A 72,089-nucleotide genomic window follows, 5' to 3' on the forward strand; every position below is an offset into this window, starting at 1 on the left:
TATTCAAGTCCAAACTTCTGTGTCGTTTGAAAATTTCAAGAAAAAATGTGTAAACGTTTAAGTTTTGACTTTTAATTTTTAATACTTATATGTTCTTGCCATCTGAGTTTTTACCCAAATCAAACACTGAATACGTATTTATGTACACATTTTTGTGTAGTTTGATTTTTTAAAAATTTTAGTTGGATATATTCTTTGCGACCGTATGCACTTTTTTTTTTTTTAACCAAAACATTTTGCTGCAGCAACTATTATCGGGAAAAGGGGGCGGGTGGGATGGGGGATAGGGGATAATGGATGGATCACACTTGTTGGTCTTTCAATCATGTGTGATATTTTACTGGTTATGATAAATTTTTACTGTTATTTTGAATGTAAGACGTACTTTAATTCTACATTGTTATATCTTATTCATCTTATATCATATTCAACTTTATATTTTGATTGTTATTTTATCTTAGTATATTGTATTGTATAATGTATGATGTATTGTTATGGATTGTAACATTGTATTGTCCAAAATTTGTTTCAAATTGTAAACTGTATTTTAATATTCTTTATGTAATACAGGGCTCTCTTGTAAAGCAGTTTTATGTACTGAAGAGACTACCCTGTATAAAGAACACAGAATAAAGAAATAAATAAATGAATTATGGGGGTGGGGTTATAATTGGAAAAAAGTGCACCCTTACACGTACCTTTATTACCGTATGCCCCCCCCAAAAAAAAAAAAGAAAAAGAAAAAAAAAAGATACAACGGGACTCTCCGCAATGATAACTTTGAAATCATATAGTGACTCAATCCAAATACAATTTCAGGGTATGAAACCATATACATGTAGATAACTTATTACCCATCACATCTTATACAGAACACCCTATCCAATTTGCTTCAGTGGTCAAAGAGAAATGAGGAGTTTTGTATAGAGCATGTCAGGAATCCCTTCCCTCCAGGTTCTCTCCATTGTGGTCCCACCTCACATCCAACTGGACCCCATGGAAGACCAGCTTAACGTACTGAATATGGGCTATCCAGCCATCTTCTCAGATGGAAAATGAACAAACAAACAAACAATATGTAGTTCCAAGAGCATCCAAGTGCTAGACTTGCGAAGAATCAGACCCATGACATGCTTTACAACGATCCACATTTCTCTGTGATCACTATATAATCCAAATCATAACCAAATTGAATGGGGTTTTCTGCAAAATACAGCTTTAGATTGCCCCTAGCGGGCTACTTTCTTAGAGGTATGATAAGCAAGTATTTTTCTAAATCTTTAAACGATAATTTTGTTCGACGTATGAATCATACGTCATGAAGAAAAGTCTCGCGGATCATCATTATTTATAATCAATATCATCTATAAACTATATCATACCAAGTTCAGCATCGTGGATTCGTGTTTATGAAGATGTCAACCACCTCTTTCAGGTTGATCACTTCCTGGTATTATGAATGTGAAAGAGTGCAAGAGACGTTAGTCGAGTGTTAATGGTCGTATATCACAGAAATGTTTTTGTGGGGGTGCAAAAAAAGAGGATTATTTTCAAAATCGGGGAAACACGCAAGCAAGGGGACTGTGTGAAAGGGAAGAGGTATTCTCTCCCACGCTAGGGGCTTTTGTATATTTACAAAAATTCAACGATCTTTGGCACACACTTTTGATAGAATGTTTGGGACATTTTCAATAAAAAAAAAAGTATAACGGCGATATATAGTGACCCATATTGGAGAGGTGTGTGTGTGTGTGTGTGTAGGGAGGAGGATATACCTCCTCCCCACGAGGGAGCTTTGCATTTCTAGAATTAAATTAAACGATCTGGTCAGTGCCACACTCTTGGTGGAATATAATCATAGAAAAATTTCAGTCAAGTCGGTTATGCAATGTATATAAATCTAAAAAAGTTGCAATAAAAAAAAAGCACCAAACAAACTAAATGCTGCATATTTTCAATGATTTTACATTTTTCTCAACAAGGGGGGGGGGGGTAGGATATGCCTCATAATACATGAGGGAGCTCTTGTTCATTTAGAATTGAATTTCAACGATCTGGTGCACACTTTTGGGTGCCCTGATTTTGGAAATTTTCAATGAAATAAATGAGAAAATGAAATGATATTCGGTGAGGGGGGAGTGTTGAGTCGAGTTATTTTCTCATTTACTGATCAAATAATTTGATAATCTTTAGCGCAAGGGATTGAGCTGGGGGAGGGGGTTGTGTGGGTTTTTCTCTTTTTTAGATCGTGTTTAATTTGAAATACAAAAATATTGTTGGATTTGGATCTTAAGGAAGAAGTTTTCATCTTGATTAGTTTCAATTGATTAAACCAAAGGGACTGCACAGTACTGGTTGAGGCGAGGATTCAGCTTGCAACGTTTTGCGAGATATTTAGAAACCACTCTTTTATGAAATATTAAAGAGCATACAACTCTAAGGGGAATCAAAAGTTTATTTGATGAAAATCTGTTTTGAAATGACTGAGATATCTAAAAACGAGGAAAAACAAAGAGATCCTAATAAAAGTCGTGGCCTGTCAATTTTATTAGGATAGCTTTTTTGGATATCTCTCCCCCCCCCCCCCCCCCCGTTATTCGAGCAGTTTTGATGCGAATCCACCAACTTCTCTATCTCTACGGGGATCTGTGGAAAACGTTCATTCAAGATCCCTGATGGTTTATTTCAAGCTTTGATCCTCCGTAAATATGTGTGGACTGAGAAAAACATTGATTTTTAGAATTTTAAGATGCATGTTTTAATGAGATTAGCCCAGGCTGGAAGGATCAAGAGCAACCGAGGATTCAATCCTGGGCCCCGTCTTATAAAGCCTTCAAATCAATCACAAGTCCCCAAATCAATCGCAACTTGCATTGCAGCACACACAAATTACGAAAACTTATGATTGATTTCTATCGCAAGTCTTTATAAGACAGGCCCCAGATCGATGAACAGGCTCTGACTTACAGCATCGCTCCGAAAAAAGCAAAGAGTTGCACCCCCGTGCCGATCCCTCTTTATGCTTATTGGTGATTAACGCGTAGACAGTATTCTTCGTTCCCGCAGAGTAACCGCGCACTTTCTGTACGCGCCTTTATTCTGATGCTGTCTATTATCTTCTCGTTAGTAATGTACGTGCGGTCGATTTATTTCTGCGCGACCCGGAAGTGCGTACTAGGCGATTCAAACGCGGGAAATAAGAAGAGCACTGCAGTGTTAGTGAGTGGGACAGCAATCCTGAGCGTGGTGGCTCAGCTGGCTGAACCCGTCGCGGCCGTGGCGGCGTAACTACAGGCGTCAACCCTGCGTGCCTGGCATCCTCCGTACTCGATGAGCCAGCGGAGCTCGCGGAATAACGCCCAGTCCAGTCTGTACCCAACTTCATCTTTAGACTAGCTCAGTCATTTCACGAGTTCAACATGACAAACATTAGCGAAAATGAACTCTCTGAACAATTTGAGACATTTGGTGTGACGATTGACGACCCAGATGTTGTAGACAAACGTAAGTTCATGATAAATTCATCGTTCAATTGTAAAGGCGCGGGCGCACTCAGTCAGGGCAGGGCAATGCACTCACCAGCATACAGTACAGGGCAGGCAGGCCCAGTTTGTGCCTGATAATATTTAGCTTGTCTAAACGTTTATGTACGGCACGGGTATTGTACCTTAGTCCTTGTCCTTACTTGTCCTTACCATTATCTTTAGTAAATGCCTGCCTGTAAGTAGAATTCTTATAGTGGCATCAATTAGATCTATCATGATCATGGCATGGCCACATGGGGAAAGCTAAATAAATCAAGTAAATGGATGTTGCCACTGTCACTGACACTGAGCTGTATTTCAATCGAATCATTTCGTCAGCTGTGTTGTACTGTGCTTATACATAACTGTGTAAAAGAGACTAAAGTGATACCAGGTGTCAGTGATATTTTGATATGATAGGTGCTCTAATGATGATATGTATCCTCTTTGTCAACTTCTTCTTAGCCGATGTAGAAATGTAGACAATATGTAGGATTAAGGAACTAGTCTAGTAGGTGATCAACCCAAGTCCCCAAACAAAGCCCATGCACACCCTAATCTAACTGCGACCAGCCCGGGATAACTGTGTTACGGAGCGCCCTGGGGTTAACCCTAACCTAAATTCCAATATGCAGATTGCAAGACTAAACCATGTAACTACTTAAACAATTCCGCAAGTTTGAATCAAGTTGATGCTGTAATTAAGAATATAGACTCACATCAACTCTTTTAATACACCTTAAGGTCCTTAGATGGTCGCAAGAGTCATCGGGTGCAACATTTTATTGCTTGAATATTGTCATCTTGCGTAGATCTAGACTCTATGTGATGGTTGCAACATCTAAAACTCTTGCCAGCCAGGTGCCAGTGCCTGCCATGATCACCTGATGGATGTTGCAGACAGACATTCTCTAAATTTACTAGCACAGCATGGCATACCCGATATAAACTCTAGGTCTGGATCCAGACACCTAGCGTAATCTAAGTAAGTTTGAGTACCTAATTTAAAGCTTCTTGATGTCTTGATCACCTAACTTACAGGCATGATGCCACTTGTGAAGCAGTGTTACTGTTTATAGCAGAGTGTGTATCTATATAGAAACCCTCACAATGTCCACACAACCTTATCAGCAGTTAGCACCCCCTATCTTGAAGATGTACAATGTACGGTACAACCTTGTATGAACACATTTCTCTGAGGCTTGGGTAACCTATGTTAATTTTATTGTAATGATTTAATGGAAAAAATGCCAAAGGGTATTTCTTTGGAGAAAAGAAACAAACCCAATAATAGTCATGTTTTCCCCAAATGAATAAGGCCAATATTGTAAACAGGACAAACCAGCTGTTGGAACCAAAGTGTAAGCCATGGCATTTTGCAATCTTAGTTAATTCTGCTCACTACATGCTTTTTTTAAAACACTATTCACAGTGAAGGAGTTCTGTATCGTGTATAAACTGACGGTGGAAGATTGTGTGGCAGAATGGATCGCCTTCTCCACAACCCACAGTGGCCTACCAATCAATGCAGACACCTTGGATCAGTTAGAACGTGAGGTGAGTTTGACTTCTGTACCAAATTATTCAGAGAGATGTTACTGCTATCATCACTTGATTCCATTTTACTCTCAGCTAAAGGAAATGTATCCTTTTTTGTGCGATTTCGCTGTGCTCAGTTTGACTTTCATGAGTAAAATCAGACAAATATAGTGGAAAAGATTAATCAGATTTAGACATAAGTCAGAGATGAATGGAATTTCAAAGTTCTCTCCTATAATCATGGAATGGTGATATTGTTCACAAGCACATTATTTGTAGATTCATAGTTGAAGCAATATACACTGAACGCCTCATAACTCTTCAGTTGGTGTGAGTACAATATGTTTTTATTCAATCATAAAGCAATAGTATTTCCCCAGCTGTAAAATTCATCATTGCTAGGTTATTTAATAGTGCAACACATCAAAAATTTCATCTGAAGGATATGAATCTTTTTTAGTCGTTTCAGGACAAGTAAATTTGGTGAAGGTTTGTGTGTGTGTTTATGTTTGTGTGTGTGTGTGTGTGTGTGTGTGTGTGTGTATGTCAATGGGGGACATGTAATGCCATACCATTATCACCTCATCTAAAGTGAATATAGTATATATGGCTGTGACTGATGTCAATATTTTGTGAAAATATGAAACTTTAAAGTTCCATAATTATCACTGTAGGTCCAATTTTGGTGAAAGCTCTATCATGTTTGCCTTTGATTTTATTCTTAAAATCAGTTTCTTCTGATAATCTGAGAAAGTTGTATCAATATAAATAGGCCTGTGTATTATGCAGTTTGGTACTTGAATTCTGTGTGTGTGTGTGTATGTGTGTGTGTGTATGTGTTGTATGCATGTAACATAATTATATGAATCTACATCCATTTGCTTTTGTAACATTAAGCCATTATCTTTTTATCTACATGAACATTTATTTCTTATTCATTTTGCCCCCCCCCCCCCCACCAGTCATTAGGGAAGAGACTCAACCAGGTGAAGACCCCCTCCAGTCAGAAACCAACGACCCAGCAGAGCTATCAGATGTATCCTTTTCAGTTTCATGTTCTTTTTGTTTTCTTTTTTTATCACAAGGATGGATTGCTGCATTTTGTATTTTAAAGCAATCTGAAGACACAATGTTTTTTTTTGTCATTGGCAAAATTTGTTTTGAAGAACAACATTCTCAGTGTACATGAATCTTACATGGTACATGTTGGTATTGTCTTTCACTTTGCCTTTTGTTGGAGGATTCTCTTTATGTGACAATTTGTTATCTGTGACCTTTGCTAAGAGCTTCTCTGAACTCATAGTCATGCTGCAAATTCACAAAGAAGTATCGAAAAATAAAACCAAAATGTAAATAAAATACACCAAAATTATTCTTTGAAGAAGAGCGTCTCATGTTTTCATATAAATAAGCCATTCTGTGGCTCTAGTGAACTATCCATCTTCTTCAAGATGTTTCCATGACAACACCACCTTGCTATTAAAGGCTGTTGGATGATGACGAGTCTGAGGATCTCCTGGATGCCTACACACCGGGGCCAAAGGCGCGGCAAAAGAGGGTCTTGACCACTCCGGACACGTCCAGTAGTAAAAGGACTCCGCTAAGAGAGCAGAACAAGATGGATGCGAGCCCAGCATCCACCAGTGGCTCCATCTCTTTGTAAGTCATCTGAATTCTTTACTCCTAAGACAAATCGTTACCCATTCAGATGCTACAGCCAAGAGGATGGAATCTGCATGTATCATGTTGATATCAAATATGTTCGTATTTTTCTGTTTGTTACAATAACTGATCTGATCTATAAAAAAAAAACTCCCCAAAACAATCAAACAATTAAATAGTTAATATTAAATAGTTAAACTTAGTCTGTCCTGTGAAAGAAGGCAAAATAATGCTATAAGCACTAGTGTCAACTTATGGTCAGGCAAGGTTATGATTAAGAATGGAAGGAAATCTGATACTTCTTTTTGATGCAGGTTGAGGGAAATGGCAAGATTTGCAAAATCTATGAAGTCAACAGCTTGGCAGTCTGTGTGGCATAAATCTTGACCAGATCGAACTTGGTTCTACAGATCTGACTCTTAAGATTGTTTATCAGTGAGGACATGCTATTCATCTCTTCTCCCAATTCAAGTTGGTTATTGAAAAAGGGAATAATAGAACATGGCAATGATGCCATGTGTTTCGTTTGATCAGATCATCGACTCCCTCACAGAAGTACAGCAGCCGCAGCAAGTCCGGGGAGGTCGTGGCCAGTTTTGGACCGGTCACTACTGTGAACTGGGAGGGCTCTGATCTCGGACAGTGCTGTGTGACCCGTGGCGAGATGAGCCCCTGTGTGCAGAAGGCAGAGAAATATAAGTACATGATGCAGAAGATCAAACGCAAGGCTGAAGGTTTGTTTGTATGTTTAAATTCATTTTATTTTATTTGCACATGAAATCATTTTATTTTTTTTCAGAGGGGCAGTAAATACAATATTTCAACAATAAAGACAACAACAATAATGACCAAAGCAATCAATCAATCAAATAAATCCCCATACTCTGTGCTGGTTTACTGCAAGTAAAGGAGACCTTGATTTTTAGAGTTGGGTTGTTTTTTTACATCTGTGTCCCGAGTGTCATCTTCTTTCTTGTGAAAGTATTGTCATTCTTCAGACTTCACACTTTTGGTGCATCACAGGCTCCCAATGGAATGTCATGTCATATTTTTGTGAAATGTCTTGTTTGTAATGACATACAGTATTTGTAGATGTGTTGTGTTTAAGTGTACCTGAAGGACAGGAATGTGCATTAAAGTTGTGCAATTTTTTTTTTTTTTTCAGTGCTGAATGAGGTGATAGAAGACATGTCAAAAATGTTGCAAGAGAAATACAGCATTGAGAATGTGGCTCATCTAGCATTGCCTATCCAGGTAAGTTTATTTTATTTTTCTCTGAAAGCTTGTTTTGTCAATGAATTGATATATTAAATGACCCAAAAAATAATATACCATGCAAACCATGGTTCATGGTTGGCATTGCATGTAGAGAGTGGATACTTCATGCCTATCTGTACTGAAATTGGGAGTACATCCATAAAGTCCCATTAACCACATCTCTGTTGTTTGATGTTGTATTTCTTTTTTTTTACTATTCATTTTGAGTGTTTCAGAAGGTAGCATAAGTAAATTCACCATCATTTGAGTCTTTAGTTGTTCATATATAATTCTTTGTTTTGTTGGAAATTTTTCAAAAGCCTCCTAGTCGCTAAATTTATAATTGATTCTAGAATTGGGAAACACATAGAAGATTGCAGTTCCAGTTTCTCTCTCAAATTGACAATTATCAGTATGTTTCTTTCTTTCTTTCTCATTTTGTGCAAAGTTAATGAAGTCTACCAGTTCCATCAACTTTGTTTTCCCATGTAAAATATGCAATGAAATTCAGAATTGCCACGATGAAAAGATTGTAGTTTCTGCAACAAAATTCTCCCAGGATGAGATAGGTTGAATGAGATCAAAATGCTATAATGCAATGGAAGGCACGTTAAAATAATTTTATACTTTGACAATTTGACAGTAAATGTATGCATTTGATTTTATGTGGTCATCTTATGTACCAGTGCATAAGTTGCTTGTTTGAATTCATTTCCATAGCTCCACTGATGAGAAATGAGTGACTACATGTGATAGTCTGTTAGATGTAAGCATTTGTGCCCATGCAACTTAGCTTAAATTGCATGGCTATTGAGGGTTTTTGGTTTATTTCCTAAGTCCTCCCTAGCTTAACTTCACCCGAATGTCAATGAATCCACACAGTTGTAACATATTACAACAGTACACAGATACCACAGAATTTGAAATGATCATGGAATCCCTATTCAATGGCAATTATCTGATCAGGACATTCTTGTTGACAGGCGGGGGGAAAAATAACATTGACACGTTTGCTGATTGACACATCCATAAAACTCTAGGAGGACTGGTGTATGCCAGCACAGCCAGGAATTACTGGAGGAAAGTTTAGCAATTAGTTTGTTTTTGATGAATAGGAATCAGAGACTATCGTCGGTAGGATCTGCTGTGACAGCAACGGGCGGCTCAATGCCCAATCCGTGATGATGGAGGGGTCGGTGGAGTCATCGGCGGGCAAACAGACAGCCATAAGCCTCGCAGAGGTCAAGGCCTACTCGCTGTTTCCGGGCCAGGTCGTTGCCATGGACGGTGTCAACAGCGCAGGGGTGAAATTTGTGGCCTCTAAAATCTACCCGGTAAGTTCTATTCCAACTCGTGCAGGCATTTCTTTCTGTGCATTTCCATAGGGGGGCCTGTTTACTGAAAGCACCGCTAGCTTCTGTATGTAGAGATTCCTGCAAAGGCATAGCAATGAAACTAAAAATTAAGATCCATTATAGGGCAGCTTTGAGCCTCCCCTACCTTTAAGTAAACTCAGAACATGCGCTGTGTCCATAATTTAGGTTGACAAACACTTTAAACATATATACTTGATGTGCATATGTATGATTGAGCATGTGCTTTTGTATCTGTCATACATCACCCTCCAATGTAAATGCTTTGTTTGCATGGGTTCTTATTACCCACCATAATGAAAGTTGGTTTGTTTGATTGTTTCAGTATGGGTTGGAGTGATGACATTTTAGGTGTAACCATGAAAAAATGCACTTTGATATTATGTACACCTGCTGTTGTTCTCTTTTCCAGGGGGTGATGGGTGACTTCCGGCCGATGAGCCAAAGTGATGGTCAGAGAGACATCAATCTCCTCATAGCAGCTGGTCCTTTCAGCCCGTCGGACGCCATGAGCTTGGAACCGCTGGAGGATCTGGTCCGGGTCATAAAGAAAACTAGGCCTGATGCCTGTATTCTGGTAAGTGGTCTCCACTGGACCTCTCTTTATCCACAACCTACAGTGTATCAGGCAAAGAGTTTACTATTGTATGATATTTCCAACCTTATGGAGTTGATTATTGTTATTACTGTCATTATTATTACTGTTGTTGTTGTTGTTGTTATTATTATTATTATTATTATTATTATTATTATTATTATTATTATTATTATTATTGTTATTATTATTATTATCATTATTATTATTATTATTATTATTATTATCATCATCATCATCATCACCATCATTATTACCTCCGCCAAGGGAGGAGGTTATGTTTTCGTTACCTTTGGTTTGTGTGTTTGTGTGTTTGTTTGTCCCTGTGCAAAATAACTTACAAAGTAGTTAACGGATTTGGATGAAATTTACAGGAAAGGTTGAGAATGACACAAGTAACAATTAACTTTTGGCAGTGATCCGAGAATTTTTGGGGAATTTATGAAGGATTTTTGATATTTTGGCAGGTAGGGTCAATGAACTTGGGAGTTCAGGCTGCACGTATTTGAGGTTTGCATGCGAGCACTAAAGTGCGTGCTCTAGTTTCTGCTAGGGCGAGGTGCGCCGTGCAGCTGAGGGTTTATGATGTAACAAAGGCTTCTATATTGGGAAATCGGACGACTTTCAGCACGGATGGAAATCACTGATATCTCTATGGAAGAACAAGATCAGTGGTGGAAATGAGCTGCATGCTTGGCGGAGGTTTGCGCTCTCAGAGTGCTTCCAGTTATTATGGCATGAATTGCTGTAAAACTAGTCTAAAGTTTACTATTTACTAGGCTGTAAACTAATGAAAATGGCATATGTACCAGATTATACAAAACAACCCTTAGCAGTTTTTTTAGTGAATTTTATTATCCGATTTTACTATCTCTTGCAAAACATTTTCTCATTTCATTGTTATTTGTTTTCATTATGATTTAAAAAAAATGTTTTATTTGTATGTTGGTATGTAACAGTTTATATTCAATTGTGTGATGGGATATCATTCATTGTCCTGTAAAACTTGAATTCACAAAAATGTATGTTTTTATGTATTTACAATTGTGCTTTTTGAAAATATTTGAAAGTCTGCTAGTAGTTACCACTGTTTGATGTTCAATCTCAATAGATTTTATATTGAATAAAAGATAATTGTTGAGAATTGAAATTATTCATCATTCAGCTGATATGCCACACTCTCATCACTTTGCTCTTTATCTGTTTGCTGCTTCACCAGATTGGACCATTTGTGGACGTTGATCATAGCTTAGTCAAGGTGAGTTTTCTTTCATAAACTCCTGCCTCTCTGTCACTCATTCCTCTCCCCTTTCACATGTTATTATGTATTGGTACACCTCATACTGTATACGCCATATATTTCGCGAGTCTAAATTTTCGCGAATCGAGACTTCCCAACGATTTCGCGAGTGGTTAAATTCGTAGAGTCCTGTACTGAACGGAGAAATGTGTACGCGTACGTCACATTCATATATCAGGATCAGAGTCAATATTCGCGTGTTTTTAGTTTCGCGAAAAGCAGCTGACTTGCGACATTCGCGAAAATAAAAACCTCACGAAATATTCAGCGTATACAGTACTTTACTTAAACATCTTTATTCTATCGTGCCGTGTATTTAAATGTCGCAGCCGTATGATTTAATGCAATCTCACAAATGTATATGTATCTCCCCAGGAGGGTTCCCTTGGAGAAAGTTACGACAGAATCTTCAATGACATCATACAGGCCATTGTTAAGAAAACTGAAAGGTAAATTTGTCATTGTAAGTGTCTTTAAGGATTTATGATTTTATGAATCACTTTAGTACAGTTTCATTTTTTTTGTCTGTACTGTTGTGAATGCAAAGTGCAATCATCCCCAAAGCTGGTGCTTACTTTCTGAGATGAAATATTTTCAGTGTCTTATTCTTAAATGTATGTACCTGGTATAGAAAGTAGCTGCTTCATTCATGGATAGACTGATGACATCCTTTGTATCAACTCAGAAAATGTTTGATCAGTGCTTTGCCCACTTTCTTTTGTGAAAATGCTGTAAGTACAAACTATTGATGATCTTAGCAGCTGATCTACCTGAGTTCATTTTGTTTTCACTCCGTAGAACAACCATTTCAAGATGATACACTGAAGCAATACCATGACACAGAGCCATACCTGTTGATACAACCACAATTCAGTATGTGGTGGTATTAATTTAGAGAATAATACTTCTTATCAGAACATTTGTGATTTATTACTGACAACTGTCTTATTGTACACTATTTCATTCCTCTCAGTGTTGGATGTGAACTCATTTTCCAGCCATCACTGCGAGATGCTCAGCATCATTTTGTCTACCCCCAGCCTCCATACCCAGAGATGAAAAACCAGCCCAAGGTAAAACATATCTAAGTGCTCGCATGTGCGGAATAAATATTTCATCAGTTGTTTGTATACATGTATGCATGATCTATTTGATGCAGTTATGTGATATAATTCATAAAAATGCATTTTTATTCATCTATACACACAGGTTATTACACCTGATGTCTTAATTGAGATTCCATACTTCACTGTGATTATCAACAGATAGCAAATGCATTGACTACTCTAAATGCCATTTATGTTTCATGTTGGTGTTATTATTTATTTATTTTTTAAATTTATTTATTTATTTACTTATTAATTTATTTTTATTTATTATTATTATTATTTATTCATTTATTTATTTATTTATTTATTTATTTATTTATTTTTTTTTTTTTTTTTTTGGGGGGGGGGTGAATTTTATGAGGAGACTGGTATTTTCTAAACTGATAGCATGCCAAACTATTGCCTCCCATGACACAAATGCAATGTATGTCAGTTTGCATGTGGGATATTGCTAACTTTGCTCCATTCGCAAATTCAGCCAACTGCAAATTTTATCATCTCATATATACTGGTAGTTAAACTTGTACAATTGTCTAGCAGATACTTTTCGAGACACTCTGTGGCATCCAATGGGCTGGGTATTTTGTCCACAGCCTCTAAAATAGTCATGTTGATGGAGACATGCTTGAACTTCACCCATTTAATGTAATCCTGTCATTACATTTGCTTATTTTATATTTTTCTCTTTTTTTAATTATTATTGTTTGAGTTTTTTTTACGTAAATAGTGAAGAGATGCAATCAACAGACATATCACCTTATCTTTACTATGTCCCAAACTTCTTGGCAGATACATATATGATTTAAGATATTTCCACCATCTCCTGCCAATATGTTTATGAGAATAGTTTCAAATGTTAAAATCACTAAGCATGCATGGATTGAAGCAGTTGCAAAAGAAATGCATTGCTGCAATATCAAACATATCAAAAGTGATTCTCTCACTTTTCTCCTCTCTTTGTTTTCTCTACAAAGCGGGTTCACTTCATTGCAGAGCCAGAGATGATCTCCATCAATGGTGTTACCATAGCAACCACATCGACAGATGTCCTATTCCATCTTAGTAGGGAGGAGATATCCTGGTAATTATCACAATCCTCTTAATTTATACTGTTGACAGTTCTACAAACCACGCACAAAATCCTATTTATTCCTCATGCACTCTACACAAATCTCAAGTAAAATTTGCACTTAATTTGCATTTGGTAGTACCATAGTTTTATTTGTCTGGTAGAAATTTATGTATGTCGTAAAACTCACTGTTTTGTAATGCCGAGTTTGCTGGCTTTCCCGATTTTTGCAGTCCGCCTGGATCGTCTGATCGTCTGGGTCGTCTGGTTAGACACATTCTCACCCAACGCAACTTCTACCCACTCTATCCTCCTGCTGAGGAGGTGCCGGTTGACTATGACAAATTCTCTCGCTTCGCAAAGATGGCATGTGCTCCCCACCTCTTCATCTGCCCGTCTCGTTTACGCTTTTTTGTCAAGGTAAAATCAGGTTAAATCCTATCCACAGACATATTTTTTCAGATGGAGATAGGCACTTAGGACCTAAGTAAGTTCAGCGAACTGTGTATAAATGAAGCCACTGGTAAAACTTGTCTTCATTCCAAATGTTTCCATTAACTAATTTGTGACTTGTATAAAGGACTTCTGTGGAGGGAAGTTATTGATAAGTCAGCCTCTTGTTGTTCATGCTATATTTTGCTAGAAGACTACGGACATAAAAAATAATAATAATACTAACCGAGAGATTCAAAGTTGTTGTTTTTTTTACTTCCCCGTTTAGTTGCAGATAATGAGATATGCATGCCATGCACCAATTAAAATGTTAACATTTTGTTTTGTTTTGCTATTGTTACTATTTTTTATGCATATTTGCTGAAATTTTAATACAGGAAATTGAGGGAGCTGTGTGCATCAATCCAGGCCTCTTGACCAGTGGCCAGGTGGGAGGAACCTATGCCAGGCTGGTCATCAAGAGCCAGGACTCTGTTCAGGACAGCAAGACTGACCACTCTGTAGCTGACTGGACGGCTGTGGAGATTGTCAGGATATGAAGCAAGAGCCACTGCCTAACCTCCCACATACTGTATGTTGATTGGTACATGAATAAGCTAACTGTACGTCATTACCATATGCCCCAGACACATAAAATTTTCAAACAGTTAACCCTAACTAGGCCGGGGGGGGGGGGGGCCCTCCGAGGCCCCCCCCCTCGATGTTCCGCGCGATGTATCGCAAGCGCAAAAAGCTATCGCCGCGACGTTTCATGACTTTTTTCTTTCGAGTCTCCCGCATCTTTTGACACCAAATTTGCGACGCCCGGGCGCGGGGTTCCAAAGTTACTCATAAATATGTACATGCATGTCAGACCAAAAATTGCTCAAAAACGTTAATTCGCGTACAATTTCAATGCAAACTGTGCTTACTGGCAAATTTCATAAAAGCATGATTATTTTGGTGTTTTATTGATTAAAATCAATGAATAACATATTTTCTTGTTCGGAGTGATGTCGCGGACAAATTTCATTGAAAAAACAATGAAAAACATAAAGTCGAAAAAACAAAGAAATACATAAGAAATTCAAAAAACAATAAAATACTAAAGAATTTTTTCTGATATCACAAATTTTTTTATTACATTTGCTAAGGACACTAAAAAGAATATTTACACAAAAAATGTGCCTGTTTTGAGCTTTATTTTGTGATTTATACCAAATAGTCTTATTTTATGCATCATCGTGCATAAATTAGCATAATTTAGCATAAATGATGATTTAAAAAAAAAATTAACGTTATGGTATTTTAGATTACATCATAGGCAATATGTGTGCCAATTTTCGTCGCGATCGCGTGGTCGACGGCTGAGATCTGGAGGGGGGGCCTGGAAGGCCCCCCCCGGCTCTATCAACTACCTAAATAGCCCGGCCTACTTAGAGTTAAGTGCATTTTATTTATCACACTGCTATTTTGCTACTTGTAGTCTGACTCTAAAACCTAATGGTGGATTTTGTTTTGATATATTGTTGTTTCTGTATCAGAATTTCCCAATTTTCATCCAAACTCTTGTAAAGATACTATTGTCAGGATAGCATTGGGTCAGTTTCAGCTCAAACTAAACTGCATTCAAAAGAAGTGTTAGGAATGGAATTGCTCATATTTCCTTTGACTTTTATTTTTCAGCATTCCCCTTTACATTAGTTTGAAGTTTTGAATGAAAAGCAGAAAATCAGGCCATGTTTAAAGCACTTTTGAAAACATTTCTGTCTAGTTCAAGGGATTCAGTATTATGATGTAAACAATCAGATCTCCCCGTGCTCACTGCGTGCAGAGCATTCTTAGCAACATAGCTTTGGGTCATAATGTTGAGCGTATTGACGTACGGGGGATTCCCCTCTGCTCTTGTGCAGTTGCGCCCCGACAAACATAACTTAAGAAACAATAACAATGGCTGGCTCGTCTGAAGCTGAACGCTCTATTGAGCTGTAGTACACAGAACATTCTAGCAACATAGCTTTAGGATCTCAATGTTAGGCGCATTCACTTTCTGGGAATTCCCCTTCGTTCTTGTGTATTTGTGCTACGACAGATGAAACTTAGGAAACAATAATGGCTGGCTCGTCTGCAGCTGAACACCCCAGGGGGCTGTCATACAATTGATCCTGCCTGTTTGGCACTGTGCTCAAACTTTGTCTGACATTGTTGGTGTCTTGAAAATACCCCTTGGGAATCTAAACTAGGCAGGAATTGGCCCATAAGGGGAAGGGCTGACTCAAGTGGGCAAAGAAAGGTTTTGATTACTTGCTTCCTAGGGAACAAAGAGAAAGGGCCCCACATGACAGCTATAGAAAAAGAAGGCCAAACAAACAAACCAACCCAACCCAACCCAACTCAAAACAAAACAAGAAAAGAGGAAAAACAAAACAAAACATGTATTACTAGTATTGAGTGCCTTTGGGGTAGGGTGAGAAACCATTCACAAGTGGGCTTGGGAGGAAAAAGGCAGCAGCCCCCCCCCCCCCCCCCCCCCCCCCCCCCCACCTGGGTTGAAAATCTGCTGGGAAACTTTTTTCAATGTTGAGTGGACTCATTGAGACTTCATGTGATGATCATAAGGAAGATACATGTATACCATTTGGCATATCCCAATCAATATCTATGCCAGTTCCCAGAAGGTGGAAGTGTCATGTTCTGGTGATTATTACGCTTACCATGTCTGATGTATATCTTGTTATATACAATGTACCTGGACATTAAGCCATTTTAGATTTGTTTTTGTCTTCATTTCCTTCCATGGTGCGACACATAATGAGAGGAAGAATTAATACATAGTAATTGTCTGGAGACATAGTGTATGTACATAGTAGCATTGCAAGTACATGTACCACTGTGTTCACTAGTAGTTTAACTACACTAGTACAATGTACATTGCTGTGGTATTAGGGTTACATTTGTTATCAGTGTAGATACTGCATTAACATTTGCATATATATGTACAGCATAACACATATGAAGTTGCATATCCCAAGTTTGCAGTATGATTACAGTGTATTACTATTTGTAATAAATGTCTTGTCAAACATGTGTCTACTCTTATATTCATGGTGTATGGACTGAGATTTAGTTTTACTTCAGAAAGTCAGAACGCATGTCTGAGAAGCCAATGCACACACACACACACACACACACACACACTTTATTGTAGTTTAAAGGTGGATAAGATATAACGAGACATCGTATTTGATTTTTTTTGTTCACGAGTCTTTGATAGGATTTTTTTTTAGTACAATTTGTATGTCTGTCTTCGTATGGTCATGTGTATGTGGGAGTGTGTGTTCGTGTATGTGTATGCTTTTGAATACAGCTGCTTATTTTTATTCATATCAATATCAGTGTTAACATGGACCTGATAACAAAAGAAATTCAAATGAAGAGTACAGTGTATCATACAACAAAAACAAAAAAATGCTTGTGTGTGTGGGTTGGCCGTAAGTGACACAGTGAGTTATTAGAAATGATGAGAAAATAAAAATTTCAATCTTGCAATTTAAACTGTAATAGACAAAAACAAGCTTGCTGCAATGTCATATGTTTGCAATGTCTGTGAATGTGTAAAGGATACCTTAACCAAGGAATTACACACACACACACACACACACACACAGACTAGACAGCTTTCTGACTTGGTCCAGTGGAGTGTGTGTGTTATTTTGGAAGGCATAAACAATTTTTTTTTTTTTTTAGGTACGAGACAATGCAACATTTACATTCTACTTCATACAGAATAGTCCGAACACATCTCTTCAATGCAAACCATAAGACTTCAGTATTTTAATAGCAAGTTGTCTAAAGTATCATGATGGGCATTGAAATGAAAAAAAAATGCACACACACAGCAAAACAAGTAGGTGAAAACTGTAAAGCAATCACAGCATTGTGACCATTTAGACAAATCAAATGCATTGAACCTAGTCATTTGATAAATACGATTCTGTGAACATGGCTGCCAACATGACCATATTAAAATAAGGGAGGTTAGATCTAAAGAGCAACAAGAGATATTCTGTTTCACATTTACATGTATCTCTGTAGGCAAAAATAATGCACAAATCAGGATTTTTTTTTTTTTTTTAATAATTCTCTTTGAGTCTGAATGAATCAAGGTCATCAACAAGATGTGTAACCTGACCAACATCGATCCACAATATGGGAGTTGAATGGAGTGCAGGTGTTCAGACATTCTAGCCGCATGCTGCCTACCCCAAAACCTGGGACACCCACAGCAGACGTAAACTAAAATCAGGGTCTAGCAAGCATACAAGCCAAGCACCAGGTTGGCAAAGGGTGCAAAATCTGACCACCAGGTTGTCACATATACAAAATTCACACACCTGAGAAAAAAATATACATGTATTGTATATTGCAAACAATGCAATTTGGAATTAGTGAAAGTATTCAGCATATCATAGTAAAGTGTGCAAACCTCTTTCACATACACCAAACACAGTTAAAATGCACTATATACAAATATCTATGCAAACAATTCTACATTTTCATATTGACAAGGTGGAAAATCATGGACGGTTGTAACACGTAAGTACTTGGCAAATGTAATTTCATGTCTGAATGTGACACAAAGTAAAGCTGTTTGTAGAAGGCACACAATGATTCCCAGTTCCACTGATTCTAAATGGAGCAAACGTATAACAATAAGGACCAAAGCAGGGTACAAATTCTTGGTTCTACTTCCAAGTGTCACACGGTACAACTCTGTAATCTTAGGAGCTGAGGAAACATTTATGTGTGTTTTTTTTCCGCCACCCCTTTTTGTGCTAATTTGCACAGTAAACCCAGTGCCGTATACAGAGACTCCAACCCAAAGTACCTTCTGATCTGGAGATTCTCCCGACTGAAACCCCAAGCAAACGGGAGACTCAAAGTTGATGTGTGCGAAGCGCGAAATTCCTAGGGTTCTAGATGCTCTCTGGTGCTATCTAAGGCTTATTTTTTCAACATACGATAGAAATATGCAAGAAATCCTTTCCAACGGGAGACAAAGAGCCAGGGCGGGAGAAATTAAATCTCAAACGGGAGAACGGGAGATTTTGCAAAAATGGGTTTTCGGCGGGAGATCTCCCGACGAAAACGGGAGAGTTGGAGTCTCTGCGTATATAAAGAGAGTCTGGCCAACTCGCTTTCCGGCTCATGAATTTTGAAGCCTGTGATTGGTCAGAACGGGTCCTATGATCTTTGAGGAGCCATGTCATTACCAAAATGCGCTCATACGCAGTGCCCATTGTTCACTACCCCTTATTTGGTAGGTTTTCATTATTACGCGTGAGCGTATACGCTAACCCAGTAACGCGTAATACGCTGGGCAACGACATGGCGTTCGATTTAGTAGTTGGCCAGACTCTCTTTATATACGGCACTGAGTAAACCCCATAGCATTGTACACACTGTCCAAAGTCCCTGGCACAGAAAGTGTTAATTCCTGGACAACTGACATCCTGGGTAGGCACGATCCCCCTTGCTGATGTTACTACAGCCACATCTTGAACTTGAAGAAGGCCTGCATGTCTGGGTCGTCCACTGACTTGTGATTGACAGCGGCGTAGACGTTCATCAGAAGCTGGTTCTTAAACTTTGCCTCTAGGATCTGCACATACTTCTCCAAGCAACCTGTCATTAATAAAAATGTACACAAAAGAAAACAAATAAAACATTACACAAATCACAATTACGTCAATATAAAGAAAATTTTCAATCTCTTCATATTTATCAATGTACGTGACCCACATGCAGGGATGCCAACCTTGTAAACAAAAAGCAATATTCCTGACCAAAAAAAGCACCAAATATTGCAAAAAGGGAACAGCTGGCATATCTGCACATGCCAAGTTTGTATCTGCCAAGTTTGTATCCACACTCTGAATCTGTGTTTTTCCCATATCAATTGTGATGATTTCGGGCAAGCCTGAGATGGAGCTTACCTAAACTTGTGAAAGAGGAGGGAAAAAACTGACTCGTCCCCTTAGGTCATATTTGTCACACATGATAACATTTTGGAGAGCATTTATTCAAGAAATCTAATACATTAGCGAAGCTGTATTTGATGATTCTTTTGACAACTGTGCTATTCATTCAGTAAATCTAGTTTCACAACTGTACTCTTTTAAGTTTGGACTGTTCAGTGCCTGATTGTGATATATTCTTTGATATAATCTCCTTATGAAGGCTTACTGCACTACAAAAATAAAACACAAATCTGAGATAAATGAAAGAGAGTAAAAACATAAAGCACTTCAGTTTGCAATTACTGGAATATATATGCAAATGGAAGGGGTCTCTTTTGTCCACTGTAATCTGATATGTGCACAAGTGGTCCACTGCCCCTATATACTTTGCATTCAGAAAGAGGACACCCACCCTTGCCGAGAATCCTCCCATAAGCAATCATGTGCTTCTCCAGTCTCGCGTCGTCAAACTGCTCGTGTTTCATCAGGAGACGGACGATCTCTCCATGGAGATAGGCGTCGTCGTACGACTCCTCCTCTGAGAAGGGGTAGCGTGCATAGACGTTCACAGCCTCGAGGGGCTCTGTCTTAACCAGCAAGTCTGCTAGCTCAATGTAGGCATCGTGAATCTAGGGAGGGAGATATAATCCTGGATAACATGTGCTTCATTGTATACATAGATTTTGAATTTTTGTTTTGTTTTGTTTTGTTTTTGTTTTTGCTTCTTGATCACCTGGCTCTTTCAAATTTGCAACAACAACAAAACGAAAACAAATTGCTTCATAACTGTGTAAGAAAACTATGGGTTTGGATGTGTGCATACAAAACTGACCTCTTTTATTTATTTTTGTGTAACTTAGCCAGTATGAAATTGAAAAATAAAAGGAGTACTCCAAATTTCTCTAGCAGTTACATGCTAAATTTCCTGTAAATAAAGGCAATTATGTAATAGTTTGATAAAACCTGTCTGAAATGAAAAGTAACAAAAAATTAAAGCTAGATTTATCAAAGTAGTCATACAGTAGTAGTAGAAGATATAATGCTGTACCTGACTTATTTGCTATTTACAGAAACATACTTCTATAATTAGAGCCAATTCTGCCAAAATAAAAACATATCGTCATCCAGTCAAAACTGCCAAAATTAGTTCAGTTATCTAGACTATACATTAAAGGGGAAGTCCGGACGATTATCAGCCGCTTCGTGTGTAAAGAACAATATTTCATGAACCTATTACCCTTTTCCCGACGAGAAAAGACCATCAGATACATTTACTATGATTTTTTTTAAAAATAAGGTAATTCTTCATGTTCGAATTCCGTCGCGAGCAGCCCTTCGTACTATCTGTCCCAGGATGCATTGCGCGTGACGTATCAGGCGCAGTTTCCTCAGCTGAGAGCACCGCGAGCGAAGCCCAGCTACGCATCGATCTCCCATTGCACTGCTGACTGCGGGCAGTATCTGCATGCCTGCATAGGTGTGCCTTGTCAGCGCTACTGCAGGAGACCGTACACCGATTTACGAGTGCTGTTGCCAAACGCTGTATTCCTTTATTCAAATAATCTTCGTTATAAATCTATATAAAATCTTCAAAGATTAATGTAAAATAGCTGCAATGCTATAACATTTTCGTTTAAATTGAAATATGCATGTATTATAACACTGCCGTACTTATTAGTGTCCACCCCATCACTTACAATGCATTAGCTGTTGTCGGGCTGTTCAGGCATACATTTACGTCTGCTGCTGCCAAGTGCTATCACAATCCGCGATCGTTTTTTCGACTTCTGAGTGTGAACAATCTGAAATCAGTCTGTCAATGTCAGAATTATTGCCTCTTTTGTTGTCCGAGACTGTTGCAAAGTGTGTCTGACGGTGATAAAATACGACAGTATACATGTAACTTGAACCGCGGAAGAAACGCCAGCGCCAGCTTGGTACCGCTGCCGCGCTGGTAACTACGACCAGCAGCCCAATACACACAGCATAATGGGGCTGCGTGTTGTAGCATTCAGGATCATGATAAGGTAGTATCGTGGATAAATATCAATTTAAAATCGAAATATTTCTTCAATTTGAAGACTTACTAGTAAAGTTGAAGTATTGACAACACCCTAACACTTGACACATCGGCATTTTTTTAATGAAGCAATAGATCATGCCGCGTGCATCCGCTGTGTGGTCAGAGACTGTTGAGCGGTACGCTACTACCGCTTGCTTGGCCCGTATCACCGTTGCTCAAGCAGGGCTCCCCCGAGCAAGCTGACGCTCCAAGCAAAAAGCAATGTGAGGATGATACGTCACGCTGTCACGTGATCTTTCTCGCCGGCGTACAGAAATCGAACGGTTACGATTCAAAATTAGTGATGCTAAAAAATCGATTGTGGCGAGTTGGGAGGGTCTTTTTCAATGAAACTTAGTCATTATGGTCCTTTATTTATGTAGATTTTGGTTAATTTTTTTCAAAATCGTCCGGACTTCTCCTTTAAATCGACAATACATACGCACTACCACGTTCTTGCTCTTTAAGGCCGTGTCACACCATTCCGGGCAAGCTACACGGGCTTGTGGCGAGGAGGTAGTTTCCAGCACGTAGAAGATTTTCAGCGGGCGAACAAGAATGTTTGCAATTTTCATTCATGCCTTGTCATACTGTACGGGGGAACTTCTGCGGCTTGCCTTGCTAGGAAACAAATTTACTCCCCGGAGCTCTCCACAGTTGGTCCGCACCTGACAGTATCTAGCGCGTAGTTGCCCGGAGGTGCTCACGCAAGTCCGATTTAACCGCAGCCAAGTTTTGAGCATGACCAAAACTTTTTCCGGGTGAGTCGCGGGAATGCCCGTAGAGGTCCACGCAGAACGCCAGTAGGAGACCCTTAGCGGCAGTACTTCCCAGGCAATTCCCACGCAGGTACTTCGCAGTCCCGTATGCAGCCAAGATAATGAAATTCTGTGAGATTTCAGCCATTCCATTAGAGGAATTCCTTCACTGAGTTGTCAGCCCCCACGCGACTGGTACAAAGGTCACACAGTATACTCGCAAGTACGGGTCCAGCAAGTAAGACACATGCGCTGACTCGCACAAATCCTTTTCCGCCCTCAGGAATGTCCGGTATGCTAGAAAATCCCTACACGTAACAAGCCCGAGTAGCTTGCCCGAAAAGGTGTGACAGGGCCTAAACACGGTTGCGGGTAAAAAAATATGCGTGCACACCTCCGGGCGACTACTTTTGAGATACATGCTAGGTACTGTCATGTTCGGATCATCTACGGGGACCTCCGGGTAGTCAAAATTGTTCTTTGCAAGTCGCACGCAAGGCTGGTGTGACACGGCCTTTAGATCTACATAATGTTATTCACACCCTTGTTCCTTCAAGCCCTATCTTGTCTCCCCTGGCTTTACCTGTGGTGCCATGGTAATGACGTCTTTGTACAGCATCTGGGACTCCTTTGGGTCCTCCGTCTCTTTGGCAAGCGCCCTCGCTAGGCCCAGTCTGGGAAGGTGACTCATACGATTCAGTGGAACATTGGCAGGAACCGGGGCTGCTTTGGCTGGTTCTGGGTACGGGACAGACAGAGACACACATGACTTATACACTGTATACGCCATATATTTAGCGAGTCAAAATTTTCACGAATTGGGTCTCCTTGACGATTTTGTGAGTGGTTGAATTCGCGATCGTGGAGTACTGTATTAAACAGAGAAATATATACGTGTGCGTCACATTCATATCGGGATCACAGTCATTATTTTGGCGTGTCTTTAATTTCGTGAATAGCACCTGACTCGCAAAATCTGCAAAAATAAAAGCCTCGCGAAATATTTGGCATATACAGTATTATCAAACCCCCTTTGACAAGCCATTACTTTAAAGATCTGCACACTCACTACATTGGTATTTGATATCTGGTGATCATATTCAAGAGGGAAGAGACAACCAATTTGAAATTTAGTTAATATGATGCCACAGTTACTACAGCTATGATGCATTGATGCACCTTAAAATTTCCTCTTGTATATTGGATTTTCATCTGCAGCAAATCTGTAGAAACTATTTTTATTTCAGTATCAAGTTAGGGGTAGTTGGGGGAGGGGTCATTTTGTGCTAGAACTTCTGTTGCTTGACTTGATGGCTTTATGACATGAGCATGCATTACTGAAATAACCAGTAGACATTAAAAAACAAAGAAACAAACAAAACTCTGACTCATTTTAAAAGGTGTAAGTGTCTACAATGGTCAAACTGGCAATTTCCCTTGCATGGCTTTGAGACATTTCTAGGGACAAAAGCCTCTACCTGATCAGTCAATAAGCAGTGTGTGCTGTTTCACATATCTGCTCCTGAATTACTGGAGAAATAGACATTTTGTCAATCAAAATCTGCTGTTGAAGTAAAACTCATCTGATTGAGTATACCAGGACTTGCCGCCTTGTCCTTGCTTGGCTCTGGAGATGTTGCCTTCTGCTGGGTAGCACTCCCTGATTTGCTGGGTTGGCCTGCCTTAGCTGGAGCTGCCTTAGCTGGAGCTGCCTTAGCTGGAGCTGGCTTGGCTGCATTGGTGGTGCTGCCCCCTCTTCCCCGGGCCGGGGCAGCCTTGGCTGGGCCGGTGGTACCCCTCCCCCGGGCTGCACCTCCCCTTGGGGCTGCTGTGGTCTTGCTAGCACCACCTCTGGCTACAGATTAGTGGTACACATGACATCGATCAGAAACAAACAAAAAGTACCATGGTAAACCATAAGATTGTGCAGAGCAAATCAAGATCTCAATATCATCATACATCATTCAAGATTATTAATGTCTCTGATATAAAGAATGATACCTTAAATTTGTTTCACTCGAGCAAGGGATTCACAACAGTAGTTAAGCTGTACTGTAGAAACAACAGCTCAAAAGTGAAAATATGATAACATATGGATTACAATTACTGGTATTATATGTAGATCCAAGACCAACCTAACCATGATGCCAACTCATTACTTCAGTAACCAACAATTCTATCAGAAAGTGCCAGTTGTTGTTTTTTAATGTGTCTGTGTGTGCATCTGAAATCTTGAGAGAAAATGGCTAAGCAAACTTCAAAAGGCAAGTTGTACCTTTGCTGCGAAAAGAAAAAAAGAGAGAGACTATATTCCACTATGAGTCTGCCCTTCTTACTCACTTGCTGCCCCGCCCCGAGCTGCACCCCTGGCTGGTGTGGTGCCCCGCCCTGCAGTGGTCCCTCTTCCAGCAGGTGCACCCCTGCCTGCTGTGGCCCCCTTGCCTGGTGCTGCCTTGGCCACCGTCCCCTTGGCTGCCTTCTCCTCTGCTGCTTTCTTCGCCTCCTCCTCCTTCTTCACCTTCTCCTGCCACCATCCTTGCTCTGTTGGTACCATGGAAACAAGATGTAACTACAGACTTGAGGAGCTGTTGTGGCTCAGTGGGTAAGACCACAGACTATCAATCATAAGGTCCCTGGTTCAAGTCTCCTGGCTGCAAGCAGTTGTGCCCCTAGGCAAGGCACTTTTCGTCATTGCCTACTCTTTCGGAAGGAACTTAAAGCTGTCTGTCCTGCAGTTGCTTCATGCATGTGCTTCCTTAGCAGCCACACAAAACAAATCAGAGTTAACTCTTTATGAGCAACGGTGTAAACCCACTGTGTGCCACATTATTCTGAGACCGCATGCTCTTGGTAAACATCCCGCGTTTCAAATCTATATAAGTCTTCTAGATTTTTGTTATGCTGGACACGCAATGAGCAAAATTGTAGAGAAAATGTGAAGCTTTTATTTTCTCTTACAAATCTATGTCATTCAAATGATCAGTGGTGACAACATTGTCCATGCATGAATTTTGCCCACAAAAGTGTCATAAAATTATAATGTGGAAAAGTGAGCAAAGAAAATGGGATTCCATCGGGAGTCGAACCCAAGACCTCCGGATTGCTAGACCTGTGCTCTACCGACTGAGCTATAGAAAGCCCTAGTACAGTGTTCTATGTACTCACAAATCCAATAAGTAACACATCACTTGATATTCAATCACTTTATGCAAGCTACATATGACAGGAATGGAATCGCGAGTGACACTTTCATTGTACTGTATCATTTGGAGGGATATTGATCAATTTGGGCGGGTTTGTGCGTTTGAGTAAAATATGTGAACGTGGTACGTCGTTGATGGAGACGAGCGTGCGAACATGGCACATCAAGAGTTCATTCAATTCATCAAATTACAGCTGAATTCGCTTTTATTCAACTTGAAACTAAAACATAAACAGGTGCTTTGAAGGTTAACGCAACTACTTGTTCTGTCAGTATCTATTACATTCACTGAAGAAATAACACAAAACTTTTCTCTCAGACAATATACCTGGTAACAACACTTGGGTGATATATTGGGAGTGTCCATTCCTACCTTTGAGCTGAGGTGGCAGCTCTCCACCGATGCTGGGTTTCCCTTCCTTCTCAATGCTGGCCCGGAAGGACAGCCTTGCATCCGTCAGGGCCTTCTTTCTGACATCTGACCCCGGGTCGTTGTCGTACGTGGCTAGTTGTGCCGTGCCCAGCTGACACAGGGATTGGCTATTGCATGGCTGGGCAATCACTCCCTTTTGACAAGTCTGTGGTTCGGGAGACCAAAGCAGGAAATTAGATCATTCAAATATCCTGTCTTCTGTTATTGTTTGATTGGTTTTACAGAATTTATTGATCAAAATGTCATAGCAGCATAATGACATGAACACTGCAAAGATAATGTAATGACCAATATCAAACAGAGATCTGTTTATCTTAATGAATCAAACAATATCACACAAAGCAACCAGTACCAAGTGACAGACAGACCTGAATAATTTTTTCCCCTTTATTTCCATCCTACCCTGATGCAATGAGACTGTTGCACAAATGAATATCATTAGCTGTCATATCACTTCTGGGATGACAAAACCATCTATCTCAAATTTTGGAGAAAATTACTTTTTGGAGTAATTGTCAGATAATCAATTAAGTGATGTCCTGTCCTAATCTTAGCTGTCTTTACAAAATAATGAAGTCACCAAAGCATATCAAAGGAAAGGCAATTCCACTTGTTAACATGCTATGGCCGCCATGCTTTTTTGCTTTCCTGAGCATCTGACATTTTTGAGAGGTTTTATCGCACCAACAGCAATATGGTTTTTCTTGAAAAGTCTTGTTGACTAGTTTCATTCATTCAAATGTTTTCATTAATGCTGACTTCCTGTTTAGCGGTAAGATGTTTCACCTGCTCCTGCAGCTTGAGCACAGTTTGGCTCTGGGGTAAGGTGGAGCAGCCGATGAGGGCAGAGAGCCGGTGACATCGCTGGGCGATCCAGGCTGCATTCTCTGGCTCCTTCCCCATCAACATCTCCAGGAGGGCAGTGTGGGCGTCCAGCAGGATCCATTCCATGGACTGGTAGGTGTCGCCTCGCGAGGGCAGCATGCACAGATTCTGGCCAGCTAAGATGGCAGCACTAGAGAGATGCAGATATACAGTCCCACATTTCTTTGACATGTACTTGAATTCTGAGAATGCTATACATTTGTGACCGTGCACCTCAAAACGAACATAAAGTCGCACACACTGATTTTGCGTGAGGACTGAAAATAAGTGAAATGGGTCAACCTAGCCGAAATTGACTTTTTCATATTTTCTTAAAGAGCGGGTCTTCTTTAAAATTATGCTAAAATTTGGTATCATAAAACGGGCAGGAAAGTGTGGTTTTTTTGGCAGTTTATCTCGAACATTTTTGGTAGAATAGTGTGATTAGGTGTGTCTTTAGAATCCCTATTTCATTTCTGAAAAACCTTGTTCACACTCTTCACCTACAACTCTATTAACTTTTGAAAGGATAGTGCTACTGCTTTGAAAGTTGGCATTGATTAAGGACAGAATTTGTTAATGAGGCATGCTTAATTTCAGTTTAATCTGATAATCCCTTCATTGTTGTTACTATGGTGGTTTACTTCCTGTTTTTTTTGTCCCATTCATCGCACAGCCAGCACGGTTTGGTAAAGATTAAGCGTTTGAATAGACACTGTACTTCAGAGCCTCTTTTCTCAGTTCACACTTTTCCTGAGTTTGTGCTTTCTTTCCAATAGTTAGATAGGTTAGGAGAGTCCATTTGATTTGAGTTATACATCATTTTAAAGCTTAAAGTCTGCTCTTTCAGAATATGGTCTTAACTAAAAATTCATGTCTGGCGACTTTTTGTTTGTTTTGAGGTGCAGGGTCACATTTAGGTAATCAATTTAGGGAAAGATTTAGGGCAAGTGGCATTGCATATAAAGAAAAAAATACAGCCAATAATCCCCTCTATTATTGGTTATTCATATTGACCCTTCTCATACGATGCATTTCAACCCGTTTCATACTGAATTCTGAAATCCCCATAGTGTTAATACATAGATCAACAGGTTCCTGTATGAAACGGGTTAACCAATAACTTAAAGTAAACACCCACAGACTTTCTTTTGATACATAACCAACTGCACGATTTACTTGTCTACTGTAAAAGCATACATTATGACCATTTATTCTTCAAAGCAAAAATCACTATTCACCAAATAAGGCATAAAGCTCAGATTTGGTGTCACACATCAAAGCTCATTTTAGATCTTCACCCTCACCCTGCTGAAGACACATTAATAAATCAGTATAAGGTAAAAAAAAGTATGACCTAATGTTATATATGTTATGTTTTCTTCTCTGTGTGTGCGCATTTAAGCACGGTAATTTTAGTATTTGATTATTACTGATTTGTATGTGATTGTAATTGAGACCAATTGTTTGGTATTTGATTCTGTGAAATGTTTTTAATTAAAGTATATCAAATAATGTACAAATATTGACCGCTTCAGAGGGGGATAGTAAGTTTTACCATGACCCGAAAGAAAGCAGTCGATACTGTATACACAAAATATTTCGCGAATTTCGCGAGCCAGGTGCTATTTGTGAAATTAAACACATGTAAAAATATTGACACTGATCCTGATGTGAATGTGTCGTACGCGTGTACATTCTCTGTTCAGTACAGGACTCCACGATCGCAAATTTAACCACTTGCGAAATCGTCCGGAATTCCTGATTCGCAAAAATTTAGACCCGCGAAATATATGGTGTATACAGTATTTGTTTTATATCCCTCTCAAGCATTTTACTAGAGTGATGACAAGGTTACCTTTTGGAAATGTGCAGGCTTAACGTTAGTTCTAGGCCGTGGCAGTGCAGCAGTGCATGCAGCGCGTAGCAAACAACACCGCTGCGCTGTGTAATGTAATGGGCCACCGTGTATTCACCGTTGTTGATTCCTCCGAGCTACACAGCGCAGAACTGCGAGAGAAGAAAGTCCAGGACCAGAGGTAGGCCTAAAGTGGCTTCGTTATTCAGATCATCTTCAAAATCGGTTTTAGTTTCCTTAAATAATTCCTAAACCGTACCTGATGTGTTGTACTTCCGCTGCAATTTACGAAATTCCTTTGCTACTTGAAGCAGTGACTTTTTCAATTGAGCTGAATTGCATTGATCACACACACACGTCATCGCACCACAAATTTTCATGATGTCATTGGCATCGCGCTAGCTAGCATCGCTACTACGCGCACTGCGTACATTCTAATGTGAGAAATTTAGATATCAATCACAGAATCACTATTGCGTGCAGATCATGGATTCCCAAATGTACTACGCTAGATAGTAAGTCTTTGCACCGCATTCAGCTGCTTGTAGGTAGCTAGTAAAACTACCCCATTTTCGTGCTCTGTACAATCATATTGCAAGAAACTTTACATGAGGGATATAAAGTAAATTATTGTATAGTTTGTAATTATCTTTAATAATGTAAGATTATGTAAGTTATGGTATAATTTATGATGGTTTAAGTAAGGTGCTTTCAAATTCTGTAGTTAGCACTGTAAAAATTTAAATCATTATTATTATCATTATGAGAAAGGCATATATGCCTTTGCAGACACACACACGCAAAGTGACAAGTCATTATATATTGCTAACTTACACAAAGAAAAGAACAGCTGTAAAAATCTAAGAAGAAAAAGATAAAGAAAAGAAGCACTGTAAGAGGCTGACACTACCTGTGGAGGACATCTGAGGCAGTGAGTAAGCCAGCTGTTGGTATCTGTCTGAGGAGCTTACCAAGCTCCATACATCCCCTGAGCAGCTGAGGGCTGGACACTCGCCACATATCTTCAGCATGGAGCCCACTAGGGGCACTGTGGGATAAGCAGCATTGGAAATGGGGGCAAAAATGAGTTTGCTGGTGTTTGAGTAGAATGTCACACAGACAAAACTTGCTAATATCGTCTCTACTTTGGATCAAATTTCTTGCAGTAGTGTAAGGTAGAATGCTTCTATCACACATGTCTCTATTTGAGGCAGAAAACTGTATACACATCACTGTCATAAAGGTAATATTTGCACATCACACTCCAGTACTCCATAGCTGGAGCTGCAGAATGCTGAAAACCCTCCAACACCAATACAAGTAATTTTCATAGTCTGGCTTTATCATATCATATAACAGCATACTGTAATTTGGATAGTAGTTGGCATGTATAACTTGCAGGTACTATAGTGTAAAGGAGCAACCAGTTGAGGAAAAGTTTTGTTCATAACCACATCATATAATTCATGATAATGTGATTATCAAAAAACTTTCTTCACTTGGAATGACATTGGTAATCCCAAATACGCAAAGGGATAAAAATATATGTAACAAATGAAAATTATATTCTGTATTCAAAATGCATCCTATACTCCAGTACTTGTAAGAGGCGCGCAATACGAACCTTAATTAAAAAGGAAAATATCAGTCTTCTTAGCTACAGGTCATTAATAGAGGAATCGAACACAGCACTACAATGGAACAAACCTTTCAGCCCCCTTCTCAGCCTCTTGAGTTCTAAGCTCCAGCAAATACTGCACACCATCGTTGAGGTAGACCATGGCTTCTTTGGCTCTGGGTCCCGGACCGCCTTTCTGCTGGACTAAGGCCAATCCTAGATAAAACCTGCAAGAACATGCAGACATTGAAGTGAAAAAAAGGACATGAAGTTTTGCTGGCAAAATATGATCTGCGATGAATGTCACTACCACATAAATGAACATGGCCTGCATACCTGATAAACGATGTAGACATCACTTCATCATCTACTGACATCCTTACAGACAACTGTTTATGCTCAATTACTGCATGCATTTTTATACCTCACCACATTATACTTCAATAGTCTGCAGCTTGAAAACAAATGCTGATACAGATCATACAGTATATAGATAGTAAACAGACATATTCTGTGTGTTCTATATATGCCTTAAACACCACAACATCTTTTATCAGATTATGAGCTATATACACAAATTATATTATCCACTTGCCCACATTTTTAGTGATATGTGGAAAGGTACAAGAAATCTGCATCCTGTAGCAAGCACTGACAGTTAGGAAGAAATCTTGTCAGAGAACGATATTCCATGACAGTATCAGAGCATGCCATGTGATGCTAGTATGTTGTGTCTATTCCATGATAAGATCACTGGTTTCGTGTCTCAGAAACAGTGTATTTTTAATTAATTATCTCTTTTTTTTCAAACAGAGGGGAATATACCAATGGACTTAAAATAATTACTTTTTTGTTTCACCATTCATTTCCTTTGCAGTGGTATTATCAAAAAGAGGAATTTTGGTTGATTGAAGAACAAAATGCTACAGCCCCTCAAACATTACCAACCCCCCCCCCCCCCCGCCCCCAAAAAAGAAAGAAAACACTCCCACAACAGCAACAAACAATGACAAAAATAGAATGTCTATTATATTAATGCCCTTACCGTGCAATTGGCATGAGTGGCTTCAGTCCCACAGCATGCTGAAGTCTGACCACCGCATCATCCATCCGGTCCTGTAGCAGTAGGAGTCGGCCAGTGTGGACATTGTAGAGGACATTGTTCTGCTCCAGGGATAGGGCATCCATGAACTTGAGACAGGCCTGGCCAAGGGGGTTATTCTCATCAGCCGCTGCCTGGGCGGTTTTGCCACCCTGCCAAGAATAAAAAGATTTGACGATTAAATTGCAGTCTGGTATGGCCGATACTACTTCAGCTAGTGTATTGCATCAGTTTTATTGCCAGATGTACCATAAGCATTCATGGGTGATGCTTCCAAAGTGAGCACATTCAGAATACCTCACATGTGAGATATTTTTGTAAACAGTACATGAAGAGATGTTCACGCAACCTGACAGAATTCAGAGTTAACACTCTGATGCCGCTATTGGTAGTGGATGTCCTTATTGATCTGATGTAAATGGGAGTGAATTTATATAAACAGCACATATAATAAGGTTTTCTAGAATGTATTGAGCACTGTAGGGCCTAGTTTGTGGCTACTGGATGCAATATAGCCTTTCGATGAATGATTATCTGCTGCACAAAAACACCTGTTGCATAGTTCATTAATCACTAGCATCACAAAAAAATTATCATGAACAAATCATACGTTTCCATTTACAAACATTGCCAAGTTAGATCCATCAAGTTTGAAACAAGTCAAAGCTGACCTTTCAAGGAATTGTGCTAGCAGTGTTTATGCCATACCTGGGTAGCCTGTTTGGACTTGAAGACGTACAGCTCCTGGACGTAGTCTGCCTTCTGGGACTGGCCGCTGTTCAGCAGGTGCTTATACTCCTCATCGATGGCCTGGAGCTGGCGAGAGAGAGAGGCGTTGGCTCCCGCACCCCTCTGCTGGCAGATAGCCTGGATGTCATCCTCCTTGCTGCTGTCCTTGGATTTGGTGCTGAGGCCCAGGGAGAGGGTGGCCATGCCATCATCGAGGTCATCATCCTGGAAAGAAAAAGTGACATCATCTTCTTTATAAGCTTTTATTTTTATTTTAGCGAGTTTCGCAAATCACACTTGGATTGCAAATTTAACAACACAGTAAAATGTCGCCATGCCCTAGAGTAATAATGCATGTACATTACAGCGCCGGCATCAGTTTGCTAAAACAACATCTCCTGAAAAAGTCTGTGACCTCCTCATTCACGAAAATATCTGTACAGAAAAGAACAGCTTTATACAGTATATTTTTCATGCAGCAGCATACAATGTAACTTACCGAGGGAAAAACAAACCAGATTAAAAGAACATTCAAATATGCATTTCTCAGAAGTAAGCGTTCTTGCAAGCATGCTCATTTCTGCCTTGCTCCCACATCAAAACCTTTATAGTTTACTCTATTACAGTATCCACCTTCTGATATCAGCTTATCTACATAGCCATAAATATATTTTAAAGATACAATAAATAGAAATGATGTTTCTGTTATCTATTAAATGTATTCAGAAATAATACCATACAGTTTCACAGCATTTGTTTGTAAACTTAACAAAATTATTTCCTACCTCATACACAATATCATGCAAACAATTCAAATGTCTAACCAACCAGATATTGACTTATTAGGGAAATAGGCTTTTATTTTATGGACCTCTGCATGTACGTCAACTTACATCTTTCTTCAGTCCAAACATATCCTGTGCATAGTAGGTCTCCTCCAGAACAAGGCCCAGCATGAAATGCAGGTTAGCTTGCTTTGGCTTCTGGCTTATAGCACAGGCTAGATTCACTGCAGCCGAATGCAGAATGTCCAGTGGTGAACTCCCTTCTTCAAAACGTGATGATTGTCCTGGCAGAGAAAAGATGACCAACAAAATATCCATCAAAAAACCGTAAAATATTCACAGCAAAAAGAGTGAAAAGAAAAACAAGGCAATCGCCAAATTGTGTCTCGCCCATTCGCGTACAAGGAATTAATATTTTTTATAACTCCCAGAAGTTAATTGACCTGCTTATGACCTTTGACCTTGTGGTGACCTTCAACACCCTAAGGGACATTTACCATCCAAGTTTGGTCACAAACGGACAAAGGGATCAAAAGTAATGAGCCATAATCGAAACGCGCCATAAAAACTTAACATTGGGTCCTAAAAATTTGTTGACCCCTTTCTGTGACCTTTGACCTTGTGATGACCTTTAACTCCCCAGGGGACATCTACCGTCCAAGTTTGGTCACAAACGGACATAGGGATCAAAAGTTATGAGCCACAATCAAAACGCGCCCTAAAAACATAACATTGGGCCCTAAAAGTTTGTTGACCCCTGTCTGTGACCTTTGACCTGTGACAACCTTCACCTCCCCAAGGGACATGTTCCATCCAAGTTTGGGCACAAACGGACAAAGGGATCAAAAGTTATGAGCCATAAACAAAATGCACCCTAAAAACTTAACATTGGGCCCTAAAAGTTCGTTGACCCCTGTCTGTAACCTTTGACCTTGTGGTTACCTTCAACTTCCCAAGAGACATCTACCATCACCCAAGTTTGATTGCCATTGTAGCAACATGTGCTGAGTTATGTGTGATAAGAGAGTCTTGCAAGTAAACTTTAACGTATGACCTCAAATGACCTTTGACCTTATCATGTGACCTCTTACGGCACCATAACATGAAGGTACCCCTAGTGCATCTATGACCCAAGTTAGGTTGTAATCCAAGCAACTTATGTGAAGTTATTTGTCAAAAGAGAGTCTTGCAGGTAAACTTTAACATAGAAAAGAGGGTCTTGCACATACCCTTTAATATATGACCTCAAATGACCTTTGACCTCATCACATGACCTCTGACAACACCATAACATGAAGATACCCCTAGTGCTTCTATCACCCAAGTGTGGCTGCCATTGCTGTAACAGTTGCCAAGTTATGCATCATAAGAGAGTCTTGCAGGTAAACTTTAACATTTGTGACGGACGACGGACGACGGACGGACGACGGACGACGGACGGACGACGGACGGACGACGGACGGACGACGGACGGACGACGGACGGACGCCATTTGGATCCCTTAGTCTCGCCTTCACCTCCGGTGGGCGAGACAAAAAGGAAAAAAAAACTTAACATATTTTTTGCTGACCACAAAAGTTACCTGTTTTGCAACTTGTGCCACAAATTCTGCCTTTGTTGACTACAGGCAATATGATTCTCTCTGCACGTTTCATATTTGTTGACAACAACTTCTATCTATACCTCTTTGACACTCTGATACACTCTGGCTGACCACAAGTTGTATGCACCTTACATTATATTAAACTTCTGCTACCTACAAGTAATAAATTTGTAATTGTGTGCTGTATCTTTGCTGACAAAAGCTTATATATTTCTCACTCTACATCATATCTTTACTGACTATATGTTATATATTTCTCTTTATATATCTCACCTTTCTTTGGTAGAGCATTCCTATATTTCTCGATCAGGCCCTCTGCTCTGGACACAAGTTGATCCACACTGCCCCTTTCTTCAGACATCTGCAGCTTCTTTTCCCATGCATGGCTCTAGAAATCCAACAATTACAGCTAGCTTTAATGATGCTCAACCATGGCAATTCTGTGCCAGGGACTTTTACTGGTGTGTTCAATACCATGGCAGGTCTGCCAACATTCCCACATCCAAATCAGGGAGATTCCACACAGCAATCAGGGAGATATTTGTGTGTTACATGCATTTCAATGGGCAAAAATAATTCCCAAATCAGGGAGATTTTAATATTCTCTTATTCAGACATGAACAGATTTTGACGTTTTCAGGGAGACTCCTGCAGAATCAGGGACTTGGCAGCTCTGCCATGGCATTTTGTGTGCCAGTAGGCTCTCAAAGCACACGAAGGGTTCAGCCACATGTGGACAAAACAGCATCTTCAGACAAACTAATTTTATCAAATGTTGAATATCATGCCCTCTCTACAATGACAACTAGTTATGATAGTCTATTATTTGCATGAATGTGGCTTTAAGCTATAAACCTTATACTATATTCCATATCTGTTTATGCAAAGATCATGCACTTTCATTGATTTTGCAGAAAACACAAACACACTTAAGCTTGAATCTTAATAGATTTATTGATGTGCAAGAAAAAGGGGGAAAACAAATATGAATTCGATAGTTTGCTTGAAAGTTTCTGAAAAAGCACTGCCTGAAATTAACTGCAACACTCCTATTTCACAAAAAAACATATATATTTCCATCATTCCATAATATAAAAGCAGTTAATGTTGTCACATAATGCCTGATTTTTTCTTTCTTTCTTTGCATAACATGAAACAATCAACATGGCTAAAGGTCAAGATATGCTGGCATGCCATTTTCACTAACACAAATGTGTAAATGCCAGCAGTAGCAGCATACCTTGATGGAATGCTTGAGCTCCCTGTTGGTGTGCTTACTGGTACACAAGTTTGCCTTATGCCACTCCCCTTCTTCCTTGTAGATCTTGCGGCTACACTCTTTGCATGTCTCTGTATTCTGGTTCCGAGGACAAAGAGCAGGTAAAGCAAAACAGGATTGGTAAACAGTAGTATCTGTGCATTGTTGTGAGCAGTCGAAGTTCAATAAATACTGCTTTTGACGACATGTATAACAGTAAGCATGTATTCAGTCTTGCAGAATTTTAATACCTTGTCAATTCATAGTCAGCAATTCAAAGAGATGAGAATACATCCATACTAAAGATTTTCCACTTTTAGGGCACTGAAAACTGACTTACCTCTGGGTCACTATCAAGCTTTGGTCGCTTCTCACAACACTTGACATGACTTCCAAGAAGGCTGTACTTAATCTTCTCAGCACACCCTGAAAACATAGATCATAAAAATTGGACTTGAGATATAAATGTGGCAAATAAAAATTGATGTTTACATTTGTATCATTCACGGAAGTTGCTGTTACATTCACGAAAGTGTCATCCCAGTGACAGAAAAGAGAAAGAAGTAAACATATCCCAGTTGGAGTATTACCCATCAACTCTGTAAGAAAGTATATGGAGCTTAACCCATTGAGGACAATCCTAAATATACTCCCACAAGTGTCTATGGGAAATGCGTGTTGCAGCAAAATCAGTCCATCCTCATCGGGTTAAAATCTGTTTTTTTTAGTTGTTAACCAAGTCAATGACATGACTTTTTGGGGGGTTTTACAAGGAGAAAATACCAGTATGTGAAACAGAATACTTTCGTTCAAATCTCTGTATAGCATTCCCTGTAGTGTTTCTATTCAAAGCCCACCATTCACAGGATCGACAGAGACAGAAAATACCTCACTGAATTACAGATCAAGTTAAAGACTGTCTCAAGCATTCAAACTCTCATCAGATCCAAGATCATTTCATGACTTCTGTTTTCCAGTTAAAAAACTGTCTTTTCAGCATTCAAACTCACATCAGATCCAAGATGGTTTTTCAGCACAACCCTATACAGGACATGGGATAAATGAATAATGGGGATGACACAAAGAAAAGTATTCACACATTTTAAAAATGAAAATAAAATAAACTTACCTCTGTAAGAATAGATGCAAAAGATTATAGCATCAGACATTTTCTTTTCAAGTCCTGGTTCTGGAACCTTCCACTCATTGGCCAGGGGGGAACCATCCAGTGGATCCACCTTGGAGGTCCTGGTCAGCTCATCAATGAGCGGCTCGCTGAAGACATGCTTTGGTTCTGAGTCTGGAGATAGATTAGGATGGAGTGAGAGATAGACTTATGAAATAGATATATGTACTCAGGAAAAAAAGAAAGAGAGAGAGATATAGAGATGGGTACATAGAAGGCCAAACAAACAAAGATAAATACAGACATACACCACAGCTCAACTAAAAAGAATGTGCATATTTGTAAGTGATATACAAAGAATAAGCAATGAATGCAAATAAAACTAAGTTTAGATTAATGTTTTCAAGTACAGCTATGCATATCTAGTCTGGATTGACCAAGAGAAGAGAATAGGTAAGGAACATAAGCATCTATGACAACACTGGAAACACAAGCTTACCTTTAACACTGCAGGGCTTGTACCAGGGACCAATGGTGATCGGACATTCAAACTGCATGGTGTCCTTGGAGTCAGCAAAATGGACAGCCCTGCCGAGCCACTTTTTGATAGCACCCAATGTGTATATCTGGATGCAGAAATATGATAACATTGTCACTTACATCAATTAGACCTTTTACCCAAACCTTCTAACATCTGTCATTTTGAATTGGCAAAACACCAAAACTTGCAATAAGAGGACCTGAAACTTACAGAGTGCTTGCTATATCACCCATCCTTCCCTACAGTACGTATTACAGAGTTGCAATTAGGGCTTATCATGACACAGTACTTATATGTATATATATATATATATATATATATATTTTTTTTTTTTTACATTAAATCAAATTCAATGCATTTCTGTGACGCCTTATCATTTGAATTTCCCCCAAAACAACAAACTTGGAATATGGAGGAAACTCTGACCACTGTCAATACAGGACATCTTTGCATATACATGTATATTTGTTTATAATATATCAAAACAATCATATATGTAAAAGAGTGGCATTTGAATGAGAGCAAATCAAAGAAGAATCACCTGTTTGTTTGAGCCATCAGCTGAGGTAACTTCAACTTCTATGGTTGTCTCTCCAACTAAAAGGTTGACCTCTGATGTTGGGTCTTGACCATTGACCTTGACTACATTCTTCTTGTCAGGGGCAGACGGTGAAACTTTCAAGGTGCTTGCAGTGAATGGAAGAATACCTGAAAGAACAAAAACACACCAGACACTGTCAAAACATATTAAAAATTAACCTTAAATTTGCCTGAATAGGTGTTTTGCTTTATATGCATAAATGGAAACAATTCTGTATTTAACCTGTATTCTTAGTCGATCAGACGTATTCACAAACAATGTTGGATAAGAAATGACTTTGTATAAATGCTGACACAACCAGATGCTACCTATATGCAAATGGCAAAATCAAACTGAAATAAATCATTGTTTTAAATATCAATTGATTAAAGCAGTGCAATTTTCATACTGAACATCAATTATTGATTGCTCAAGATGTGTGATGTGCCTTTTAAACAAGAACTATCATCTGTCATATGAAAAATGCAAAACTTGCTATACTCACCATATCATAACAATCCCCCCCCCCCCCCCCCCCCCCGACTAAATACTGATTAGTGATAAGGTTAGTGTTAGAGTAAAGATTAGGGTTAGGGTTAGGTTTAGGGTTAGAGTTTGGGTAAGAGTTAGGACTAGGTTCAGGATTTGGATTAGGGTTAGGGTCAGGGGAAGGATCTGGGGCAATTGTCCAGGGGTAGTTGTCCTTGAACTATATCAATTATCATACTCACAGGTGTAGCTGAAAGTGTCTGGGCTGAAATCTGGATACAGGCTCCCTTCTGAAACCTTAATAGCAGCGAGGGAGGCATCCTTTGCTGACAGTCTTTTAGCATTGATGGTGTAGACCTTTGTGGTGCCATCTTCGGCAGACACCTCAATCTTGATGGCCGTCACTTTGCCTTCGGGTAGATCTACGGTTCGTCCGCCATCACCTCCCTTACAGCAGTTGAAAAAAGCAAGGGTAGAAAGACTGAAACAATGTTGATACATTCAAGCCATCACAAATCATTCATCTGTTCATCAATACACAGCTCGGCGAGTTCTCAGGTTGGACTGGCTTCAAGTTATTCATGCACACTATCAATAGCTCAAGAAGAGGTGTGCAAGTTCATATGCAGAGTTTGTAATTGTACTCTACAATCAAATTTGCAGGGCATTGCCATTATTGTTTAGATCACCATTGCACAATTTCACTATAGCAGTGCACCTTGAGAGCTCAATCTCTATCACTGAACAAAGGTGAAGACAAGAACAACTTCATACATATTCTCTTTTTTGGACCACTGACTGGATGACGTCAGTAATCATGGTAATTATTGTAATTTAGTCCCAATAGTCCCTAGAAGACCCTCGGAAGTGACGAACACAAGGTAGTACTAGCTGGTCAAAACCTCGACAGAAAGATCCATCTGTCCGGAGGAGACTTTTATCTTTTTGATGCTATCACTCTCCTCCAGAGGGATCGATCTGTGAAGCCAGACGCAGTCTCCGTGGAACATATATCCCTGACAACCAGATACAGACCAATCTTTTGGTCAAGTCAAAATCACGACATGGAACAGTACAGTTCGACCTCGATTATCTGGTCTCATTTTATCTGGAAATCTCTATTTTCCGGACGTGTTCACGGAGTGAAGGACTTTTTTTTTTTCATCCAAAAATTGAGAAAAAACAGTGACTTTATCTTTTCATGGATCTATTTCACTAATTTCATAAGATGTGCATGACAGGTTTCTCAATATCTAATGAGGTAAAACATGTATGATTTTCACATAAAGATATACTTTATTTTTGTGCAGTTAAACTTTGGAAGTTTAACATGTTGATGAGGTCGAGGATCTACATGTACCGGTACCCATACTTAAAATTTCTTACCACAATTTGATAGCAGGCGTTACTGTCACTGGTGAGGCAGTTCAATGTCAGTTTGGTGACATCGCTCGCAACTGTAACATGATACTCTGTCGTATTCCTGTTGAATTTGGGGTTGAGGGACCCAGGTTTGACGGACAGTTTCTCTAAATCAGCGTCATCCATGGCTGCTTATTTGTGCTCTAACGTTATAGATAATTGGGTACTGTTTCTTATTAAATCTTAGTGTATTAAACACATTTAGAAAATTCTAGTTGGACTTTTCTACAGTACAGTACACTAGTCACTACAATGACACTTTCTCAATGACTCCCAATATGAATGACCATGCTGGGATGATGCGGTTTCCGCCATCTCGCATCGACATCGTCCATCCACGGTCCACGGATCTGCGGATGATCCACCGAGCTCACGAGCTGTGCCGTAGGCGTAGTTTTACTACTTTTGTTGGGATATGCATATGCGCTGGGTAGACAGATCTCCCTCGACCCTCCTCGGCACACTATGCTCTAATCATCCGATCCCGCTCGCCTGTGGCCCGTGAAACATGAAGCCTCAGCCTGCAGTTAAAAGAATTCCGCGTTTCATCGGTATCGGTCTGCCTCGCGCCGGCCCGCGCCCGGTGATACTGCGGGGCCGGCCCGGCGGGGGCAGCACGAGTTTGTGTGCAGCAGTGCAGGTTTTGGCGTCTTTAGTGTCCCAGGTGTTTCCAGGGGCCACTATTATTATGTGCTATACTTTGTTTAGAAATAAGAAATCTTCTGGATTTACACAGTAGTTCTTTTTACTGCTATAGTAAAGTATTTTAAATCATAATCACTATATTCTTGAATAGGGAAGTAGAAATTTTTACCTCAAAAGTTGAAATATTACAGATAAATATGCTAAATTAAAACAAAAATGTCATCTGTCTATATCCAGCTAATGAATATAACAGACCCCCGTACCTAGCAGCCCAACTATCGATCGTCAGCTTGCCGCAGAGGGAGTAATTCTAATTTTCTAGCTTTCAAGCAATTACTCAGCGTTGTTTGGACGTATGCATTGCTAGTCAAAATGTCAGTGTTTGTGAAAATATTCGATGGGACTCATTTTTGTTGTCCTCTTGAATTGTTTAGCTACAGTTCGACCGACCTTCGAGCGTTCATTTGTCATGAAAAGGTAGGTTCATAAAATGAGTGAGAAGATATCGTGATTGCCCTCAATAAGCTATGTCCCACATATAGATTTTTGTGTTAGTGCGATTGTTATTATTTTTGTGGCCTGTGTGCTGTGCACTGTGAAGAAGGAGGAGGAGAAGAAGAAGAAGAGAAAAAGAAGAGGAGGAGGAGTACTATCATGATACTGTATAAAGATAGATAGACTATGCATGCCAAGTTTTGTGATATATTATAATGGAAAAAGGGGCATTTTCTACCTCGTTTCCTGCTTGCCTAATGGCGATGCCGCACAGCAGACAGAGTGAAAAGATATCTCTGTTGAGTGTTGTGAGGGCCGACTGTTATAAATTACGGCTGTACAGTGTGGTTAACAAGGAGACACCAAACAAGAGGCAGATTTATCTGTCTAATTGTATGACAGGATCAGCCTCATGAACAGTTTTTCCCTTCTTACATTACAACAATGTCAGACAAAATGTGTTTGCAAGACCTTTTGGGCTGCACTTGTTCCTCTTTTTATATCCAACAGTCAACACTGTTGTCACAAGTGTAGCTTGCGCTTGACACTGCAATACAAATAGTGGGAAATAGTGAAATACATAGTTCTAGATACAATTGTGTCAGATTGATATTGTAGATAAACATTGTGTTGTGCTTGATTTCAAATCATTATTTTGATACCCAGTGAATATTGTACCTAATCATCTGTTTTTGTTTTCTCCTATTTTTAGCACTTGCCATCTGAAGACATTCATGTGCTGCGTAATGGCAAGCCACTGCAGGATGGTGAGAGGCTTGAGCCGGATGCCACGTATCAAGTCATCCTGGGACTGAAGGGAGGAAAAGGAGGTAAGTCATCTTTCCCTACACATCAGGTGCCTGCATAACCTTTTATTTTGTTGACTCAGAATTAATTTATAAAAACTTTACATTTTTGCTTGATATGATTTTGTGCATCTTAAATGTAGGAATCCACCTAAGGATCCACTGCTTTAAACAAAGGAAAGGCTTTGACTTGTGTGGTACCAACCTAAGTTTGTATCTGGTGATCACTAATGCATTGCACAACAACAGCTTGCTTTCATTCTTTTTAAGCCCAAATTTGTATGCATTTCAATGTGTCCTTTGTTTGAAAACAGCTTTTTTTTTTTGTTGTAGTTCAGCAAATAAGATGGCTACAATGTGTGTTGTCATAATTAGTGATACACAGACATCTCCTGTAAATATTGAGTTTAACATATCATTTCAAAACTGCAGAAAAGTCCTATTTTACCCTCCTTTTTTTCACTAAATTTTTGAAGTTGGGATGCATTTAGCCATCGGTTTGCTATATCTTCTTCCATTGATATTTCAGGATTTGGTGCTATGCTTCGAATGATTGGTGCCCAGATTGAGAAGACAACAAACAGAGAAGCCTGTCGTGATTTAAGTGGAAGAAGAATGAGAGACGTCAACAATGAAAAGAAGTAGGTAGTGAATTTTGTAATTAATGCTCTTTCTGATCTTGATGATCTGTCAGTCTGTGCTAATAGCATCTTAACAAGGAATTCATGCCAGGAAGGTTATCACCTTTTTTTTTCCTTCTCCAAACAGCCTGCATGATTGTCTTGTGAAATATGGGAAGGGTTTAGATGATACTTTCTGATGTGTGTTAATATACAATATGAAGAAAGAAAGTGAATTTCAGTCACTAAGGGGAAATGACTACTAAGTGACATTCGAACTCTGATAGACACTATGCAGAGCCCTAATTGATAAGTATCATTACTGATACTCTGATATTCCTGTCTAAAATTAATTTTGATTATCACTGTTTGTTGTTCCAATAGTCTTCAGTCATGGATCGAGAAGAAAAAGCAGCAAGAGGAAGAGCGTGAAAGGAAGAGGAGAGAAAAACTGGAGAGGATGCGATCTCGACCAAAACATTTCTTTGTTGATCCAAGCTACGACAAACAGAAAGAAGCTGTAACAGAAAGCCTGGAGGAGGCAGTCTCTAAAGGTAATGTGATTCCCATTGTTTGCTTACTGTTGCTTGCAAAAAGAAGTAGAGAATGATCCTCTTTCCCGTCATTTTGTACCTCTCTTATCATTCACCACATTGGCAGACATTTCTGTCACAGTTGTTTTCCACCCTGCTGATTTGAAACAAAACCAAACAAAACATGTAGCTTCTTGTTCAAAAATTCTTATTACCAGTGAGGCAAATTTGTATTCATACATATGTTTGTAGCCTCCCTTGAACATTTGTTTCACCATTCAGCTTTTTAAAGTCTTAATATGCCTAAAGAGTTTTATGTGTCGTACATTATACCCATCCTGCCTGCTCCTTGTCATTTAAAATCTTTAAAGCAGGAGCTGTCACCCGATTTTTAAAAGATCACCTCCCTTGTAACTTGTACCTCTTCCTGTGTTAGACAGACACAATTGCAATACGATGCAAGTCTCAGCCAGGAGTACACAATGTAATTGTCACATCACTGGAGACACAGATCATTTGTTTGACTGTTACAGGTGCATACAAGTTTGATTTCTTAATTTCAGCGAGTGTACATGCACTTGATTCTCTCCTGTTTGTATGTTTTCATGAATGTTGTACACTACGGCTCACATTAAAACAGAATCTGTTTTATGGCTCAGGTATTGAGGCAGCTGGATCCAGTGGTGCATCAGCTTCAGGAGTGAAAAGAGCTGTACCAGAAGAAGATTCAGATTCAGATGATGATGTTGAGGATGTCACCATCAAGAAGCAGTGCATGTGGTAAGGACTTGTTTACTTTCTGTGTGTGTTCACAACATTTAGTACTGAAGGAAAAAATGTACCATTTGATCGCACTGATTACTTGACTGAATGATTACTGACATCTTGATAGTGTTCTCTTTATTGTGCTCTTTGTATTTTTGTTGTGAATTTATCTAGTGGAATAAGTGTCATACAGTTGTCTACTCATGGAAAGTATATACATTGAACTCTGCATAAGTCGATCTTGACAGGACTGAGGAAAATGCGTTGACTTAGGCAATATTTGAGTTCTGCGTGTACACAGGAATGATACACATTAGGCTATGAATACACATTGGGACTTAATACAAAGTTTCATCAACTTAGCTGATTATTTGACATACTGTAGGCACCATCAGCCTACACTGAGTCGACTGCATGTGTTGGTCATACTCTAGGCCTACCATATTAATTTACACTGTATTTGTTGAATGTGCTTGTACAATGTAGTTAACAAACTGGACGTCTACCCCACACAACTTCTGATGTGTTCTACCAGTAGATAAGTCCATGCCCCACACAGAATTTGACACTTTTGGTTACTTTGTGTACTTCATTCATAGGCTTGGTGTTGAAGGCATTGATGAAGATGGTAGTGACAATGAAGATGATGATGATGATAATGATGATGTGAGAACAGAAGGAGCAATAGAACCAAGGGAAGGAGGAGAATCAAAGAAAGAAGCCATGGAGGAATCATCATCTTCATCATCGCCTGTAACATCAGAATCCAGACCAGAGGAGCAAACAAGCAGTGAAACTTCTCCAGAGGTGTCATCTGTGGAGGAGGTCACAAAAGGGCACTGCTCAACCCCTTCTGAAAATGATGCTGCACAAAATTCATCTTCATCAGTTACCACTGAACCAGGATCATGCAACATACCAGTAAGTACTGTAGCCTATTGGTATGTTATGCTGGTAGTTACCTTTCAAAAGCAGACTTGACTATTCATTCCCTGCTTCAGGGATAAAATGCTCAAGTACAAGTGTAGTTCTTTGAACAAAATCATTGCTTCAGAACAAACTTAGGAAAAATTAAAACTGTATGCAATAGATGTTATTTTGAAATGAAAGGGAGAAACATTGTTTTTTAGTTTAGTGTGTTGTGTTTGTATTGGAGATGTTTGTGCATTTGTGTGGTTTGCTAGATCAGCCAGATTACAGGAAACATGGGATATCTAAGTGTTTGTGCTTGATCAACTCTTGCAAAATGATAGCAATATGGCATAGTTTAGAACAATTTGGAAATATCAATTTTTGTATATGTAGAGACTCATCCACAAAATCGTAAGGTAGCAAAGTTCACTGAAATTGGCCCAGTATGAAACCTTAATTCAGTGAGTTATACTTTTACATTATTTTACATGACCTAATGGTTTGTGTATTTTACATGGTATCTGTGCATTATGCATTTATGAGCATTGCTGCTGCTTGTGGATTACATTGAAATTTACTTTAAATGCCACATGCTAATATTCAAATCCATAGTTTGTTTGATGGTGCGCATCGAGACCAGATTATGAAAAATTGTAGGCCCCTATGTTGTGATCAATCTTTTTTTTTCTTTCTCTCTATAGCGGAGTTCTGGACCAGTAGACCTGGAGAGCGTCTCGTCGGTGGCTGAGCTTGAAGAGCTTGGGTTGGATCGCCTGAAAAACATGCTGATGGAGAAAGGAATGAAGTGTGGTGGAACGCTGCAGGAACGGGCCCAGAGGCTCTTCTCTGTGAAAGGACTTGATCCCTCCCAGATTGATCCATCATTGCTTGCCAAGCTGGGAAAGAAAGGGAAGAAGGGGAAGAAGTAGGTCCTCTGGAGGGATCGTGTAATGCTAAAGAAACTGTCATGCCTGCCAGGGTATGTGTAGAATGTAAACTGAAGTATTTTTATGAGCTAATTTGTAAGATTTGGATGAAGCAGAATGTAGTTTTTTTACCATCATAAATTAATCGATACATTTTACAGAAATTTGACTATTGCACATTTTACTGGTTACAACTCATCATATGTTCGCAGAGATGTCACTTTTGGCTCACTTCTTTGAAAATTTACCCAAATGAATTTGGATACCAGGTATTAAATTGAGAATAACTGTCAAAGTTTGAAGGAAAAAATGCCTGACATGGATTTCAGGCCATATGTAAATATGTTAAGCTGGTAGTTTACTCAAAGACAGTTATAGTGGTCTTTTGTAGATAAATTCAGCTAGACAACCCTTTGTTCTTTTAACCCTTCGGTCAAAATCTCACAAAATATCATAACAATTTGAACATTGGTAAATTATTTCATTTAGCATCATACAGGTAGGACTCAATTGCTGCCTGGATAAGGTTTGCCATCTTTGTGTTATTACATAATTGGGGGGGGGGGGGGGGGGGTCACACTCGTGCAAGAATGATCAGATCAGTCTACTCAAAAACCGTAGATGACAGAAAATGGTGGTTTAGCAGACTACTTTAGGTGACTCCAAGCTGCATGTGAAAGTGTCCCATACTCCAAAGTGTTTATTTTGAAATCTTGTGCATGTTTAAAGGTGGACAATTTTGGTTATGCAGATGACATTTTTAAAGCCAAGGACATTATTGTTGATCATGGCCTTATGTGTGCAAAACAAGGCATTCTTGTGCGAACATGTTCTGCCTGCAACTCTAAATGACAAAGAGGTAATAATGACTCATTTCAAGGTCACAATTTCACGTTTGTCACATGCATTTGAGTCTTTTAGTCTCTACTTCACCAGAAGGATCCTGTAACATTCAATTATATAAAAGGGAGTCTAAAAAGAACACATTTCTATTTCTAAACAATCTGCCATTGGCTGATACGAACTGAGAAGTCGACACCTGGTAGTGCAGTACCAAAGCTGTATTTTCACAAACTTTTTTTTTGTAGACACTGTAAATGCTATTGTAAGGAAGCTACATCCAAGTGCCGTTTCTTATTTTGATACAGTATTTATTGCCCGTTTCATTTTTTTTTTAAATGTGTTCTTCTGTGTCGCATCTTTGTAGAAGCACTAAAACCTTAATTTGGCCAATGCTCTGTAACAAATGATTTGGAACCTCCATGGTACACAGTAGTTAAATAAAAGACTCTAGTTTGTCTATTGCCAGATGTTTATTTTGCCAACCAAGCAAATTACAAATGGCCAGTCTGAGTCATTAGAAACTTACAATGTAACTGTTCAGCAGACATGCAAATGACACATAAATGCTCTTGATGTATTATACAGTGGAGAATAACGTGCAATTAACCATAATCTGTCAGTCAATGAAGGGAGATGATGTTGCAATACATCAACAATAGTGAATATGGTTGGGGGAGAAGGAATCGTCAACCCCCAAAGAAAACTTCAGTTTGAAAACACACACACACACACACAAAAACCCACCATTTCCTGTAAAAATTTGTGATGTTCATACTGTAGCACCTTCACCATATGTGCACCAGGGGTTTGTAAAGTGTTGACCTGTTACTTTGGATATCTCAATTTATGTGTGAGCTTTGTGTTTTGTCATGTAATATGTTTTTTTTCTTTCCATGGTGTATATAGGTTGACATATTAAAAGACTACTTCCAGATATTTGTTGTATGTTTGTAATACAGATGGTCAAAGACTCTGTAGAGTAATGATGGAAATGTATGACAGACAACCTCTGGTTATATCAGACTACCTCCATGTCCTTACAATCAGTTCTCTCAAGCCAGAAACAATTACACACACTTTCAGAGCCTATACCAGACACAGAAGTAAGATACAGAAATGTAGGAATTTGATATTTCAGGCTCATTAGACGGGAAGTTGAAGTTGCGTGAAAAATCCAGTTACTCTGAGGATGGGGATGGGGAAATGCAACATAATGTTTATGAACATTCCAGAATCTATACATGTATTATGAATGCCAAACAATGGAAAGAAAATGAACCAGAAAATGAACCAGAATCACAAGTTTCCAAACTGCCACTGCAACCTTTTAGTGGTGCTCAGTACATTTCTCCTCAATGGAAAGAATCTAGTCACAACACCACCACAGTGAATATAATGCACCATGGTTGTATGTTTGATAAGTTTCTGGAAGCATGGTATTTATTGCTTTGTGCAACAGCAGCAGCATGTATTATTATACAATCTGTATGTGTATTTAATAATCACGTAGTGTCACTCTCACAGATACACGTACAGTATGAGAATAACATCAATTTGTACAGTGTCTTTGGTCCTGTACTACAGTATAACATACATCATATGTACACCTGTACCTCCTCCATCAAATATTCCAGTCATACAAGTTACAGGATTCATTCAGAGGAAATCAATTATGTGTACCACATTCAAAGGAATAAAACTAAACGTGGTCAAATGAAGGAAAATAGACTTACTTCATTCAATGTCTTATTGCTATATGTAGGATTCCGCACATTCATTACTTTGTACAAACTATAAGCTAGTTTATTTTGTATTCCTCTAGAAATGACATTTTTTATGCCTCCGCAACGAAGTGGCCGGAGGCATTATGTTTTCGGGTCGTCCGTCCGTCCGTCCGTCTGTACGTCCGTACGTCCGTCCGTCCGTCCGTCCGGTTTTGTTTTTGTCGATATCTCAAGAACCGTGTGGTGGTTTTACATCAAACTTGGTATGAGGGTATATCCTTGGGGGATAATACTTTGTGTGGATTTTAGGGTAACTGGGTCAAAGGTCAAAGGTCACAGGTTATTTTGTGAAAAAAAAATTGAAATTTCATGTTTTTCTCCATATCTCGCAAATGGTTCAAGGTATCTTCATGGAACTTAGTATATATGCTTGTACCGATGGGCAGTGATTATCTAGGGAAGTTGGGGGTCATGGGTCAAAGGTCAGAGGGTCAAAGGTCAAGGTCAACTCCTCAAAATATCACTACTTTCCTTAAAATGCAATATGCCTGAAGGTTGTTTTTTTTTAACTTGATGTATGGCATGTATTACCCAATATATATTTTTGGGGAAGCCAAAAGGTCAAAGGTCAAAAGGTAAAAGGTCAAGTGAAAGTGCTAAATTGCACTTTTCCCTCCATATCTCGAAAGTAACTCAAGGTATCATCATGAAACTTACATATTTATGCATGTTCAACCTAACAGTGATTCTCTTTGGAACTGTGAGGTCAAAGGTCAAAGGCCAGGTCTAGATAATGCTATTTTCCCATTTGATACTGAAATTACACTTTTTCTCAATACCTTGAAAATTACTCAATGCATAAACTTATAAAAGGGTCAAAAGTCAAGTAAAAATCATCAGTTCCCCAAATACCTGCACTCTGACATTTTAATCATTCATCCAATTGAACCTAGTTCTAGGAAAGTGAACATTCAGCACATTTGTGTCAAACCTGTCATTTTAATATTTTGCCACTTGTGTGAAACTGTCATCACACATTGTCAAGACATTGTACTATAGACCTATTGGGAGAACCATGCATTATGGCGGAGGCATATCAGTAGCCGTAGCGATATATCTAGTTTAAATCATTTTTTTCCGTTGAATGAAAAAACAAAAACAAAACCAACACAAATATTGCAAATAAGAGTACATTGAAGAAAAATACAAATGCAAATTCTATAATGAACTTTCTTTCCTTAATATAAATGTTGTCATACATAGATCTATTTCTGTGTTTATTTCCAATGATGCATGAATCATACAAAACCACACTTTCGATAACCTTTGGGATTGAGTTGCAATAACTAATGTCTCATATCATATGTAATTAACACATACCCGTAGATACTGAAGAAGCAGACTGAAAAACAGTGAATTTCACTTGCCCCAATACAATGTACAATTTGTAATTGCTGGGAATGTAAAAGAAGTCTCTCAAAGATTGTGAGTTTGTATCTATAACTGAACACCATAACGCGTATCTGTGATTGCACAAATCTTATCAATCTGGCAACAGACGTTCATTTGACATTGTACAGTACCATGTACAATTCAAATATTCCTCTGGAATGTTAAATGTGCTGTTCATAAAGGATGGTTGCTCTTCCAGTCAGTCAACTGAATGAGCAAATTAATACAAATTGCATATTTGTAGTGAAGTACATGTATTAGTACAGAGTACAAACATATTTTTCATATCTCATATTCAAAATCAAAGTGAAAATACAAAGTGAATGAACATACATCGTACAATGTATATCTTTTAACAGACCCTGCCACTGCATCAATAGTAGATATAACTTCAACTTCAAAAATATGGAATATTATATATACTCTGCGTAAGATATATCTACATGTAATATGAACAATATTTACACGAATACATGTAATTCCTGAACTCACTCTTACTCATTTAAACACTGTATTAGGGTTGATATCTGCATAATTACAGAGACCTGACACTCAATTTTGTACAAGTAGGCTACGGATGGCAAGGAGTGAACTTATTGGTCAGCAGAAAACCAAGTCAAACACCCTGTGATCACACCGTTCAATGGTGTTCATAATATAGTGGCACCATGCAAAAGACAAATAGAACCACTGTAATATATCTCAGCTTATAATTATGTAATTCCTTGTGAGGGTACTTGTGTGTAAGCATGTGGTGGGCAGGGTGTTTAGGTTTTTTTATTTCAAATTGCAAGGTGTACCATAAAGTTGTGAATGAATTGTTTAGTAAGCCCTTATGCATGTTATGTGAAATAAGATTATTCATGTCTTTAGGCTCTAACACACCTTCACCATGCCCTGGGGCATTTTACAGTTTACAGTAAACAATGTATACAAGAAATAGACGAGTTGTTCATTGCTCAGGTTAGCGATCGTTACAATTTAAAGGGTACCACTGGGCATGGACTTTGTGATTGCTATGTGACATATACACGTGACTCATAAACATACGGTTTCACTATTCTTATCTCAAAACTTCCTACTGACTCCTCTAAAAGAAGACATTTGGGTAATCTATTGCTGGGCTGATATTCTGTACGATAGATTATTTGATGCAATGGATGTGCATAAAGAGATACATTCCTGGATGGCCCCTGCATGCACCCAGTCGCAATGTGTGCATGTGTGATAACACAGCTACTCTATCTAGTCTATGCCCACTCTACATACATGTACGTGCAGATGGCTGATGCTTTCTTTCTATCAACATAGTGGACCAGATGATTAAGAAGCAGTAAGCACTAAACATACTGGATCATTAAACTACATGAATAGACAGTGGTCATGCACAGACATTATGTACATGTACTTGATAAATATGTAAACGACATGAATTATTTCTTTGGTTTTTCTCTTCAGAGAAATCATAGCCATGCTATAGATATTTTACTGGCATGTGCTAACTAAGCAAAAATAAATAATTAAGTCTTCATTAGCAAGATGGTTCCCTTTAAGCTGTGTTGGCAGGAATCTAGCTTGGACATCCAACAGAGGACGAAGGCGGCACAAAGACTGTCTCAGGAATAGTCTCCAGCACATCTACAAGTATACAGAATGTGTAAACACAGGACAGAAAGACAATGTAGATATCTGTCATGAGTACAACACATAATGATGCAGAAAACTCGTCACAAAAAATCATATTATCTTAATTGAAAATGCCAAAGACAGAAGTGAATTTCAAGGAACTGATTACTGAAAATTTAAACTTAATCAGACATTGTTAAAAAGCTTGACTGGATGGAAATGCTAGTTAACAAGAAATCCCATAATTTGGCTGTGATAAAGAGATGATGACATCAGATTTTGTAGTAATTGCCATTCACTTACCACAATCCACCAAAATGTAATCTTTTTATTTTCTTGTTTGCATAGATGGTCACATAACCGTAACAGCCATGTTAAGGTTGCAATAGGAAGCTGCAATTGATTTACTGACATTTAAACACCGTAGCCCCCCATCTTATCTTTGCTCATATTTCTGATTGTCTGCTGCATTGCTTTCACACATGCACACACACACGCACACACACACACACACAAATGTCCTATGTAAGAAGAAAATTACTCTCTCTGTTGTTTAATCCATTTACGGGTACATGTACTGAAAGTCAGTTGATTTTCATGAAATGCGGCTGGCACCTATATAGTCATTCAGATCACAGAGTATATTGTATGTAACAAATCTTTGCCTTGTGGGTAGCTCTCCAGCATGGCAGTATCCAAAGGTTCACCTGTCTTGGCAGCTGCCACTGCCACTGGCTGACTGTGTCTGGCAGTAGACTGCTTGTATCCACTGAATGGCAGCATGGTAATGACACACTCTGGGATGGGATTACTTGGCAGGACCTGTTGGTACTGCAGACACTTCCTGCTGTGTTCGTGTGTACTCACCTTGGCATCCTGGTTCTAACATACAAGGAAATGAACAAGGACATCCTTGACAGCAGGATTTGTATGAGGCCACGCACTCCCTACGTCAAAACAAAGGATATTTTCTTTATGTCGTTTTACGCATGTGACATCACAAATTGTAGTAGTCTTTTCATCCAGTGATAGTGGCACTGAAACTTCAAAAATTCATAAATTGTAAACAAATCGTTCTATTCCCTCAAATTTTCACTGATGTGTTCTGCTAATATTGCTGCATTCTCTCAGTCCACATGTAAGTGTGTATATTAAGGTCATCTTGTCCTTTAATGGGCCAAAATTTACTTTATTCCCCACCTGGATTGGGCTGTTGGCCTAGAAATAAAGAGAACAAGCTTACATATACCCCTTTTCTCTTGGGTTAAATACCAGTATCAGTGATGTGACATCTGTGGCATGTGTATGATGTAACAATTACAGTATTCATCAGACGAACTTTGATTGCATTCCTTTAACAGCTGTCACGATTACTGAATGCCCATATGATTTGGGATAGGAAAGGGAAGGGAAGGAAGAGATAATGCTATCTAAACATGTGACTTGTCTTGACTTACAATGATTCTTGATTTCTTTTGAAGTCGTTTGGATGGTGTCTCTGCGTCAGGGCTGCTCCTCTTGACCTGTGAGGTAGGGGTCATCTCACCTCGCTTAAGGCCACAGCTATCACCCTTTCCTGGGCTTTGCTCTGTCAGTGTGCCAATGTGTGTAGATGCTTCGAGGCACAGGGGCTAGAAGGAAAGCACAGTGTTCCTGAAAATCACCATGCCATTTACTCACTGGCATATATGTCAACATATACAAGCAATTACATGCCAGTTATGTTACATTATGATCATGGACTGGTCTAAACATGTGACTGGTATCAGGAAAAGCAATACTTAATACGCTTAGTTCATGTAATGACACTCTTGGAATGTTGAGTTTCTCAAACAATTCTGTAATATCACATGTCCAATCGAGAGGAGCATTTAATTCAAGATGTTGCTGTCTTCTACAATGCATTTGAAGTTAATGTTCAGCTGTATATATGATAAGGAAGTCATTTGACAAAAGTAAAAATCTACAATACCTTAAAATCCAAAAGTTTTTGTGCAACCCTTGGAGAAAGCAATGGGTAATGCTCAGTGAAGCTGCACAGCATGCAAGAGTGCTACTAGCTCTAAAAAGCTGGTAAAGTAATGCTTCTTATATATCATGGGTACGCAATATTTTCAGCTGTACTGACTCAGTGATATTTAAAGTCATGCAACACCTTCACTCCAGGCAAATGACCATCATGAACAGTTTACTACTTAAGTGACTATTTTTTCCTGACTTTACTGAAATCAAGATTCCATTGCAGAAAATTCATTTTTAGCAATGATGCAATAAAACGAGGAGGAAATATAACCTACCTCAAAATCCAACAACTGTTCAGTTGTTTCACCAATATCAGTACCACTTCCCTGAAGTGGCACTTGTACTTTGGTACTGTTTTCCTTGTTCTCAAAACATGGAGGAATGACAAGATCACTGTCGGATGGCAAGGACACAGCTGAGATATCAAACTGGATCAAAACAGTGAATTACAAATGTTAGTTTAAACAATATTTCTTAAGACTGTAAAACTGTCTGCATCTAATGAACCTTCTACCAACTGAATATGATGTTGCATTAGAATACCTCACTTAAACAACATTATGCACATCATCTATAGGTCATGCAGCAGTTACAGTGTACTGTAGAATCTTTGGTTGTTGGCTTGTAATAACAATGTTCAATTGATTATTACAGTTTTAACTCTATCTCCTGGTGACTATTGCTGCATTGCATTTCATTGCACAAAATAATATTCTCACAGTCCATGCTCCATTGTCTTTGATTCATTTAAGTCAGCGTGCGTTACCCATTGACACTTAGCTGTTTACATACACTTTCACCAAAACCCTTGCTAATTGTCAGTGACAGAAATACAGGAAAACTTTATCAGAGAGGCTCGAAATGTTAAATTAACACTTTAGTACATAATAATTATCTGATTATGAATGGACTCTGCATACTTCATGGTTGATACTGATAACAACTCACAGAAAGGTCCATAATATGGCAGCTACGCATTCTTCTAGAATGTCTTGAAGGCTTTTGAGGTGTACTAGTTGCTCTTGACGTTTTCACATCCTGTCCAAGCTGCTTGTCTTCTCGTTGGCTCTGCATGGATTTAAAGGAAACCAAACCCCAAATATAAATGTGGATTGAGTAAAAGCAGCAATATTAGTAGAACACATCAGTGAAAGTTTTTGGAAAATCAGACAACCGATTCAAAAATTATGAAGTTGTAAACTTTCTGTGCTGTCATTGCTGGATAAGGAGACTACTGACATCACTTTTGACAACAATATGTATAAAGAAAATATAAAGAAATTTCAACATACTTTCACTTTTCTAGCATAATGAAGGAGCACTTTAATTACCTCTTTCTGAGAGCAGGGGGAATAATATTACCCTTAACATATGTAATTTGATGGAATGTGTACTTTATATGAAAAATTTATTTTCATTGATTCTTTGTGGAATTCACACCTCTGACATCTACTGAACTTTTGCTATAATCCTTACCTTTCTGAGAATACTTGCTGAAGGTGAGAGATGAGGTAAATAGTTGTGAGGTGGGATGTCTGTGGCAGGGTTTGTTGGATCAATCACATCTGGTTTTGGTCCCAGTAAGAAGGATACTTGTTTCTTGGCATTCTAGTCACAGCAACACAAACAAAAACACAAACACAAACACAAACAGAAATTGCATTTTACTAAATGAAAAAAACCATGACAAAGACTATGTTACTTCATGTCAAAGAAAAATCTTACACATATATCCACAGATCATACCTTTTCAGTTACTAATTTTGTTATCTATTCGTTCATGTTACCTATAAGGGTAGTCTTAGTCAGAGGCATACGCCTACAGACCTGCTGTTCAAGGCAGCTCTGCTGTAGTTACAAATACAGTGCAAACTAGGTTTCATTACTTGAAGTAGACATGACAGCAAAATGTTGACTTTCTGCAGTCAGTAATCAAATTTGAATTGCAGGGGACATTGAATATATGTCATGCATTATATTTCATTGTGAAAGAAAGAACAAGGAAAAGTAGAAATTACGTGGTGCGTAATATATGTCCCCACCGGAAGTAGCATTTTGTAGCAAAATGTACAATATAGGTCAAAAATCAAGGTCAAAGGTCAAAGAAGTCAAAGGTCAAAATTCTGTGTAGAAGTTTTGAAGCCCTCACCTAGTGCCATCACATAAAGCAAACGGAATCAAAATCGGGTTAGAAATGGCGAAGGAGTAGCATTTTGTAGCCAATGTACAATATAGGTCAAAAGTCAAGGTCAAAGGTCAAAGAAGTCAAAGGTCAAAATTCTGTGTAGAAGTTTTGAAGCCCTCACCTAGTGCCATCACAAAAAGCAAACGGAATCGAAATCGGGTTAGAAATGGCGAAGGAGTAGCATTTTGTAGCCAATGTACAATATAGGTCAAAAATCAAGGTCAAAGGTCAAAATTCTGTGTAGAAGTTTTGAAGCCCTCACCTAGTGCCATCACATAAAGCAAACGGAATCGAAATCGGGTTAGAATTGGCGAAGGAGTAGCATTTTGTAGCCAATGTACAATATAGGTCAAAAATCAAGGTCAAAGGTCAAAGAAGTCAAAGGTCAAAATTCTGTGTAGAAGTTTTGAAGCCCTCACCTAGTGCCATCACATAAAGCAAACGGAATCGAAATGGGGTTAGAAATGGCGAAGGAGTAGCATTTTGTAGCCAATGTACAATATACGTCAAAAGTCAAGGTCAAAGGTCAAAGAAGTCAAAGGTCAAAATTATGTGTAGAAGTTTTGAAGCCCTCACCTAGTGCCATCACATAAAGCAAACGGAATCAAAATCGGGTTAGAAATGGCGAAGGAGTAGCATTTTGTAGCCAATGTACAATATAGGTAAAAAATCAAGGTCAAAGGTCAAAGAAGTCAAAGGTCAAAATTCTGTGTAGAAGTTTTGAAGCCCTCACCTAGTGCCATCACATAAAGCAAACGGAATCGAAATCGGGTTAGAAATGGCGAAGGGGTAGCATTTTGTAGCCAATGTACAATATAGGTCAAAAATCAAGGTCAAAGGTCAAAATTCTGTGTAGAAGTTTTGAAGCCCTCACCTAGTGCCATCACATAAAGCAAACAGAATCGAAATCGGGTTAGAAATGGCGAAGGAGTAGCATTTTGTAGCAAAATGTACAATATAGGTCAAAAATCAAGGTCAAAGGTCAAAGAAGTCAGAGGTCAAAATTCTGTGTACAAGTTTTGAAGCCCTTACCTAGTGCCATCACATAAAGCAAACGGAATCGAAATCGGGTGAGAAATGGCGAAGGAGTAGCATTTTGTAGCACAATGTACTATATAGGTCAAAGGTCAAGGTCAAATGTCACAACTGAAATTCTGTGTAGAAGTTTCAAAGCTCCCATGTAGTGCTATCATATAAAGCTAACAGAATCAAAATTGGCTCATAAATGACAGAGAAGTAGCAAATCGAAGATTTTGATCACACACGGACGCACACACGGACAGACACACGGACGCACGGACGCACAGACACACACACGTACGGAGCCCGTTTCATAGTCCCCTGCTCGAACTCGTTCGGCGGGGACAAAAATAGTACTGAAAACTGGCTACTGTACAGGAGTTGTGCAGACATGGTGATGTTTAAGTCTTGCCCATTTATGAAGCATTACAATATGACGGGCAAATATCCATATCTTTGCATATCCATACCTTTGCAGAGAAATTTTTCACACCAGAGTGTTGCAACTGCAATTTCCTTGAATTCCTTGGTTGTATTGATGCCTTTTGCCCAATTATGCTCAGTGTTTGCTCTGACCCAGGAAGAAAACATAATAAAATAAAACACAAACATGACTGAACATTGGAAATAACACTTTTTTTTTTCTGCCTGCATATATGCATATATGCAGTTTGTATTTATACTATTAAATCAAATCACTCTGCTAACAATAGCAAATACAATAATAGTGGCAAGGAAAAACAGATAATAATCATGACAAATAATAATAATCAACTTTTCTCACCAAGAATATGATTCCTGCAAAGAAGTTTCAGTATGCATGTTGTCTGCACAAATAAGATAGATGATAGATATTAAAAACTGGCAAACATTTACATCCATAGTATGAGAAACATGTCTGGTGTCCATCATTTGTTGTTGCCATAGACACAACAGAACTGCACTTAAAGACCAACTGTCTTCATAAGGGGTATTTTTAGTTTACAGGAAAATTCTGTACCTGGTGCCTTGGAAGCTTTGCTCTCTAGACTTGTGTCACTCTCACTGCTACAAAGGCTATAAACAGATCGTGTGGGGATAGTCTGTTCTTTGGACTTGTTCACTGGCTGCTTGCTTTTCCTTGGCTTTTTCACTAGACGCGATATAAAGTATGTCAATTGTTAGGCATGAGTTAGGCCTGAGTGTTCATTGAATATGCTCTCATATTGCACATGAAAATCAAGCGAACAAAAATATGCATTGATAATGCACTGCTAGAGTTATTATTGCTTATATAGACAATAATTGTGGATATTTACACTGCTCTACACTAATGTTAAGAAAGCGAGAAAACTCTTAAAAAGCCTGTTTTGCTCTGTCTTGAACATTTACCTATTTGTCATCAGTTGCTTTCAGTGAATTCCTTGAAAAAGAATTATGGTAACATGAGACATGGCACATGTGCTGGTATCTTCAAAAGATGCTTATATAACTCAACAAAACTTAAATGTTGAAGCAATTACCTGATACAAGTCTGGATGAATTTCCAGGTTTTCTCTGGTCATCACTGCATGGAATGTCATCCAGAAACATTGAAGAGGAAGATCCACTGACTTGAATTTCAGCACCATTGCCTGATGATACAAGTTGACATTCATCAAAGTTCTGACAACTGATTCAGATGCTAAGTTAGAATCAGTTACTACAACATCAAAGACCCTGAAACATAGCCTGTGTGGCTATATCAAAGGGAATATAAGCACTACTAAGTTTATGAACATTGCACATGGGACATCATCTAACATATACCATCAATTTCAAGTCTGCAACTTTCTTGCTACAGCATAAAAGCTCAGTCGTTTGAACTCAAATCATTCGTCAAGGTCGGTTGGCACATTGTCAGATTGTATTCTTGATGGAAGACAAAATCACATGAAAAGGCTTGTCAACGTCTATTTACCTGGTATTTCTGAGATTTCGTACTGGTCTAAGTCAAGAGCAGATAACTTTCCCTCCAAGAGAGTCGAGTGTGGAGGTTTCCGTGATGTCCTTTTCCCTTTGAAATGTAAAAAAAAAAAGAAAGAGAAAAGAATGCATCAAGAAACAGAAGAAGAAGAAAAAAAAAACTGATGTCGGTGAGGCAGAAAACATAAGTCGACAAGTGTTTCTACCAGTCACATTCTTGTAATAGAATATGTCATAGTGCGGGTCTAATATACTCACAGATTCCTGTGTTTACTCTCCCCATGTGACCCTTGCTACTGATTACAGAATCTGCCATGTGCTTCATCCCAACCTTGCATGTCAGCCTTAGTTTGCTTATCACCTACCTTATCTGTTTACAAAGACTGGTTAAAAATGTTGGCATATTCTTCTGCTGTTGTTTCTGCAAAGCTGACCTTGACTTTGACCTTGATTCATCCACTTTGAACTTTATGAGATCTACACAACTTCGCAAATCCATCCCGAGACTGAAATGAATTTAAACTGCATTGCGTGAATCTGGACTGAAAAGTTGGATAAATTCATGTTTCTGATTATATATTGTAGTTTTTATGTTCCAGTTTTGCAATTTTGTAAGAGATGCTATCTTCTTCTGATGTGAAAATGTTATGGCGTGACATAGATTCTGACATATAATTTTACAAACATCTGAGATAAGAGCCTATCTTCTGTCATTCCTCTGCTTTCCCTAGTAATACACTCTTCTGCAATTGTTGTGCATGTTGCAAGATGGCAATCAGAGGGTGCTGAAATCATGAAATGCTGATAGTATCTGTGCCTTTCTATTTCTTGAACCCTGAAATTGGGTACATGTCTTGATAACATAACAAACATAACTTAACATTAACTACTTTCCACAGTTACACAGATACCAGTTATCTGTTTGGACAGTAATGTGCTGTAATATCTTCAAACTGAATGTCACATAATTATACTGAATCACAGACAACAATCTATAAATCGGTCAGCTTATTATGACACATTCAGACAAAGTCTGAGCTACATTGATGTTTTACAATGCTCTTATTAATAGATTTGCTCTCACTTATAAGTTATCACACACAGTGTGTGATAACTTCCTGCTCTCACTTTGAATGTGTTCCTAGTATACTGACATGGATCATTCTCCAATATGAAAACTCTCAAAGCCATTGGGCCTAACAATGAAGATATTCACCTTTTTTTCCTTTGGGTTTTTGAGCAGTCTTCACATTTGAGACCTGCGACAACTTCAAAATCCTGTTTGAAGAGGTTCTGGAATTCCCCTTTTCAACTAGATGAAAGAAAGAAAGAAAGAATAATTACACTTAAATACATTGCATCACAGTGGTTAAGTGTGGCCTTTAATTGACAAATACCTTCACAAACAAACACAGTATAAAGTTTATGTGAGAAAGGTAGTCTAATAATAGTCAATGGTGCAAGGTAAAAGGTATGAAGCATTAACTTTACATCAACAACATTTGATGAAAGTAACAGAACTTGTTCATATGAATCAAGCCTATGAATGGATACAAATTAAAGAAAAAAAAAGAGAGCTAGCAAGCAAAAACTATGTGCAAATTTAAATATCAAACTTTACGTGTACAGCAGTATGAAGAGATTTTTACCAGGAAGGTCTCTTGGAACCTCTATATCTGAATAGTCATCACAGGAGTCATTGCAAGTTTCTGTCTGTGTAATCACTGGATCATCACTGCAAAGAGTTGAGCTCTCTTCAGAGAAGTCTGCAAGACAATATCATCAAAAGCTGAATCCATTAATAAACATGGCAAAAACGGGGGGGGGGGGGGTCATATTGAAGCTTCACATGGCATTTCTGTGTAACTTAATTTTTTTATCTTTACTCAGTAGATATCTGCTAAGAAAAACACAATTATTGAGTGCAAGCTGTGCAACTATGAGTGGATATTGATATATTTCTTGACATATTCACAGTTCTTACATGATCAAAGCAGGTAGCAAAATGGGTCTACAAGATACAGGATTGTTTTGAGCAGTATTTTGTAGACATTATCTTATCATTATGTAACAGGAGTTGCAGTTTTTACCTGACATAAGGATGACAGAATCATCTTCCATTTCTGATGATTGCATTGAAGCAACAATGGGTGAGAACTTGGCTTTCTCTGTCCTTTGGCTTTTCAATGGAAATTGAAATGGAGCCTGATAAAATAAAATGAAGCAAAACAAGGTTTCATTATTTCACTCACATTTCAACAAACATTGCAATGATTGCCAAGTAAATAGACATGTCTTCACTTTCAGAAGAGCAAGATGAGAACATAAAATCATCTTGAAAAAAAAAAGGAAAGATGGAATTGGATTCAAAGAAACTGATTTATTTGTCTAAAGCATTATTAGAACAGAGCCAACTGTGCAAGGAAACTGGTTGATGTTAGTTGACTTTCTCTGCAGTATCTTGTAAATGAAGGTACACTGTATATTATGCCAAATCTTGTACACTTTTAATTCATATGCTTTAGAGCACTCACCCAACTTGGTGCTTTATTCTTCAGGGATTGTGATCTGGTTGTTGCAGGCTTTCTTCTGACTCTGCTGGACCTATTTAAATAAAGTCATGTCAAATTTGTGAGCACATAAGGCAGCAGACTGACACCTTCAGCATGGGCACAATTTCACAATCAGGTGTGTACAGTGTTTTCCAGGTAATCAAATCTGTATAAAACTGTTCAAATCAAGTCTACAAATACTTGTACTATCATTTACAATACAATGCACTCCTTATAACGAACAAAGTAATTACGTCATTCCGGTTACAACAAAATAAATATGAATGCCACAACATTATCCACTCTATGTATTTTTATTGTTTATTTGTTCGGTTATAACAAAATTTAGATATAACAAAAGAAAACTGCTGGTCCCGAGGACTCCGCTATAACAGGAGTCCACTGCACTTAGTTTTACAAACAGTGGAATTCTGTACGTGTACTGTACGTGAATGAATACCAGATTACTCAACATACTTTGGCCACCTGGAGAATGGTTTTGTGGATGGAACAGCTACATCAGCCCCAGGTGAGCTGTCAGCTTCTGTGATTGTGTCAAGGGCTGTTCCAACAAAACAAAGCATAAAAAGCATAATGATTGAGTGAACAAACACTTGGTACAAAAATAGCTGTTGCTAGCAAAGTAATACACTGCTTGACCAACCTGCTCATTTGCTGTTCTCTATCTCCCTCCCCTCTTTTAAAAATGAAAATAAGTATCTCAGGAAAAAATAAACTTGGCTCAAATATACATATTTCTACAACATATCATTATATCCATCACATGCACTATATCATATAGACAAGACAAACTCTAAAAAATGCCTAAAGAGATATCCGGTATATTACACAAAAAATGTTGAATCAAATACTGTATATCTAGAATACTGACATATTCCCTGTGGTTTTAGTCTCAAAATAGGCTCGCGATAGCGAGAATAACTTGTGAAAATATGAACAAAAATATAGCGAAAAATTTGCCTTGCAAATAAGTAACAGTGAACATGGCAAGTCTAACCTAGACTATGGCAAGTCAAGCCTGGCATTTGCACATACATTGTATATATGCAAATGTTGAAGCTGAATGCCACTCGCTAATGGGCCCCTGCTCAAATCCTTGGAATACCAGTACTGCTTTCTGGGAGATACATATCATGCAATGTGTTAACAAAACTATTTGTGTGAGAAGTCACATTTTCTTCTGTTGATGTTATCTATTTATTCAGTTTTCGCTTTTTGTTTTTTGTTTTGCAATCATTAAGAGGCACAAAACTGGCAACTTAAGAGAATGTCTGATCAACTGCAAGTTTCAAAAATACATGTGAGTATGCAAAATTATCAGTGAGTACAGAAGATTATTAAGCACATACCATTTGCCTGCCTGGCGTCAATTTGATGCAGCTCATCAAATACATCATTCTCCCTCGTCCTAAATGTAGGTCTTGATTTTGAGTACGTATTGATGACTCGGGGCATTTTTAGTTTGGTTTCCTTCCTTGGAACATCCCTGAGGGAAAGAAAAAAAAAAGAATCTTGGGGAAACAGACACAACCAAAGCTGACCCAGGTTTTGACAGCAACTACACTGCTACAACATTAGTACTAGTGTTGGTATATTAAATATCTGCAGGAAGTTTTCATTATAGCACTGCATGATCCATCCTATGTGAAAAATTTGCATCAGAAACATGACACATTTCAAAGCATCTAGAATCTTTTGCCATCTAGATGGTTCTACATACTTGCCTTCATGCAAGCAGACTGACAAACTACCTGATTGATAAGCATAGGTACTATTTTTTTTTAAATCGCTTTAAAACAATTGTCAGATTAATAAGGATACTACTGGTAGCTTCCGAAAAAAAGTAATTGTGACACCATCATTACACCTCGGTTTGAAAAAAAGCTGGAAGTACGATACATCATAGAACCAGAAACATTCATGGCATGAAACTTTCACAAATTGCAGCTGACAACCTTTTTTGCGGCATAAAACCTTTGTGAACTGCCATTGGCATTCAATCCATTGTGTAAACAAAATCTTTGGCATCCAATTTACATTTGTGAATCTTTGCTCCTTGCAAGAAATCATGAATAAAAGCACACAAAAATTTGTTTTTTTAGATAATAGTAGAAGCTAAGATCTCGTACTATAGATCTAGTACGTATTTCAATTGCTTCTTTAGTTTAGATGCCAGATTTCAAATTCTGCTTCCTTCAGGAAGGGCTGTACTCACTATCACTTGTGAACAGTAGTAACCTGTAGAGTTTTATGCATACTTAGAAACCATTATGAATAAGGACCATATCTAGCAAGATTCTTAAGTTAGGGTTTATACAGTGTACTTTATGTTCAAAGTTTTTCTACGTGTACAATGTCTATAACAACAAGTCAAAAGTCAAAATCTAGATGCTCTAGATGTCTAAGTCTTGTTAGATACTTAATGGGACATCATCTATTATACCATCAATTTCAAGTCTGCAACTTTCTTGCTACATCACTATGTATACATAAGAAGCCCACCGTGAAGAGACAGATGCCATGCCATGGGTATGGCCCATGGGCATCGGTGTACCTGGGCAGGGGCCTGTTGGATGAACTTTCAGTTGTGATCTTGTAACTAAGTTAGATCTAAGTCGAACGTTAGAATCTAGAAACCTCTAACGTTAACGTTAGGTAGCCTATGTCAAGACAAACATGATATTAAGCAGGTGTCAGATCCTAACTTGTAACGTTAGGGGTTGTATTTGTTCCAGCTGTTTGAACAGTGTTACTACCGGTTAGCAATATGCCAACAACATGCTTATTGGTACTTCCTACTTATGTATCTTGTTATTATTTTTACAGAATGATGAACCTGCGTGTAGTATTGATGTTAGGGCCTGTTAAACGTTAGTACAATTCATTTATCACAGGGCCACATTCCAGACATCCTACAATGTTTTTCTGACAATTGCCATTGGTTGTAACCATTCGGCTACCACATTACCCAATCAGTCCCAGGTCGAGGCCAGGCAATTTGCTGGACTAAACTGTCCTTTCTGATCACATTACATACTGTAGCATACCTATAGGCCTAACGTTAGTCATTATTTGCTCTAGAGAAGTCTGTAACTAACTTTTTAATGATGTTTCACTTGTAAAAATACTTCTGTTATTAGTGTTTTAACGTTAGACGTTGTTAGAAGTTAGAGTCTAACATGAAAATGAAAACACTTGCACTCACGCTTACCTAATTAAGGTTTGACGAGCTTGCCTTGACTACGGACGAGTATTACTGATGCAGAATACATACGATGATGTCGATAAAACAATGAAAATAAGAACATTCTAACAAGTTAAGGCTCCAGATATTGCGATCAGCTGCTTGCTACATTATACATGTCTACATACAGACGACGATCGTCGGCGTCTCGTCTACTTTTAGCTCGCTCCTCGCTCGCTAACGCGCTCCTGATCGATCTTGCATGATCCTAGCACGTACGCGTACACCACACACACACACACCATAGAGCCTTCAGAAGGCACACACACAGCTAGCTAGCGCCACTACGCGCCCAACAGATCACTGCATTTCACTGATCGCATGCTGCGCTGGCTGTGTGCATGCTCCGTAGTGGCGTGCGCGCGCGGCGCCAGCCAACGAGCTAAGCTGTGTCCACGACGGCCAGCATTATGTTACAGTAAAGTCAAAGAGGTTCTACTGCTTGTGTTGACAAATTTCGCGCAGTAGCAAGCCCCATGCATAGAAGTTTAACAGTTACAGGTGTTTCATCATACAATCACCTGAAAACTCAAATGCCTGCAAGATGATTATTGTACCAGAGCGATTTTTGCCTGGTTGGCTCGAAAACTGAAGCAACCGGATGAATAGAGACCTACAGTAAAATTCTTTTTCACGATCAGACGTGCATTTTAAAAAAAATCGATACAGAACTGAGGGTAATAGAACTACTAACGTTAGAATCTTTATGATCAATGATATTAATTTCTATGGAGCTGCTGAGCTACTGCGCGAAATTTGTCAACACAAGCAGGAATTAAGAGCAATCAAAAAGCTATTCGGCTACTATGAAACATGGAACATAGGCCTGTTTTAGGTCTCGGTCCTATATACCGAGTTCTATTTTTATATAGAGGGCCTTCGTACCGGAGAATCGTCTCCCCCATCCCCCCCCCCCCCCCCTCAAACATCAAACTCTAACTTTTTGCTCGTCAAAAAGGAAAAAAGGAGGGGGAATGGGAATGGGAATGGGGGGGGGGGGGATCACAGCAAAACCCATGACTTTTCGGCAGTTCCGTCCAGAAATTATTCCCATCGAAGGGGGGGGGGGGGGGTACCAAACGCTTACAGTCCCAACCTCGGACAATACACGGATCCCCCCCCCCCCCCGGCCGGCGACCCCCACACTAAAAATAAATAGATAAATAAACAAACAAACAAACAAACAAACAAACAAACAAACAAGTTTCGCGGTCCCGGTATAGCTCTACTGTGTTACTTTACCAATTCAAAATCTTCAGCAACGTAATCGAAATAGAGGCTAGATGTTCCAGATAGGTCCTATAAAAATAATCTGACCTGGTATTTTGTTCAACCGCCCTATAACCCCACACTCTCTATCCCCTTTACCAACAGGCACTTTGGTTTGTAAATTCACTGAGATAAGCATCTGTGATGCGATGATTATTCATGTGATTCTCCACCTGACAGCGAGAATGGTATTTCGCAATATGAAAGGAAATCTATAGGCTTTTATTGCATTCAATATACAAAACAATGAAATGGATGCCTGCAAATTGTCAACTGATGGAGTATAATATGATCAGTCCTGCTCTATAAACGCAAGCTCATTCTTTGTTTGATCATGAATTACACAGAATTGTTACGTCGGGCAAGCTTATGCATTATGCCGCTTTGAAAACGAGTGAAGTGCCTAACCAACTGAGAAAAAAGAAAGGTCATTAAATTTTGAATTACGAACAGGTTTATTCAATCCGAGACTCGAATTCCATAAACATTGAATCACTCTTTGCCCTGCACACGAGCTATCATGCCTTACTCAATAGTTGTGACGACGGAAAATGGCTGAAAACAATATGCTAAAACCACCTGTTACCCTGATGTGCAGGGTTCGTTTCTCCCTCTCTATAGGCTTTTTAATTGTTTTACTATAGTGACTTTGATTTATTCACAAAATGCATGATACACATAGGTAATACTACACACTATACAAAGGATGTACATAGGACCTAGTATGCACTCTAAAAACATCCTGGTCAGTCTCACCCGGAAAAGGGTCTGCTGGGACCACACTCAGTTCCGGGTCAGAAATGACAAGGAATGGGGTCAGATATATTATGACCCATTCAGAGTCATGAATTGGGTCACGGTTACCCCTTCATGACCAAAATCTAAAGTCATTTTTTACCTGGAATGGAGTATGACCCCAACGGGCACTAATGTCTTTTCCGGGTCAGTTCTGACCCGTATGTTTTTAGAGTGTGGAAAAGTCATTTCAAATTTCATATATTTACAAGAGGATTGCCATGACCTATTTTTAAAAAATTTTCTTTACATCTCTTAATCTAAACGAAATACATTTACAAAGTGTACTAGAATAATGTTAGGAAAGTTGTTAAGATAATGTATCCATAAGAATCATTACAGCTTGGCTAATCATTCAACCATCCTGCATTAATGTCAAATATACATGTATGGTTGGGTACTTCTCACGACCACTTTTTTAAAAAAAAATAAAAAATATACTCTGTATGTTAGAAAATATCCGTCAGTTTCACTTTAATTTCAGGTTCACACAAGGCAGAAAATACCGCAGATTCCTATCCCGGCTCAGGTTAAACCTGAGTCGGGATTGGAATCTGCGGCATTTTCTGCCAACTTTGTTGACGCAGAATTCTCGGCGACAAACGCAAGTGACATTATTTTAGTGTATCACGCCGGTGCAAGCTCATCATTTTAGTCGATCGTCTATTCTGCATTGTCAAAGCACATAAATCTAGAAAAGCCTTTAGTCCATGGGCCAGGCCAGATATTGGTACCATCTGAGGTGGCAAAACCTTTTTGGTGTCATTTTGTTTGTCGGGCATAGATATGCTTATCAAGCTATGATAGCATTTCCAAATGAGTAGCTTAGTCGTAGTAAATGAATTTTTAACCAATTTGGTCTCGTTGTTATATCCCTATACTTCTGAATCGGAACTAACCGCTATACAAAGAAGAGAACTGTCTTCTGTATGTTCCTTAGAGCTGTAAAATGCAGCTCTATGGTATGTTCACAGGTGTTCTATTGTAAACGCGGTGCACTTAGTCTTTATTCAAGGCAGCGAAGGGAATATCCAAAGATTATGATGTCCACGGGGCTTAGTCTTTATTCTAGACGGCGAAGGGAATATCCAAAGCGTATGATACAGTGTATATCCTTTTATCTAAAAACAACAACAACAACAAAAGCAATTCCTCGTGAATTTTCCGTATCTTTCAATTATTTATCATTTTCCGGCGAAAACGCTACGGTGAAAACGCTGATACCACGCCAATGTCGCTTTATTTCCCTCCAACAATATACGATAATGCAAAAACAATGTACCGGTACACTATGCGATACATTATAATGAATAATATTGTAAATGGACAGAGTGATTTTTGTTTAAAACTGATGTATTTGTTGATAGGGTAGTATAAAAACAGTATAGATAATCCCTTTTATGAGGAACTTTAGATATGAACGGTACATTGGTCTAGATAAAGACTAAGCGCACCGCGTGACAGCTGTGGACATCATAACCCTTTGGATATTCCCTTCGCTGCCTTGAATAAAGACTTAGCGCACCGCGTTTACAACAACACCTGTGGACATACAGAAGGCAGTGCTCTTCTTTGTATAGTGGTTTAGTTTCGATTCAGAAGTTTAGGGATATAAAAACGAGACCAAATTGGTTAAAAATTCATTTATTATGACTAAGCTACTCATTTGGAAATGCTATCATAGCTTGATAAGCATATCTATGCCCGACAAACAAACTGACACCAAACAGGTTGTGCCACCTCAGATGGTACCAACAACCCATTTTTCGGGTCTTGGCCCATGGACTATTAGTAAAATGACGCGTTAACATACTTTTTTTTTTTCCAATTCCTTTTCCTCCCCAAGTTATTGACCTGTTCCCTCCTCATTTCTCTTGATTTGTATTAGGGTTCGAATATTCTACGGTGCATGCATTACTGCGCCCCTTCCGACTTTTGATTTTACACGCGAGAAAGACATTGCGCGAGGATGGTCGATCTAAAGGTGGTAGATGAGTAAATTTTCGCGTGTTTTTATTTTCGCGCTAGCTTCTGGTTGGGCGAAATGGGCGAAAATTTCAACACCGCGAAAATTTCCTTTTTTACAGTAGTAGACTTACTCTCTAAAAAAAAAATCGAGTGAAAATATTCACTCTAAAAAAAAATCGAGTGAAAATATTCACTCTCAAAAGAGTGAATACAAAAAAGAGTGAATTTCGAGTGAAATTGGAGTGAATTTTGAGTGAAAATGCTCATTTTCACTCGTTTTAGAGTGACCTCAGGGATCACTCCAAAATCTTCGAGTGATCCCTGACGTCATTTCAAAATGAGTGAAAATGAACATTTTCACTCAAAATTCACCCCAATTTCACTCGAAATTCACTCTTTTTTGTATTCACTCTTTTAAGAGTGAATATTTTCACTCGATTTTTTAGAGAGTATATACAGTACTCGTAGCAAAGTAATAAACACCATAGTGTATCATGATCTTTGCTCGTAGCTGATGATGATGATCGTCGCAAGTACGTATACGCGATACCAGTGCATGACATTTCTATCTAGATACTAAAGAGAAGGTAATTAAACTTTGGAGGGCTACTATTTTCCAATATTGTCACCAAAACGGAGAACGCAGTGCTGGCTGTGAGGAAAGGGGAACCCTTCCTCTTTCTATTGATACCTAATTATGTTGACAAACTACCTGTCATGATGGTTGTGCACATGAACTTTAAAGACAAGAATGACAGATTGCACTTTTCCAAGTTTGAGTGTCACACTAATTATATACAAGGAACAATGAATGTCTCACTGAATGGATGGGATCTGTCAATGAAAGTGACGAAATTGCCAGCTTGCACGCTGCAGGTTTGTGTTTAGGGTTTGCGTTTGGGTTTCTTCTAACATTTTATGCTCCAATAACCTCGATCCATGGTAATTATACCTGTCTGATAACGTGGTCACTCCCACAAAGGGCAACCCACAAAGTCCATTTTTATTTGTTGATATTGAACATAATTTATAGCTTGCAGCGACAAATCATGTCCTGAATATTATGAAAGGAGTGAAATGGATAATGGGTTACAAAACCTTTGTGGGAGTGACCAAGTTATCAACAATTGGTTACTGGGGGGGGGGGGGGTTTCATCAACGTTTGTCAGCGCTGACTAACGTTGATGAAACACCCCCCTGATGGACCATAACACTAATAGCTTAGATGAAATCCTAAAAGCTTTTTTTTTTTTATAAGCTCTGGGGTGTGTCATCAACGTTTGTCGGCGCTGACAACTTGAATCATTATAGTAACAGTCAGTGACCGGAGCATCTCAGCCAATCAAAACCAAGGATTTTGCTGAAATTGGTCAGTGCCGACAGTTGTCGGCGCTGACAAGCGTTGATGAAACACCCCCCGGATGTATAATACTCTTGTAAACTTGACCGCTGTCGAGTGATTGTCTTTTTTCGTCGTACGACGTACATGTACTTTAGATAATCGTGCGTAGCGTCGCACTGGCGCGCTACAGTATATCCATAGCCAGGGCCTATACTAAGGGATCTGCTGCAGCAGGATCGAATGCATGCAAAGATCCTTACTGGTGCATGCTAGCTCCAGCGATCTGCGATGCAGCCATAGAGATGTATACTAAGTACTAATGTATACTACATCTCTATGGATGCAGCAGCAGCGTGCGTACAGTTTGCAAATCCGTTTGCATGGTCATGATTGATTACTAGTATAAAAGGCGTCAAGATCCTCACTATATAAATACAACGCTGCACTACGTGTTTCATGGCATGGTTTATAGGATCTTTGATTCATCTTCGCTTCCGATCCATATCCCGATCTTTTCGACAGAGTTTACGTTTCAACATGAAGTTGAGTTCGACGCTGTGCCTGTGGTGAATACCGAAGAGCTGGCTGAAGGTGATTCTGACTCAGTTTGAATGGTGTTCCAGGGCTTACAGGGCAGGGTATAAATAACGCGTGTAAGAATCGTTTTCCCATTTCTAAATTGCATTGCTTACCATACATAAACTAAATTATTTAAAAAAAAAAAATTCTTACGTGAGATGTAGATCCATGAACTCGTTACAACGCACGGAGGTCTACAAACGGTAACTTATTGAGATATAAACGCTTATAATAATATCCACATTAAATGTAATAGACGGGGAGGGGACACAAAGAAATAAGAATTTAAGATTGACAAAAATCTAACATTAGTCACATGCAACACCCAAAATCATTGACCGAAAGATCGGTCTGTATCTGTCCGTCGGGGAATGTTCCGCGGAGACTGCGTCTGGCTTCACGGATCCCCTCCGTATACAGACCGAAGTCAATGATGCCAGCTCCTGTGTGGCAGTAGCGCACAGATCAAACGTTACGATAAACCGAATTTCAGACAGCTTTTTTACATTCAAACAAGTTTGACATGACATGACACATTATGCAGCAATATTTGGGGTTAATTTCTCACATTTTGCAATCGAAATACTCACAGTAACGCGGTTATAATGCAGAAATTTTATCCATATTGCAACATCGCCGTTCGCTAGCTGACGGTCGCCATTTTGAATCTGTAAACCAATCACATGCGAGGTACTTTATTAAGTAAAACAAACACGTAGAAACTACCTCGCATGTGATTGGCTAATAGATTCATACTGTATGTTTCTGCAGTTTGAATGCGACGACGCGACGGGCTGGTTGATGTGTGTTTTGCGTTGAAAATTCGACCGAAATATTGGATTATTCATTAATCTGGTGAGTGTAGTCTATTTTTGAATAGTTGATTTAACTATTCAAGCTTAAATTTGCCGACCTAGGGCCGTGAATTAGACGCAATCGAGAAGGGTGAGGTACCTCACCCAATTTTCCATAGAGACAGTGGTTAAGAACATCCACACAGCAATGGGTACTACAACCTTCCGTCTGTCTACGGAGGACGGCGTTAATGGCAAAATACAAAAGAGTCCTCCGGACAGACGGATCTTTCTGTCTACCAAAATCAGAGCTTCTATACTCTTTGCTGTAACTATAGGCCTTCACTAAGCGTCGCCGCCGTGCTTCGTACTTTTTATACGCACGGGCGGGCCACGGCGTCTGCTGTTCGGTAGCGCGGAGCCCTTGGCTCTAAACTGCAAGACAGCAAGAAGCTCTCTAACGTTTTATACAGTCTAAGCTAACGTTTGCCCTCTAACAGATTCAGAACTCCATGTAAGTTCCTAGGAAGGATTGAAACCCTACCTAAATTCTCTAGACCGTCTAGGCCCTAACTCTAATGTTAGATCCTAGAACTTCTAACCGGTTACGATATCTGCGTTCTAACGCTAAAGTAAAACGAATCAACGTTTTAACGTTTAACTTTAAGTAAACACCTTTTTGGATTGGGTTAGCGCA

General features: G+C 38.9%; 3 protein-coding genes across 3 annotated transcripts; 2 read left to right on the forward strand and 1 right to left on the reverse strand.

Moving 5' to 3' along the window:
- The first annotated feature begins 3,380 nt into the window (after positions 1 to 3,380).
- LOC139738485 (DNA polymerase alpha subunit B-like) lies at positions 3,381 to 14,420 on the forward strand. Its single transcript, XM_071649114.1, has 14 exons — positions 3,381 to 3,504; positions 4,957 to 5,081; positions 6,026 to 6,099; positions 6,549 to 6,722; positions 7,260 to 7,459; positions 7,891 to 7,979; positions 9,098 to 9,316; positions 9,768 to 9,932; positions 11,170 to 11,208; positions 11,626 to 11,699; positions 12,224 to 12,323; positions 13,334 to 13,440; positions 13,662 to 13,848; positions 14,259 to 14,420. The coding sequence occupies exons 1-14, from the start codon at positions 3,420 to 3,422 to the stop codon at positions 14,418 to 14,420; spliced, it is 1,800 nt and encodes a 599-aa protein (XP_071505215.1). The 5' UTR covers positions 3,381 to 3,419.
- A 4,697-nt stretch (positions 14,421 to 19,117) lies between these two features.
- On the reverse strand, positions 19,118 to 40,436 carry LOC139738493 (uncharacterized). Its single transcript, XM_071649121.1, has 20 exons — positions 40,275 to 40,436; positions 39,131 to 39,335; positions 38,361 to 38,527; positions 37,778 to 37,904; positions 37,282 to 37,452; positions 36,493 to 36,578; positions 36,135 to 36,251; positions 35,168 to 35,282; positions 33,400 to 33,575; positions 32,486 to 32,731; positions 31,721 to 31,929; positions 30,765 to 30,902; positions 29,968 to 30,105; positions 27,122 to 27,350; positions 26,276 to 26,480; positions 25,041 to 25,241; positions 24,298 to 24,555; positions 23,284 to 23,432; positions 20,293 to 20,509; positions 19,118 to 19,545 (listed from the first exon to the last, which is right to left on the reverse strand). Exons 1-20 carry the CDS (start codon positions 40,434 to 40,436, stop codon positions 19,406 to 19,408), a joined length of 3,456 nt encoding a protein of 1,151 aa, XP_071505222.1. The 3' UTR covers positions 19,118 to 19,405.
- An 877-nt stretch (positions 40,437 to 41,313) lies between these two features.
- On the forward strand, positions 41,314 to 46,119 carry LOC139739850 (splicing regulator SDE2-like). The gene is made up of 7 exons (XM_071650453.1): positions 41,314 to 41,432; positions 42,163 to 42,280; positions 42,786 to 42,897; positions 43,261 to 43,430; positions 44,069 to 44,189; positions 44,774 to 45,095; positions 45,788 to 46,119. The coding sequence occupies exons 1-7, from the start codon at positions 41,328 to 41,330 to the stop codon at positions 46,013 to 46,015; spliced, it is 1,176 nt and encodes a 391-aa protein (XP_071506554.1). The 5' UTR covers positions 41,314 to 41,327; the 3' UTR covers positions 46,016 to 46,119.
- Positions 46,120 to 72,089: the final 25,970 nt, after the last annotated feature.

Source organism: Diadema antillarum, unplaced genomic scaffold (genome assembly GCF_040938485.1).
Source record: "Diadema antillarum isolate AM-2024a unplaced genomic scaffold, OU_Dant_1.0 scf00000029, whole genome shotgun sequence".
In the NCBI taxonomy this organism is placed as follows: Eukaryota; Metazoa; Echinodermata; class Echinoidea; order Diadematoida; family Diadematidae; genus Diadema; species Diadema antillarum.

Excerpts from the sequence above, each read along its gene's own strand:
- LOC139738485 (XM_071649114.1), top strand. The coding sequence starts at position 3,420 with ATGACAAACATTAGCGAAAATGAACTCTCTGAACAATTTGAGACATTT. Across the intron at positions 5,082-6,025 it reads TGGATCAGTTAGAACGTGAG|TCATTAGGGAAGAGACTCAA; the intron begins GTGAGTTTGACT and ends CCCCCCCACCAG. Across the intron at positions 9,317-9,767 it reads TGGCCTCTAAAATCTACCCG|GGGGTGATGGGTGACTTCCG; the intron begins GTAAGTTCTATT and ends TCTCTTTTCCAG.
- LOC139738493 (XM_071649121.1), bottom strand. The coding sequence starts at position 40,436 with ATGGATGACGCTGATTTAGAGAAACTGTCCGTCAAACCTGGGTCCCTC. Across the intron at positions 32,732-33,399 it reads TGTTTGGACTGAAGAAAGAT|GATGATGACCTCGATGATGG; the intron begins GTAAGTTGACGT and ends TTTTCTTTCCAG. Across the intron at positions 25,242-26,275 it reads GCTGCCACCTCAGCTCAAAG|AGCAAGGATGGTGGCAGGAG; the intron begins GTAGGAATGGAC and ends TGGTACCAACAG.
- LOC139739850 (XM_071650453.1), top strand. The coding sequence starts at position 41,328 with ATGTCAGTGTTTGTGAAAATATTCGATGGGACTCATTTTTGTTGTCCT. Across the intron at positions 42,281-42,785 it reads ACTGAAGGGAGGAAAAGGAG|GATTTGGTGCTATGCTTCGA; the intron begins GTAAGTCATCTT and ends TTGATATTTCAG. Across the intron at positions 43,431-44,068 it reads GGAGGAGGCAGTCTCTAAAG|GTATTGAGGCAGCTGGATCC; the intron begins GTAATGTGATTC and ends TTTATGGCTCAG.